We start from the raw sequence: 72089 nt of genomic DNA on the forward strand, positions 1-72089 counted from the left end.
GTTGCCAATTGAATAAATGGAGGATGGAAATTAAAATTTATGAGATATAGGTCAAGGAATCATACACAGACTTTATGGTATTCTTTTTAATAGTTTAAAGATTTTATTCTGTTATCTATGCTGTATAAATGTAAAGATAGTTACATTTAAATTTAAAACCAAATTTCAAGAATGAAGGGTACCATAATTTAAATTTAATTTATGATAAAAAAAAAAAACAATATAAGGGAATTAACTCTTACATGATGTGCATCATATCCATGCAAAATGAAGGGTTTTAATAAATCTGACCTTTTTTTTTTAGATAAGAGAACGACTTGAGCAGACTGTATTGGGGTCATATATGGCAATAACAATGAAATACAATATATTATAATTAATATCATTCTTCATTACTTTTTGGTTGAATTTACAAACTCAATTTAAAAACAAAATATTTCATTTTCAGTAGACAACACATCCTGTCAGAGGAATAATTTTAATGGAGGATAAAAATTTTGATACCTGGAATCAGCAGAATCATTTACAGAATGGTAATCAAGGTGGTTCAAGTGATTATAAGCAGACATTTTTGTTGAACCAATGCAGGATTTAATAAATGAAAGTGTAACCGACTATGTGCTCCAAAGTGTAGTAGCAAGAGGATTTTTTTAGATATGTGAGACTCATCAACATTAAAATGTGCAAAAGTGAAATGTCACCATATTTATTAAAAAAAATAAGATTATTGACTCAGTTGTTTTCATGAATATATTTTTAAAGCAATTTCACTGTTATATAATTAATAAGATTCCACGTTTATTTTATACTTCTGACAACCGAATATATCTTCCCTCTGGCCTCAAGTGTTTCCCTTTTATTTTGCATCAGTGTAATTTAAAGAAAGCTCGGTTTTAGTTTTGGGCAAATTCAAGTTTTGCCATTCCAGAATTATTCCACTTTTTCCCTGGTAAATTAGACATGAACCCAAATGTTGTATTTTGCTTTGGTACTTTTACAAGAAATTGTGTGGCAAGGCTGAATTTTATCAAATAAGCTCATTTTTGGATATTTATCAGATATCACATACTTGAATAATCTTTAAAATTGAGAATGGAGATGGGCAATGTATCAAAGAGACAACAACCGAACCAAAGAGCAGAAAACATGAGCAGTACCAATAGTATGCTTATATTGATTTACTTCACTTTTGCCTTGTTGTTGAGATTGGGTGAAAAAAAAAAATTGTTTGTTTATTCCTATCAATTTGGGGGTTGGGACCAGTATTCAACACTGCATAACTACATGTATATCCTATCACCAGTTATGAAGCAGCCAACCATACAAAATAACCCCCGTCACTAAAAGGAGAAAAAGAGATGCACAACATACAAAAATATTCCATATTGCTACATTGTATCATTTGAAATATTTCATTTATTTTTTTTTACATGTGAAATTTTTTTTTGTATTAAGTAGTTATTTATTGAAGGTAATAAATACAGTTCCCTTTCAGTTTCCTTGCTTGATTACAGTTCTAAAATGAAAATTAAAATTTGGGGTATGATCAATGCCAATGAGACGAACTCTCCACTAGATATCAAATGACGAAAAAGGTTAATAAATAAAAATCTCTGACAGCCTTCAACAATTAGTAGCTACATGTACAAAAAAAACCCTGTTACATGACACAAGACAGGCTGATAAGGAATATTCTGCATCTGTATGCAAAAGTGAAAATATGTTTAGAAATAAATGCATGTGTAGCAATGGATGCAAATAAATAGTCAATCCAGAAAAAAATCCTATTATCTCCAACGTTATGGCGTATGCGGTTTATGCACAAAATTGTCAACAAACTTTTACATACTCCATTCAAATAATTTACATTAAAAAGACAACAAAATAAAAAAAAAAAAGAACAGGGCGAATGGGTATAATGGGCAAACAAGTACTATTGTAAACAGACCAGGATTTCTTTTAGATTCCCACCACCTACTTAGAATAGCAAATGGTCAATCCCTCCTATGCATAAATATATTGATACTAATATAGTCATTATGTCAATGCCCGAAGAAACTGCCAGTTGAATTTATAATAAGTTTTTAAAGTCATGACGAGTTTGAACCTCCACTGTAACCAGAGATTGCGAACCATGAGCCCTAAATATGACACATGCCTTCAAATGACAAAATTAAAAGAGCATGCCCCTGCCAACGCCCCCTCCCCCTTTTAAAAATAAGAAACAAAACAAAACACACAAGATTAGCATTATATTAACGAAAGGAATATCAATAGCTTTTCTATGTCCTAATCAGATAAGATGTTCATTAAAAACTAAGCGGCAGGTAACAATATTCACGGAATGAATCTGTTTTTTATAAGTTCAGTTGCCTGAGTAGACAACTTTCGAGTTCGATGCATTTCCGTCAAAAACTCTGGTTTTAGTGAACGTCATTTGTGCGTTTAGGGGCGTCGTTACTTCCGTTTCAATGTTGAGCGAGTGGTTGGAAAACTATAATTCTATATTGTACGACTTATTCAGCAAATTAAATTCTCAAAATTGACAATCAGCACTGCTGTCATTAGGGAATTGTCATTAAGTACGTACAGAACAACCATTTTTTCTAGTTTATCCTGCACAACGACGATCACTAAGACGTTTGATGAACGTAAATAGTGCAGGGATACAGGCGATCCCCTCTATCTGGTAAATGACGTCATAAAGGCGCGCATAATTGACGAGTTTTTGCCGGTGACGGATGAACTCGAAAGCGGTCTGTTGGGGTCCCATGATGGTGTAGGCCTAACACCCTAGTGTACCAAGTATGGTATAACGTTGGTATGGATTCAACATATTGCATGACTTCCTTGGAATTAAGATTAACAAAATTGCTACAAAAAAGAAAAGAATCCAACTTTTAATAACATTTTACGTTGGCATTTTCGGCACCGGAAATTAACAACGTTGATCTATGTACTGATACAACTTCGGTTGAGGTCGATTCCGGCAATTCTGCTTAAAAAATCACAAGCAGGTAAAATTTATTGATGTCTTAACATATATTTGTTATGTTTCAACTATTTTTATTGGATAATTATTTTCGAGAGATGAATTACTATCGTGTACTTCAGAAACCAAGTTATGGGAGGACCACGCCCCCATAGTGGGGACATACAAAATAAAGATGACCGTTCTCCATTTCTACTGGACAGAAGTGCCTAATTTTTTCATAACACATACATTTTGTACCAAAGATTAGCAGATGAAAGTATAAAAAAAATTGAGGCGGAGATTTTTTAGAAACGCCTCATATCTTTAGCATATCAATAGACGTAACGGAAAAATAGACGAAAATGGGGCCTTCTTCAATTTCGAAAAAAATCTATAATTTTACAATCCATTGACATATATTGTTATATTTACAGGGGTTTCATACCTAATGATTCACCTTTTCATAACATTTGAATGAATATTTACTTTAAAAACAGAAACTCTTCCAATTTTCAAATCTACTGACTATGCAAGGAAAAACCTGTAAAAGATTGAGACCCCTACTTTAAAATGGGAACAAATTTTTGCCCTGGCTTGGACACCCCTATTCTTTACGAATTTCGATGCCAAAAACTCGCGAGAATAGGATGTAAAAATTTTTAGCAAATCAAAGGATAGGTATTTTTTTGTTCCCATTTTTGATAGAGCCATTTAATCCTACAGTGCAGAAAATCAAAATCCGAAATTCTATGTTCAGATGTAAAACAAATAAGATTTCCTTATCTTTCAATGATCAAAAATAAAAATAATATGTAAACTCATATATTTTTCTCATGCAGTCATGCTTAAAATCGACAGTATTTATCGTCCACACTTTGCCGCAAACGAATTTAAAAAAAAATACAAAAGCGCGCCATTTTTCAGTTGACGTCGGCCGACGCAAAATAGTCCAATTTTCGGCGTAGGACTACTGAGCGCCGCCGAATCACATTTTGGCCGAAAAGGCACATCCGGTTGTCCTACTGATTTAAATAAATCAGTATATTTCTTTCGTTGTACTGTTTCACGTTTCACGTTCTGTTATTCGTGGCCTTCTATCGCTTTTTGTTGTTGTTGGTGTAGACAGTAATGTACATGTAAACTTTATTTGTTAAATTATTTGAGTTTTTGATGGAAATTTGTTTTATTTGAATGAAACTACGTCCCTTTATTTTCATATCAAAATAGAAGTCAGTCATACCGAATCACGATGCAAAATTAACAATAAAACACCGACTTTCCGGTACCAAATGTAGAATATAACTTTCTTTTTGCTTAAATGTATTATCCTGACCACAACCTACAAGCAAAAGCTCAAAATCTTTCCAAGGTTGAGTAGAAAATAAATGCAAGCAAATACAAATAATTAAGAATAAACACTAAATAAAATAAAAGCGAAATAAATTAATAAGAAAACGACATCGATGCTTTAGTATAATCGTAGTATGGTTTTCAATATGAATCGGATCTCGATAAGAACAGCATACATTGTATTCACATGAAAACCTTCGAACTACATTTGTAAAAACTGTATATCTTAATAGAAAATTATGAAATTTTGACTAAAAATGAAAAATCATGCTTAATTTCTTTAATAGCACAAAGGTGCAATTAAGTTGCAGCAGTAGAGGAGGGCAAATCTAAAGCTTTTCCTTACCTACGCACAAATTTGATAACGAGTTTTTTTCTTTTTACATTAAAGAAATATAACAAGAATGACTGTACTATATATAAAGATTAGTGTCATCGATAACATAATATTGGAATTGGTCGTTAAGCAATCATACGGGAATATTTTTCAGATTAGGTTACGAATGCATATTTTTCTCTCTTTGATAGTAAAAAAACACAGTAGCGTTAAAATTTAAACAGTATTGATGATTTTCAGTGTTCTAAAAGCAATTTAAATAAAATACAAACTTGTTGTAATGAGGTGCAAGACGTATTCAAGGTTTTATAAGATCATTTAGTGCAATGTTTCACTGTATGTAAGGTAAACACTTGTGCTGTGTGTTTGCCTCGAATGCGGGTAAAAATATCATAGGTTTCAAGTAGAAAGAATAATGATATTGATAAATAATGATAAAACATATATGTTTAGAAGACAAATCTCAAAAAACATGTCTAACCCCGTCGCAATTTTTAAGACTTTTAAAATATGGACAGATGGAACAGTGTTATCAATATGAAAAAATTACATTTAATTGATCATGTTTGTTGAATTTTATATGTCATTTGTTGTATATTTAGTAGCTGTTTCATTGACTGTCTCCTTTAGTTATGATCTATAACTTTACGTATATTCAATGGGTAATGTAAAGGCCTAACCTATATCAGATGCAAACATAATTAAGTAATACATCATATACTTACATCTTATTGGGATCTTATTTAAAGTTAAATATACGGTTTCAATCCTGTTTATTGTTGAAGGTTGTACAATGATCTCTCTCTCTCTCTCTCTCTCTCTCTCTCTCTCTCTCTCTCTCTCTCTCTCTCTCTATATATATATATATATAAAAAATTGAGAATGGAAATGGGGAATGTGTCAAAGAGACAACAACCCGACCAAATAAAAAACAACAGCAGAGGGTCACCAACAGGTCTTCAATGTAGCGAGAAATTCCCGCACCCGGAGGCGTCCTTCAGCTGGCCCCTAAACAAATATATACTAGTCCAGTGATAATGAACGCCATACTAATTTCCAAATTGTACACAAGAAACTAAAATTAAAATAATACAAGACTTACAATATTTTCTTGCCATGTGAAAGACCATAAATAAGATTTATCGGCCTAATCATGATATAGTACAATATAATATAGGCATCGATATAAACCACCGTTACGTTTATTAGGGAAATGATATATACATTCCCTGATCTGAATGAGATGGTTTGTGTCAAGATTAAATAACATTTATATAATACTAATTCTATATAAGCTTCTAAATCTTTTCGACTGAAATCCAGTGTGAGACCTGAATATAACTAATCCAAATGTACAATGATAGTATTTAGTTTTTAAAATGATACACTCAACAACTTAGAATTAAGAGATAACTGTATTTTATTTGAAGCTTTAAGGACGTCCATCGGTAGTTTTACTGTCGCAAATTTAGTTTACATGGCGACGGGAGCGGAGACAGGTAGACGGGTATTTGCGACAGTAAAACTACCGATGGACGTCCGCAAAGCTTCAAATACAATACAGTTATCTCTATTCTAATGTAAAACAATTTCATTGTTAAATTTCAATCATGATTTCAGTGTAAAATCTTCATTAAAGAAAAGTCCGCGAAAAAATGTTATCTTCTTTGGTCCCTACACTAAGTGACGTCATAGATATGCTTCCGGCGTCAAACATAAACACCGGACGTTTTCTGGCTTCTGTGCCGCTTCAGAATGTAATAAAATTTGATAAAAAGATGCAACATGTGAGTTTTTTGGCTCATTATTGTAGAAATTACATGTCAATATATTCAGCAATTCAAAATGTCGGCTTCCTTAGTAACAGACAAGGAGATAGAAAATTTTACGCTTACTGTCATCCAATCAGAACCATTGTTACAAAATAATTGCATTAGAATATTGCATCTGTAATATATATTGTCCTGCACAACTGATCGTCAACCACTTTTAATTAAGTAATGGAAATGAATGTATTGGTTACGACATGCAAACGAGATCCCATTTACTGTGAATAATTATTATTATTGGCACTTTTTAAATTAATTATTCAAGCTGAAAAAAAATAATGATTTATCTGAAAATATTGTTAAATGACACGATTACATTTTTTCATTGTGTTGTATTAAAAAAGTACAATTTTAATGATTGTTTTCAATCATATAACTTTATATTGCATGAATGTCATTTTAAAATTAAAACACGTTGTGTTTTCTTCAGAGAATCATAAAGCTTGCATTAAGCAGTAGTTCTAAAAATTGATAGAATTGATACCAGTAGAAAAAAATAGCATGGGAATTTCAGCCAAATTAAAAATTGACAAAATGCTAAAGGAAAAACAATACACATAAAGATAATGACGATCGTTAAAAATATAACATTTACCCGATAAATATTATATCGACAAACAATGGTGAACAAAAATGTTCTGGAAAGGCAAGCATTTTGTTTTAAAAATGTGGCTTCATTTGGGGTAAATAGTTAAGATGTACCATTCCGTTTAGGAATATTTTTTGAAGTTTATGCTTGCAGTATTGATTTTTGCATAAAAATTAGATAAGTATTTCTATTGTTAAAATCCGACAAAAATCCGTCAAATGCAACACTATGATAACTGACAAACGAAAAAAATTTATGTACAAAACATCAAGAAAGGTGATATGATATTCACTAACAAGCTTATGACTCCCGTGAAAGGCACTATATTGCAGGGTTACACATTATATTCTTTAAATAAAACCTTTTCAAATCACGATTAGTGGTCTGTCGGAAATGCATTGATAGATATACATTAATTATAGGAATGCTCTTAGCCTTGTTATAACTGTACAAAAGATCATAAAAACACAAATATCAAACAATATAATACCAGTAATGGTCTTTATAACATGATCACTAACATTTTTCTTGTAAATTTTATAACCTCTCAAAACTGATGTTCCATGTGCGTAACAAATAAATTGATTTTTTTTCATGTAATTCAATTCATGTTAGGCTTTGTCAGAATTTCAAATTGTATGGAGCGTAGGAAAACGAATTTCTGTCTGCGTTTTATAAATGCAAGTTCATTTTATTTTTCAGTGCTCTCAACTTTGAAGGATTTCCCTCATAAACAACTTGATTTTGGGTTCTGAATTAAGACACACACATCTCATTTATCGTAAAAATATTAGTTCATTCTACTTAATCAAGTTAAGAGCCAAGCCATAATAAATATCTTCCGCTATCTGTTTAATATGTCCCAGTCACACTCCTCTCGCATTTAACGTGTTGATTAATACAAACTACTGGGGAATAAGAACAGTTTATCTCGTAATTTATGGTTACACTTAATGATAGTTTAAGGACCAAATTAAACAATGATATATCCTCACAAAAATAAATCAATACGGAAAAAATACAATGTTCTCATCATCAGGGAAGGGCACAGCATAAATAAAACTATCGATTTAAAGGAGAACTTTAGGAAGGTAGTATTTTCATTTTTTATTTGATTATTTACATGATTAATACTACTTACTATCTAAGTAATAAATGATGGGAACAATGGCAAAATTTGAAAACTAAAAAAAAAATACAATTCAAGTCGGATAGTCCCTTATCAAATGGCAAAATCGAAATTTCAAACACATCAAACGAATTGAAAGCAACTGTCATATTCCAGACTCGAAACAGTTTTTTTTCCATATGTAGAAAATGCAGGATTTAATCTGGTTTTATAGCGAGCTTAATCTCTCACTAGTATGACATTCGCAAAAAGTTCCATTATATTGACAACAATATGTGGAAAAAATATACAACTTATAGATAACAATGTAAAAAATAAGGGTACACCAGTCAGCATTGTTTATAATCTTAATCACTATAAACACAAACAAATATGAAAAAAAAGGTAAAAATGTTGAAACTGAGAAAATGTCTTCCAATTTTTCAGCTGTTAAGTGTAAAAAAACTTTAATTAATTTACATATACGAACGATATGTGTTCAAAATAACTTAATATGTGTAACTGGACGTAAAGTGGTTTAGATTAAGCACAATGAAACTTAATAAACTAACAGAGACGCACATATTTTGATTGACACTTTAGGGTGAGCTAAAAAAATAATCATGTTCGGCAAAGCAAGTAAAATAAAACAACATTTGATGCAATAGACGGGTTGATTGGTGTCCGCCAATTTCAACCATATGCTGTATCTTTACGGTCAGTTTTCGTTGGGTCCCCGAAGAAAACCATCAACCTTCGGTAGGAAAACTAAAAATCCCAATCAATTAAGATTGGAGTTTAGTGCATCTTCACAAGCGGGGTTCGAAGTCACAACCTCAGTGTTGACTGGCTAGTGAGTAAAGTAGTTGAACTATTTAAACAACTCGAGCACAGAGTCTGCTTCTATTAGTATGTTTTAAAGTGATATTAGCAAAGAGATAATAATTTAAACTTTTTCTTTTGCTCAAGTAAAATCTAAATCAATCATAATTAAAATGTGTAACTATCTGAAACATGCATGGAAAATTAGATCGCGCATTGTGAATTGATTGTACCTTTATTATAACATGTATTGTTCTCTGCTATCTGTTGTTTTGTCACATTGTATATACTTGTTTATGTATTGCCATAGCATGTAATTTATGCTTTCGCAAATATTCATTCAGTCATCATAACAAATTTAAAATATGATTTTTTTGTTTGTTCAATCATCACTGAAATTGAAATCATTATTTGCTTATTGCAGTTAGTAGGTTTAAAGTTTATCTCAATAAGCGAAGAATCATTTCTAATAAATAATTCACTTGTCTGAACTAAAAACATGATCGAGTGCATGCATCGTACATCGTTTATTTTAGACTTTTTGAAATTTGGATATTTTTATAAATCAAATACGAGAATTTGAGTTAAACTGGTTAAGATAAATTTGACAGCTAATGCCTCTTTAAAAGAGGGGAGAAATATATGAAAGGGACATTCAAATTCATAAGTAAAAAAGATGACAACGTCATGACTAATAACAAAAACGACAAACGAACAATCAATACACAAAACAAAACATAGAAATCTTAAGTCTGAGCAACGCGAACTCCACAAAACTGGAATCGTTCTCAGGTGTTCCGAAGAAAGCAGAAAAGAGGGACGAAAGATACCGGAGGGACAAAAAACTCATAGATTGAAAACAAACAGACAACGCCATGGCGAAAAAAAAAGACAATCAGTCAAATAATAGTACACGAGACACAACATAGAAAACTAAAGACTAAGCAACACGAACTCCACCAAAAACTGCTCGACATGTTGCACCCGTACGCGTTGTGTTATCGGATTAAAACAATTCCGGTAATAAGTCTTATTTGTTAAGACCCTTTCTGGAAAAATGGACAGGATTATAACTACGACATTAGGAAGATATCTGCTATTATATTTAAAACGAATATTCCATAACTTCTTTTGATTTGAACACGTGAAGGCGTCCTCAAGACTTACAAAGGGATGATTTCAACGTCACCATTTTGAACTCTTAGGTTGATAGTTTTCTTGTTAGCAGTTACCCTGTATCAAGGAAATCATAATAGGAAATAATAGCCCTGGAATATCGTATCATCGAGAGATATATACTCCATATAACTGTTCTCTTCATTTGTCAAAGAGGGGCGAAAGATACCAAAGGGACGTTCAAACTTATTAATCAAAAATAAACTGACAACGTCATTGCCAAAAAAGAAAAAAAGACAAACAAACAAACAATAGAACCAAAAACACAACATAGAAAAATAATGACTAAGCATCACGAACCCCACCAAAAACTCGGGGTTGTCTCATGTGCTACATAAGGATAAGCACATCCTTCTCCACATGTGGCCCCAGTTTAAAGATCTCGAAATTCGACGATATTGCCATTTATATTTACTAGACACGAGGGGACACTGCGTACTGAATAAAGATTAAATGAGCTGTCCAAACATATACAAAAAACAACATCTGATACCTAGATGCTGGTGAAATAATTCTAGCTACTGATTTGGTATACCGTTGCATAAAGATGTGTTACTTATCAAGTTGCATTTCGTCTATGAATACGAAAGCATGTCGCTAGTGAGTTGAAACATTTGGTGTTGGAAGCAATCGTTCTTCTCACATATCTGGTTGAAGCAGTTTTTGTCTAGAGACCATGTAAATGTGCAAACAACAATAAATAAATAAAGTTTGAAGGTATTTATTGAAATATGTTTTTACGCCATACGATAGATCTAAAATTGTGTTGCTGTTGCCAAATTCTAAGTTATAAATTATCAATTATGAATAAGTAAGTTTAGCTTGTAATTTATTCAAGTTTAAAGTCGTCAATCTATTCAGTGTTTAGGAGAAGATCAAGATATGAAACATACTTCTTAGGTTCTTGATTTCAAGTTATTTAATAATGTGGTTTGTTGAGTGACAAGATATCAATATATCTGAAAGTGAACTTTAAAAACGTTGCAAGATGCTTTTTGTGTCATTCAAATGATCTTGGATGAATAACGTTTCTTATGAGTGAAAAGACGATTGGAACAGTAAGAAATCAAAATGAAAACTAATCGGAATACTGGCCATCTATTACTATAAAAAAAAGATGTGTTATGATTGGCAATGAGACAACTTTCCACAAAAGACCAAAATGACACAGAAATTAACAACTATAGGTCACCGTACGGTCTTCAACAATGAGCAAAGTTTGAAACTCATCAGAGATGTCTTACTTATAACTTTGTACGCAGGATTGCACATAATTAATTATGTTAAAAGTTAAGTGAAATTTTCATTAACTGTCATAAAAATAACATAAAAATACCAAAAATAGACGGCTTCAAACCCTCAACCCAGATTTGTCATTGATTTTTCACCTTAACTAACAATATTTAGAGTTTCAATGAGTGTCTATCAAATTAAAGAACATAGCATACACTAAGTACAGCTATTAAAGGGTTTAAAAACAAATGCTCGTTAAAGTGCACTATGGAAAAATTTCATAGACGTTATTACTAATCGTATGAATTATATGGTTTACAACAGTTTAAATTGTTCTTCACACGACATTCAATGTTTGTCAGGTCACTTGATATAACGTCATACAAAGAAATTCTTGATTGTTTCTGAATGTTTTATATCGTACTCCCAAAAATCGGTCTTTAGCAACGATCTAAAGTTTAGAAAAACGAGTCGCTTACACTGTCAATGCTTTGTGTTTAGATCTGAGTAAACGTCACCTGATAAGAGTAAATGTTATCTTTAGCATAAAATGTTGTACAAACTAAAAACCGAGGGAAACACATCAACTACATGTAAAAGAGGAAAACAACGGAATAACAGAAACACTAAAGTGCAACAAAAAGCACCAACATACATTGAAATGGACAATTTAATAACGACTGCCAGATTCCTGACTTGGTACAGGACATTTCAAGAAAGAAAAAAATATGGTGGGTTGTTATGTTTTATGGCTAGCAAAACCTCCCTCTTATATGGCAATGTTGAAAACCATAATCGTGCATTAGGAGAAAACCTCGCTTATTATATAAAATATACACGGTCCCCACGTGGTCGCTTTTAACCAGTGACATTCCAAAAAAATGTAAAGGAGGTACGATAATGATTTATCTTAAGCTAGACATCACAGGGGTAATTTATACATCTGTATCACAATCGAATAATAAAGCGGGTAATTAAAGTTTCTGGTGATAAGGCAGTAACCTGCATTTTGTATATAATTACTACTTTTCATGCTTGCAATAAAAGATATTTACTACACGAAGGAAATGAAAAGTACGACAGGTTATGCAGTCAAAACTTTTAGTAAAGAAAGAGTTGGTAATACATATGTCTTGTCAAGCTTACGAATATTTATACTTTGTTTCAGCTCAAATGTGACATACGGAAGAAGGGAAGGAGGTGAGAACAGAAAGATGTAAGGACGGATTTCAAGAATAACACTTTACGCCCGTGGTAGCATGAAAATATACATATACTGGTAGACGACACATAACAATTGATAATACGATCTTTTGATGTCGATTGATTATATATATATATTAGCTTGTTATTTAATCAATAACAGATGTTATACTACAAAAATAAAGATAAAAATAACAAATATTTTAACAGTTACTTTTAAGATAAGAAATTGAAAGTTTACAGCTCTAGTACACAATGTGGTAAATAAAAATTTACTTTCATTATTCTGAGGTAAGTTGATTCTGACATATAGATTAGTTTTAGACTTGTTTAAGATGAATAGTTTAAGGACCAATGCATATTTTGTTTAAAAATCTATTGACACTGGCATTTATTTGTAGGACTGCTCACACTTTGCATAACTATTAAACCACATGATAAAATGAGTTCTCTTAGTTTATAAACTATAATAGGGGCGAAAGGTACCAGAGGGTAGATCGAAAATAAACAGACAACTACATGGCTAAAAAAGAATATGTACATATATTTTAAAAAGAAAAATTAAAAAAAAAATGGTACGGTTCTACTGACTACCTGCAGACTCGTGCAAGAAAATGGAGGCCCAAAGAACGACAATGTTAAATCATACATGTTACAACACCTAAAACTGGCTGGTTTCAAAATTCTACATATGCATGAATTTGTTATAATATGTGACTACAAAATCTGAATATATCGTACAAACGGCTATAAGAAAGTAAAACATACGGAAAGAGGGAAGGAGGAAAGGACAGCAAGATGTACGGACGGAGTCCAAGGAGAACATATTACGCCCGCAAGGGAATGAAAAATCAAAGGACGAATCAGTTGCTAACGTCGCATACAAATATGAATTGCTAGTATTTCTGTTCTACCGTTCAAACACAATGAAATTCAAGACTACCGGAAAGTACACCTCGTTCATTAATATTCAATAACATAAGTCCTTTATTTAAGTTTGTTTTTATATACATCATAAATACCCATTTTGGGTTGAAATTTGTTATCAACATACTTTCCTTTTTTTCCAACTATATTCACTATGACTCTGATCATATTTGTTTCTTTTAGAAAAAGTAAACAGTTGAGAGAATACATAAAAAACCGAAAACATTTTTCTTGTTCTATAGTTCTATAGCTGAATCAGTATCTTTTACAAGCTCGGTAACCAATAGTCTCCGGGTCTCTTAATAATCAAGTCAAACAATGATACTTCTAAATAAGTAAGGTGGCTGGGATGTCTTTCTCCATCTTGGATTTTGAAAAAAAACAAGATAACCATGGGTCATTATTTTTAACGAAATGAGAAATTTTTGTCATGCATGTGTAAGACTTCTCATGACAATATTAGATGTTATGTGTTTTATCATACTTACGGCTGTATTTTACAAAAACAAAACACATTTCTTGGTTATATTCACCTTTTATTTTTTTATTTTTGCCAAATAAGGGGAGATAACTCAGATAAAAGGGAAGATAACACAGAAAAAGTAGTTAGTTTACATTGAAAAATGTGTTGTGAATTTTATTATGCACAAAGATAACAAGTCGCGTGCTTCCATTTTTTCATTTCTTATGTAATGTTATGAGAGCGTGATCTTTTTTCGCAAATTTTTTATTATACTTTGAACAAAGCATGATATAAACCACATTTTGACAAATAATTCCAAAATTCTGTGAATTTTAATTAAACCTCCCCCCCCTAGATGTACCTTACTTGCGGTAAAGATGATATTTGAATTCGAAAGCTTTAAGGCAAACAAAGTGGAAAGTGTATATGCATATTTATACATGCTATTTATATGAAAATTGTCACTACTACTTTTGTAGGTTAAAATTGCATGCTTTAATCAGTGATTTAGTTGTTTTGCGAGTAATGATAACAAGTATTGCGTTGAAAAGCAAATTTCTTATTTCAGTTTATATGATGACTAAAGATTCAGAAAATATAATTACGCAATTATAAATATCATAAAATAAATGATTTTTGTGATGTAATTTTGGAGCACCATTTTGTCCATATTTACAGCAATTATTAAAGTGCTTAAGCGACGAAACATGACTACAAATAGTAAGTTCAATCCTCTCACGAGACAGCACTCTAGATAACTAAATCATCGTGTGGTTGGTTGATTGACAATTTTAATGCGATGGAAAGCTCTCATCGATAATCTTCAGTGATTTTTATGGCAGTATATAGTTGTAGGTTGCACACAGTGTTAACATCGAGGCGTTATCTTTAATTTTGCATTAATTGTCTACTAGATGATCAGGTTAAAATAATTTATCTTTGTAACACGGTGTTATTTTTACTCCACATGGACAAAAGTTGAGAACATCTAGTTAAAGTGACTTTCAATTGACGATATCAGATAACATATGAACAATAAACAGTCTACCTTAAGTGAAGATTCCATGTCCTGTCAGAAATTGGTGATTTAAAAGACTTGGATTGTAATATACGAAGACTCATTGCTTGTTCTTCAGTTTGTGACAAAATATTTCCGGTGTGAACCTTTAAAATATTTTTCTAAAAGCAATAGCTACACTGCAAATATTTATAACGACATCAAATTAAAACAGAAATAACTTTACGAGGTGATTAAGGTTAAAGAAAAACTACTTTTGTTGGTGTCTTTTACGTATTTTATGATTTGTATTTCTTCGTGTCGAGTAAGCTGATTCTGGAAATGAGGGACGACTGATTCTGGAAATGAGGGACGATAATTTATTCTCTGTATAACTTTAAAACATCTCGTAATGGTGAGAATTCCATGTTAAGTATTTGACTGACCTTTCAAAACTTTACTCCGTCTTTGCAATCATTCCGATACGGACGTTTAAGTTGTTTTATGTGATCAAGATAAACAAATTAGCCCCATTGAGATTTCAACAATTATTTCAATATATTTCATGTTATGAACAGTTGCGGTAAAGGAATACGATCTTAAATTGCTTAGAAAGGTAAGTGATTTGTTTGAATAAGTGCAATTTTGTATTTATCTTTTTTATTTGCTCAAATTGAATATTGCTTTTAGTCATAACTGATCACTGATTGCTTAAAGGTGTCAGAATTATAGAAAATAAAATATCATCATATGTGCAATAACATTTGTGCTTTCATACAAGTGTAATATTATCTTATTCCTAAATATCTTATCAGTATCTTTTCAAAAATGTGTTTTCCTTATATTTTTGAAAGGAAACAAACGAAGAAATGTCTTACTGTATTTTCCAACCAATCTCTCATTTATGGTACGAATTCTTTGAGGGCAATTTGAAAAGGGGAAAGGGGATACATTGATTATAGAAGACAAATGTTTTTAATAATGTGATATCTTTGATAACTATTTACTATTGCAGTTCCAGTAACTGTGAGTTCTGTTATTTTATTGGTGGTGTCTTATTTGAATTGGCATGACACGCTTGTCTTAATTACATTGAAAGCAAAATATTTAATGAAAGTTGAAGCCATACTACATTTTTATACTGTAAAATAATGAGATATTAAAGGAAAATGAAGACCACAAGTGAATAAATTTTATACTATTATACCAGTAATTTGGAAATAAGTCTTATCAGGGCGCAGCAACAAATATTGACACTGTATTCAATACTTGATATCCCGGAATGTTCACAGGCATCATTGATTAACAATTTCTATTCGGTCATACCTTTTAGGTTTTTAGAGATATTCTATGAATTACTGTATAGACATTTTATCATGATTGTGTAGTACGAAAACTGTCTTGAAAATTGAATTACAAATTATTTTTCTGGTACGTCAGAGCTATGTCATAGATTATAATTGCGATATTGTAGCAGCGGTCGCGTCAGGGGTCCTTAAATAACATATTTCAATAAAAGACAGTGTAATCAAATTAACCCCCGGCATGTTTTTGAATTTTGCAAAAATGTCGAAAAAGTTCAGATTTTCTTTTCTTCAATAAAAAAATCCATTTTCGAATTTGCTCTTTTCGCATTGAATATCCTTTAAGGGAAAAAGATAAAATTAAAAATAAAGGATAAAAATTCTGACTGTACATTGTAATTTCTCATAGAACATGAATAAAAATACATATAATTTAAGGCAACAGTAGTATACCGCTATTCTAATCATAAATCTATTAAGCGTATAACAAATTCGGGTTACAAAACAAAACTGTCATCTCAGTTGGGACATGATTATAAGCATTACCAATTATACATTCAGTTTGTATGCTAGATTCACAATCTTAGTAAAATAAGTAAAACAGATGTTTATTGGACATCCTAACGCAATTCTCAAACATGTTATAATGTGTTCAATCGGCGAAAAGATTATTTCTGTCTTATTCCCTTTAAAAAAATGTTTGATGTTAACAGTTAGGAAAGCCAGAGTGTATAAATTAACTTTTTATAGGTACCAGGATTAAAATTGTATTTATATAAAGAAAAATTGTGTTTGTTTTCTAACGAAATTGTTATGAGTGATTAAGTATATAATAGATTGTTCAGCGTTCTCAATGGTTATGTATGCATAACAATTGTCGAGTGTCTATGTGATATCGATCCCAAGTTTCGAAAATATCAGAAATTTATGATGGAGACCTGTTATTCAAAAATATATTTAATTATTCCACTGCAAACCTCCTGGTAATTGATCCCCATAAATTTCATTGTATATTATTTGAATAAATTTCACGGAACACTATAAACAATGAATTTAATGTAAATATATTATTGACAAGGAATAATAAATAAACCAACATAACCAATAAATTGATATTAAGTAAATAATTAGAAAAATCCTATTAAAATTAATTAAATTATATGATAAAATCTCACAAAAAACAAACAAACAAAAAAAATGGACATTTTCAAATCATGTGCATCTGTTATCATCAGTGTGATCGCTATCATTTAGGTATCGTATTTCTAACAAAAACGATTCTAAATAGACAACCAATCGTTAATCACAGATACATAAAAACCAACGAGGAGGTCTCACTTTAGAAATCCTTTTAAACTATTTCAACCTTTAAAAAATTAAATTTGTTCTGAAAATCTCATTTTGTAGTTTTAAAAGATTGAGCTAGACAATTATAAATTTATGTTTTGTAGAATTTCTCTACTGCGTTAAATTCAGTATTATGATTTTAAACAAAGCGCTTGCAGTCAGTTATGTACTGGTTATTCTATGTTTAGACTGAGTAGAATTTGCTATTTTCCATGTACATATCAGCATCATATCGATTTGTCTAAAAGCTACATACTGATATACTTTAAACAGTATAAAAAAAGATACTATTCTAAAATAATGCAATTACAAAAGAAGTCTAATGTTCTATTCTATTAGTAAGAATTAATAAAGTATAACTAATAGGGTCAAGGTTAATATAAATTTAACAGTCCTGAAATTAGTTATAGTTGTACTAATTCTTATATGCATACATGTATCAAGTCAGGGTAATGTAGATTCAAAAAAGATGTAAACGTCTACTTTGTCAGTTGCTATTTAAAATTGAAAATTGAAATGAAGAATGTGTCAAAGAGACAACAACCCGTCCATAGAGTAGATAACAGCCGAAGGGCACCAAATTATTACTAAATATATAACCATTTCAGATACTTGACATTTACAAAAAATGACATCATGTAATTAATTAATAATCAGTCTGTCATTCATATAATAGCAATCAATTAATCACTTAATCCAGAATACCGTCATACAACCCCTTCACATGGTGCCAAATACTGGAACGAATGTAAACGAGCCGTCATATTCTATAAAAATGATGGACATCAAGCGAGACATCAAGTAACTGAATATATGATGAATTACACAATTCATCTATGCTTCACTTTTACGCTAATTCATTTGGATTTAAAGCATTTGAACATCAATCATTTTTCTTTCTTTATTTTTCATAAAAATTTAGATTCTCTGATAATGGCTGTTGTATTTATTGTGTGTCAAAAGAACTGATTAATTTGTAACATCTTAGGAAGCAATTTATGTATTCATAGATAAAAAGTAGCAAATAAATAATTGTATAATTGACAGATGAAGATAGTAACTTTACTTAAGTGACAAACGTGAATTAGAACGCTAATGAAGCACATCATTATAATGTTAATACAGTGACAGGCAGACAATAAATGTCAGTTAAATAAAAGTCTGTAGATTGCAATTGGCATTGCTATATGTCATAAAAAGTACAGGTTTTTTGCTGTTCTAGTTGTTAAATAAGTATAGGGGGAGGGTTGAAATCTCACAAACATGTTTAACCCCGCCGCATTTTTGCGCCTGTCCCAAGTCAGGAGCTTCTGGCCTTTGTTAGTCTTGTATTATTTTAATTTTAGTTTCTTGTGTACAATTTGGAAATTAGTATGGCGTTCATTATCACTGGACTAGTATATATTTGTTTAGGGGCCAGCTGAAGGACGCCTCCGGGTGCGGGAATTTCTCGCTACATTGAAGACCTGTTGGTGACCCTCTGCTGTTGTTTTTTTTATTTGGTCGGGTTGTTGTCTCTTTGACACATTCCCCATTTCCATTCTCAATTTTATACCTTAATGCAAATCTTTTATTTGAGATAAAAGTCATCAAACATATTGTATAAGACTACATAACTAATTCTGACACACATTAACCTAGTCAGCTTTGTATGACTTCTCTTACAGTTTATTTACTATCAGTTTAATGGTTAAAAATGTTAAACAATTTTGAAATCATTCGTTTGATATATTCATTATTTTCTTGTAGAAATTTGATATGTGTAAATCTATATGTATGCAGTATCGCCGTTTTAATCGACGATTTCTGCTGTAGTGTTTAAAATAGTCCATATTCCAAGAAATTGAAATTTCCGCCAGTAACAGTATCACAAAAATATCAAACATCTATGTGAGGCAATTCGCCGTTTCAGAATCTAATGCATTCTGGGTAATATTTTCAAAAGTCTACACCAAAGTGTCGTGATTGGTTAAAAACGTCCAAAAAAATGAAATTCAACCAATGACGTGACGTTATTTTCATTTTGGGGTACGAACAATCAAATTCCCATAGTCCTTTAGATTCTGAAACGGCCAATTTCAATAAGGGGAAGTCCATAAAAATAGACACATCAATCGCTATCATCAAAAGAATAATAAAAAATTATAAATTATTATCTATTCTCGAACTTCGTCCCTTCAACAAAGGAGTACCAATAGATATAAACGTGTACCGCTTATTACAACGCTAAATGCTGATTTGATCTGAGAAGATTTTGTACGCTAGACGCGCGGTTCGTCTACAGATTAAAAAAATCCAATTTTCTGTACGAAATTGAAGAGCCTTTAGTATCAAATATTTTAATAGATATAGGAAGACGTTGTATGAGTGCCAATGAGACAACTATCCATCCGAATGACAATTCATAAAAGTTAATCATTATAGGTCAGGGTACGGCCTTCAACACGGAGTCTTGGCTCACACCGAGCAGCAAGCTATAAAGGGCCTCAAAAATTAGTCATGTAAAACCATTCAAACGGGAAAACCAACGGTCAAGTTTGTATAGATGACCATTACCTTTTGTTGATGATAAGTCAAGAATGACTTTGAATTTTAAAATGAAGGAAAAAAGGAAACTACCAGATTTGAAATAATTTTTTTGATATTGCAATGGAAGATAAGATCAATATATTTTTGAATTTTCAACCGAACTGTCCTTGATGGACTGTTGAACACTCACAAACTAATGAAACACACCACACTCTTCATAAGCTGTTTGAATCCATTAGGCTGTCCAGTGGTTTTGACTATTGGTTATCATCTGCCATTGTTGTTATTCACTAAGTGCACGTGTTATCGTCTTCAATCAAGCAGTTAAGTTTTTTTATTACATAGTTTCTTCACATTCGTTATCCCAGGGCTTGTGAAAGCGAACTTTCTATAGTGGGATGATGTTAGCTCTGGCCGAACGATGACCTATAGATGTTTATAACTTTTTCATGCAGTCTTCGTTGAATGGAGATCTCATTGGCAATCACATCACATTTCAAAGTATTATATTGTCAAGATACCGCTTCAGGAAATGTAAATACGTTCGGAAAAAACGTAAATTAGCTGTCACTTCTACGAAGTTATGTCAATAATTTGTTAAATTCAGTAATTTTCGTAGTTACTTTTAAAATACTTCTTGTCACAGACTTTATGTTGAATTTAATTTAAAGTAGATAAATCTAAAAAAGCATGATAAATGGATCCCAGAACAGCGGATCTCTCTACATTGACGTTTTTGTTCGAATTACTTGATATTTTGTCGGATGGGACCATGTATGCTTCCTCTTTGGTATGTATTTTGATTTTGTTTAAAGTCGTATGGTTCCCTATAAATCTAAAATGTACATTATTTGGTCCCTATTTGACATTTGTTTCATTGGCAATCATACCAATGATATAATGAGATGCAGCAAATATCGTTACACAAAAAACTAGTATATATTATACATAAAGGTACTTAATAAATTGATATCGCAATGTTGCATTAAAATGAAGTTAAATATTGAGTATACAACAAAGACTCTTATAAAGAGAGATTTGTATATCCAATACATATATATTCTATGTAGTTGTGTAGTTCTGTTCCTCCAAGAAATAAAAATTGAGATTTTTTTGTAATTTTATATAGTAAACACTGCCATGTTATCCTTTGATGAACGAAACGATATTCTGTCACACTAGCGACTTTACTAATTAGAATCACGCAGTGCAAAGTCATTATTTCATCTTCATTGCTTTATCTTTCAAATGACTGTATTGACATTTACACATCCTTTAACCTTTATTCATTATGTTTGCCGTTGTTGTAAAACAATTCACAGTTGTTCGAACAGTCGTCGATATATGCGCTATATTGAGAGAAAATATAGCAATTAGTTCACTGTAACGTTTTTGGCAACCATTATACATAAAGGGAACAATCTTTCCTTTTCCTTTATTATTGGTGCCAAATAATTATGTGACAGGATTTTTTCACATGGTATACTTTCCCTTTGGAAGAATCAAGCTAGTTAAGTGTAATGAGTTATTGACCTCGTGAAGCATAGACAAAAATCGCTAATGCATTACACAACACTGTAAGACCTACACACAGTAATACAAAAGAGCTAACGTTAAAACAAAGACAGCAAAACTTTGTGTATCTATTGAGAATGGCAACAAACTGTGTGATGCTTTTTGCTAATTCCGCTATCAACGTAAGTCTATGTTTCCATTATAGACTTTGAGTGAAAATCTTGATAATCTATGTGACTGTTTGAAAAATAGCATTTTCATCCATTTTTCAAATAGATTGCAAACGTAATTAGTTGTGTATATATGTCTAAAGTCTGTTCGTAATGGTTAACTATATGAACCGAGAACACTAAGCCTTTGGTTTAATCATGCATGATTCTCTTTTCATTAAAGTGCACTGTTGAATTAGAAGGTTTCTGATTGTTTCAAGATAATTGATCGCAATCAATAACGATCTCGGTTGGCTTTTAAGTATAAAGAATGATGATAACATTTAAATTTTGGTGGAAGAAACTGAAAAAAATCCGGAAAACAAAATATATAGAATAATCGGGTGATGAAACATAAAGAATTGAAAATAATATAAAGGGCAAATGAATAATAACAAAAGAACAGAGTTCCAGTGTATATACTTTATCTATTCCCGTCAAGTTTTAACAAGTATAATTATTAGAGAAATGAAGACTTTAGGACAAAAACAATATATTTTTCACTATAATTAATATTTCCAAGGGTCACACAGCTCTTTTTAAAATAACTGATCAGCACTGGCTTTTAACATGTCTGAGACATTGTTGATATATAGTAAGTTTTATCGGGCAAGAAGTCGGGCAAGAATTGTATCCGTGATAGCGCTAACGATGCCATTTTCTATAAAATTAATATTTTTTAGGGGAATAACTCTTTTAAAAATAATCGATTGTCCACTATTTTAAAACGGGTCCGAGATATTGCTGATAGGAACATTTAGTGTAAGTTTTATGAAATTCTGGCACGAATTGTACATCTGAGAGTGCTAACAAGTCCAACGCAAAAGTGTGCGTGCGGACAAATGCTTAAAACTAGGTAGAAAAAACGGCAGAAACAAATTGCATTATTGCTGTCAACAATGTTCTTCACTGGTCAATCCTTCCAGCGGTACAACAATCTTTATTTTAAACTAGCATCAGTTTTAATTACAGCTATTTTATAAAATTATCAGCAATGAAATAAACCAATAAATATCAATTAGACTTAATTTACTTGATGTAAGGTTTATCATTTGGCAATTATTTTTGTGTATAATTTCCGGATTTTTTTTATATATTTCTTCCGTGAACGTGTTTAAGTTTTTTTTTAGAGTATCACATATCACCTTGATTTTGAAAGAGAAATTTAACACCAACTATAACTTTTTGCATGTGCTATAGCCTATTCACAGGTATCTCTGAATAACAAATTACTTTAAGTCTAAATAGATAAAGATTCTATAAATACTTCGTTTTGATAATCTTTTAATTTTTAACGATAAAAAGTCGCGCGTTATCAGTTATTACATGTAGAGGTGTAAGGTAAACATTATACCACTTAATCTGTTCCAGATGTGTAATTTTATATACATAATTATTATTAATCTATTCATTCATTTTTTGTTTGTTAAATCATATACTTTTCACACAAAGAAATTAATGAAACAAATTGTCAGTTTTATCCGGCATACAACTATTATTCCTTTTCTTACATCCTGGTATCTATTATGAGTTTATTTACATGAATTCGGCTTTAAATACATCATATATATATTTGTAGATTCCGTTTTCTGTTCATAAATGTGATTAGCTTTGTATATACATTCATCATTTTTGTAATAATAACTAATTTCATTATAGTGTTCATCATTTATTTTATGACCCAATATTCAGTTCTTCAATGTCAGTATATCAATATCAAAATTCAGTTTTACAAGCAGAAATCACATAGAAACAATTTTTTAAGTATTGCAGTATTTGAATAAATCGAATTTAACACTGTTACTAAAGTTTTCTAAGGTAGAATATAGTGTAATAATTTGAAACGAAACACTCTATATTTTTTTCTTACAAAAACACGATGAACAGATTTCGATATATACCATGTCGAACACTTTAAATACTCAATGTTTAATCCTTTTTTTTCTGAATGGTTAAAACCTATTTTAATCTCAATTTTAGTGAATTAATGTTTGATATTCTTCATTTCTAATTAGTGTCCACATTTTTAAAATTTTCTTCAAGATAACCATTCTAATTAATGTATATATCATAACTTGTTTTTTTTTTTAGTTTTTTTTTTAATTTACTTGTTGCAATGTACATGTATCTAGCCATTCTTTTAGAAAAGCTTACTTTAAATGGGAAAATTCTGACATCCATTTATATTGCATTTTGAGCTTTTCTAAAATATGTTTCCCGAATATGTTATCATTTTCAACTTGTTGACGAAGAATAGATTTGAGTTTTTTGGCTACCTTATTTTCCTTTGTGCTTTTTAACGCATACTTTTTTTATATTCAAATAAAATTATGGAAGCTTATTTCAATCTGAAGTTGAGTTTATATCATTTACGTTCATATGAAGTATAAGAAATTTCTTTCCATATTGGCTAAATCCCCACACACATATATAATATATATCTTTTAATCCACCCAATTTTGATAATGAATGTTTACATGTTTACCCCGCGCAACACGTTGAGACGCTGAGAAAGGGTGGGGGAGGGGGGCATAGAAAGAGCGTGCGTCTGTCCGGTCTTATAAGCTCTCTCACATGTAAATTTCTTAATAGAATATCAGTGCCGATGTATTATTAGTTTTAAAGAGTTTCTGCCCCTTGGAAACATTTATCATACATATACAAATTTATACTTAAACATATCGTATTTGTGTTGTTGTGCTATTGTGAATGTTCTAGTTAGGAAAATCTGTTCAAATTGAAGCAATATAGATTATTGATATTTCATATATAAATCAAATCTGAAATTTAAAATTCGTGCATATCGAACATGATCGATACAATACAAATTCTTTTTTTTCTGAAAAAAAATATAATATTACATTAATACATTGTCACAAATAGAAAATATATATATTTCGAACAAATACATAATGCATTATAGATTATACATTGAAAAATATTTAAAAAAAAACTAGAGGCTCTAAAGAGCCTGTGTCGCTCACCTTGGTCTATGTGAATATTAAACAAAGGAAGCAGATGGATTCATGACAAAATTGTGTTTTGGTGATGGTGATGTGTTTGTACATCTTACTTAACTAAACATTCTTGCTGCTTACAATTATCTCTATCTATAATGAACTTGGCCCAGTAGTAAATTTACAAATTTTATGAAAATTGTTAAAAATTGACTATAAAGAACAATAACTTCTTAGGGGGTCAATTGACCATTTCGGTCATGTTGACTTATTTGTAAATCTTACTTTGCTGAACATTATTGCTGTTTACACTTTATCTCTATCTATAATAATATTCAAGATGATAACCAAAAACAGCAAAATTTTCTTAAAATTACCAATTCAGGGGCAGCAACCCAACAACAGGTTGTCGATTCAACTGAAAATTTTAGGGCAGATAAATCTTCACCTGATTAACAATTTTACCAATGTCAGATTTGCTCTAAATACTTTGGTTTTTGAGTTATAAGCCAAAAACTGCATTTTACCCCTATGTTCTATTTTTAGACGTGGCGGCCATCTTGATTTGATGGCTGGGTCACCGGACATATTTTTTAAACTAGATACCCCAAAGATGATTGTGGCCAAGTTTGGATTAATTTTGTAAAGTTGTTTTAGAGGAGAAGATTTTTGTAAAAGATTACTAAGATTTACGAAAAATGGTTGAAAATTGACTATAAAGGGCAATAACTCCTAAAGGGGTCAACTGACCATTTTGGTCATGTTGACTTATTTGTAAATCTTACTTTGTTGAACATTATTGCTGTTTACAGTTTATCTCTATCTATAATAATATTCAAGATAATAACCAAAAACAGCAAAATTTCCTTAAAATTGCCAATTCAGGGGCAGCAGCCCAACAACGGGTTGTCCGATTCATCTGAAAATGTCAGGGCAGATAGATCTTGACCTGATAAACAATTTTACCCACGTCAGATTTACTCTAAATGCTTTGGTTTTTGAGTTATAGGCCAAAAAACTGCATTTTACCCCATGTTTTATTTTTAGCCATAGCGGCCATCTTGTTTGGTTGGCCGGGTAACCGAACACATTTTTTAAACTAGATACCCCAATGATGATTGTGACCAAGTTTGGTTAAATTTGGCCCAGTTGTTTCAGAGGAGAAGTGAACAGGTGAACTAAAAAACAATAGAATACCGGTGATCAATACTGGTAATTCAAAATACCATACTGTTTTTCTCTTCAGTGAAATTAGACCTTCCAAATTTTTCTGCATGTTCTATCATTGAACTTTTAACCTCATCATTGTTCCTGGTGAGGTTGAAAGGAAGGTGATATCATTTTTCACACATGTTAAACCGAAATCCCCGTCTGGTGGTTGGCATTTATTTCTATTAGCCAAACACGTTTTACATTTTTGTTGATATTTTAAATCAGTAGGCTAGTTGTCCCTTTTTGTTGTTTCACTTTGAAAGAAAACTTTTTAAAAAATGAGTCTTAACTCTCTATGATATTTCATTTTGATTAAACTTTTCTTTGAGAATTAACATTCCTGGAAAATATACACATGCTCATGTACTACATGTATACTATTTTTCTCTTTGTAGATATTGAAATACCATGGCAACAAATGTAACCGGCAATCTTACAAATGACAGTCAGTGTATTGATTTAGGACCAATTAAAAAAGAGGTGAGTAACTAATGTAATAATCCAGAAAATCTTTATAGTGCCTTTCTTATCCATAGTAATATCAGACTTATACAAAAATAAAGCACACGCAGTTTTGTGGTAATGATATTAACCTTTTTTTCTTAGAAAAATCAGAACTAAGACGGAATAAAACGTATTATCCATATATATAAGGAGAACAAATATACAAAACAATATAAAATAAACCCAGATTTCTAAATGCTGACCCTCTTCTGTTAGTAAACTAAACATGTTTTCAATGTCAGAGAGTTTCAGATCTTAAAACCCCATAAGTCCAGTTGTCCCACAAACATATATATAATTAGGTTACAGTTAAATACACTGGATACCAATGGAAAATGCTGACTTCAAATCATTGTATATTTCAGCCATTTGGAGGTATAATAAAATGGATTGCACTCACAGAGGCAGTAGGAATAATTGTACTTAATACCCTTCTTATACTGTTGTTAGCCAGACGAAAGAAACCGAGCAGAATGGCCTTCTTTGTTCAACACTTAGCAATAGCTGGTAAAGGTTTTGGTACTTTTTTTATATGATCTTAGGCAAACAAATGATAAAGTTTCCTAGTCAAAACTTGTGTTTTGAAATAGTTTCATCGTGAACAGATAAAACGTTTGGAAAACTAATTTTTATTAGTTACATAAGGTACCAGCCTTATAATTTAATACGTCAAATGCGCCTTTCGTCTACATAAGACTCATCAGTGACACTCAGATAAAAATAGTTAGAAAGCCAAAACAAGTGCAAATTTAAAGAGTGTGCACATATAATACTGGAAGTATATTTCCGATCTCAATTGGGGAGTTACAAACTTAGTATATAACACAATTACAATTAGCGTTACTAAACAAAATATGATTATAAAAACGAAAAATGGTGTTTATATACCATATGATATGATATTACTTACTTTTTTGGGAAGCATAACTAATGGAATTTTACGTAGTCAACGTTAAGACAATTTCAACAAACCAAAAGCACAAAATTATCACGGAAAGAATACGCATATACGTCGCAATGAAGTACACATTTTAGATTGATACAATTTTACAAAAGACTGAGTAGTGATATTCTGCAGCTAAATTTCCCCTTTCACACACGTTTCTCAAGTCCAACTTGACATATATCAGTTCTAACCTGTCATTTCGCAGTTCAAATGTCAAATTTTGCATTTTTGCACTTGGAAAAATATGCTCACGTTTGGAGTCATAAATGCTTGGGACGAGATATTTCAATAAAGAACTGACTCATCTTGAGCTTGAAGTAAACAAAAACACGTCAAGTTGTTTGTTGAAAATGTCAACTTGAAATTGCTAAACTTGACCTGAAAAATATTAAGTAGAAGTTTAATAGAAATATCAAGTTGAATGCGAGAAACAAAAATAAGTTGAAAAACGAAAAAAATTAATTGTAAGTGAAAAAATGTAGTTTGAAACAGAGAAATGCAAACTTGAAGCTGAGAAATGTAAACATTGAAATGTCACTTCCGGTTTTACGAAAAAATGTCTTAAACGTACATCTTAACGAAATCGGAATTTATATCATTCTTACAATCAACGCCAATCTCTTATCGATTAGCATAACAGAAAGACAGCAGACTTAATGACACCTTTTCTTGTTTCTGCTTGGGACACACACATTAATATGAGAATAATCTGTAGAAAATAGCAGTATCGATGTATCAAAATGTTAGTAACGACATATATATATAGTATAAAAATAATAAGATTCCCGCCTCTCCTCATCTAAGATCTAAATTATTCAGTATATTTGTAACTAGTTCACAAAACGTGATACTCACAAAATAAGTTTTCTATTATTTTTGCTTTAGAAGTATTTGATTTTCACACCAAAACACTATCTTATCTATTTTTGAAGCAGCAAAACATACAACCCACTTTGTAGCCCACTTAATCAAACCTATTTCCGTCAATTTGGGTAAGTTTTTCTTCCTTCATGGTATATTGGCCGTTTACTTAAAATATCCAGCTCAAAACTACGTGGTCCTACAGGAATCAAAGAGACAATCAGTCATATGATGTCTATTTTAACAACATATGAATAGATCTTACCCTGAAATTCTCTTGTGGTTGATATCTAACTGTATGAACATATTGACTGTAAAACAATAAGTCTTTTTATCAGTAAAAAAATGGAAAAATGAAAACAAAAACGTTAATTTTCTCTGGATTTAATCTTTTTGCCGAAAAAAAATGTTTTGTACTGACCTATAATTCTACTAAGGTTTGACAAAGTCACTAAAAAAAAACTATAACATTTGACTGTATGAAATACTTATCATCTTAAAAATGAATGAAGTGGATATATCATGAAAAAAAGTAAAAATAAATACTCAAGATATGACCTTTTGGTCATACATAATCTTCAATTCAAAAAGAAATTTTAGACTACTTAATTTTATAATCAGTACACGGACAGTATTCGTAAATATAAATCCACATGCAGACATCTTATACGTTCAGGTATTTCACATCCAATATATTATGGTAATATTCTTTACAAAGCACAAAAATGTCTGTATTCACCTCAAAAGCTAACCAAACCTTTAAACAGACTTATTCGGAAATGATATAGATACGATACTGTTATTAAAGATTGCATATTTTGGTATTAATATTGTTTCACTCATATGGTATTTGCATCGGAGAGAAACACAATTATTCTAAAACCGGATTGCATGTCAGTAGTCCTTTGTTCATGTATGTATCATTGTCATTTTGCTTAGTTTCTTTTGTTACCTTTTCTGACATCGGACTCAGACGTCTTTTAAACTGAGTTTTACTGTGCGTATTGCTATGTGTAGTTTTTTTTTTATTCTACATTGGCTAGAGGTTATGGGTAGGGTTGAGATCTCACAAAACATATTTAACCTTGCCGCATTTTTGCGCCTGTCCCAATTCAGGAGCCTCTGGTTTTTTAGTCTTGTATGTTAGTTCATTTTTATGTTTTGGAGTTAAGTGTGACGTCCATTTTCACTGAACTAGTATACAATTTTTTTAGGGGCCAGCTGAGGACCACCTCCGGCTGCATGATTTACTCGCTACGTTGAAGACCCATTTGTGGTCTTAGGCTGTTGGCTGCTCTTTGGTTGGGTTGTTGGCTCTTTAACATATCCCCTAGTTCCATTCAAAATATTTTATTAAACCACACCTGAATATAGACGCTTCGACAAAGAACTGCAGGAACCCTATGCCTCGCTTCAAAAAAGTAAATAAAATGACTAAACTGTCAGTCGATTCCTTATAGGAGTAACTGTCCCGTTTTGATATTGTTAAATAATATTTGATTATTTTGTGAAATAAATAGTGAGAAACAGAGGACTTTAGTAGTCAACACTTCGGTGTTGACATGAATATCAACTATATGGTCATTTTTTTTTTTTATTAATTAACTGTTTGCAAAGGTGAAAACTATTCGAAATACTAAGGATTTTGCACGACTTTTAAGAATTTTGGGTCCTTAATGCTCCTCAACTTTATACTTGTTTGGCTTTTTAACTATTCTGATCTAAGCGTCACTAATGAGTCTTATGTAGACGAAACACGCGCCTGGCATATCAAATAATAAGCCTGGCAACTTTGATAACTAATTAAATAGTTATTTAGTTATTTCAAATGCATTTATTTTTTCAAGGTAACAAAATATAATGAGCAACTGGTTTATATTAAAAAGATCACTCATAGCTATCATTGCGTTACACAAATATACCATCAATCGGTTGCTTCAGTGTCTATGATTATTAGCTTAACAAGGTTTACTCTCCGAGTGTTTACTACTACTGTTTAAACAAATATAGCACGTAAATAAAATGTTTTACTTATATATGCATAATTCATGAATTTTTTTTTCATATTTGTTAGGTTTCTAAACCTTTTCGTATTTTGTATATTTTTTTTTCTTTTGCAGATTTATCAGTTGGAGTGCTATATGTTTTACCAGACACTATATTCTCAAGGTTTCTAAACAGCTGGGAAAAACATTTCTGTTTGTTTTTTTATGGATTTTGTGCTAATATAACAATATTTGCATCGACATTTCTAATTGTTGTCCTCACGATCGACAGATTATTTGTAATAATTAGACCAATATCAGCTTCAATGACAGGAAAGAAATATCGTTATGGACTAGTATCTTGTGCATGGTTCCTAGCTATCATAATAGGCATACCCTATGCTGCTCATGCGTACTTTTCGTGCACGGTTCAGGGTATAAATATATGTGGTCACGATTTCGATAATACAAAGGTACGTATGAACATGAACGTTTTTGATGTTCATTTTTTTTATTCTACCTTATACATACATGTTTATAAAAAAAAGTAGACGAGGAATGTGTTTAGTTTCAGCGACCAATTAAGTAAGATTCTAAAGCCACAATTATCGCTTGTCATGAATATGTCAGTAAGCGTATGACCAAATTTTGTCGATAAAATACTAGTTTTAATGCGTCCAGGTAATAAAAGTTTATTTATTGTGTGCTTGTTATATACAAAACATATCAAGGGCCCTATTGACTCGCACTAAGATATTTGGAAAAATATGAAAGAAAGTATATTGACTATATCTGGTCAAAAGTTTCGTAAGAAATTAGAACACATGACTAATGTCAGCATTTTATATATCTATGTTAAATATTGATATCTTATAATGTTAACACGTTTTCTCGCTTAAATAAGATAAATACAATCTGACCAAGTGTGTCGACCAAAGCCATTGAATAAAATAGGGTTAGATCCACAGTTAGGGAGACAAAGTATCATTGAACACTAACCCCTAAGTACAGTACGACTTATTCATACCGTGGCTTGATTTGAACGATACATTTCAATCGTAAATTATATCCTACCTACAAGGGGTACAAGAATCGACACAAAAACCACACAGTACAATACTCCGTACTAAAACCAATATTCAACTCCTCCTCCAAAAATAAATAAATATAAACAAAGACAAACAACATTGATTGACACATGATCAAATTAGTAATCGGTACAAGCACAAAATAAGTTCAAGGGTACAACCAAAAGAGTACTTTCTGCTTACTACAATAAAAGAGATCGCTTATTTTTTTACAATACCGTACTTGTATTTTACAGGCAGTAGTTGTTGCTGAAGTTTTTATCAATGTTGTAATTCCTGTAATTATCATATCATTCTGTTACTCATGGATCGTATATGTCATCAAGAGACGGGAAAAGGCAGGATTCAATGCACCACAGAAGGTCAGATTCTCAGATGGTATGTTTATATGTCACGCGTTTATTGGTTAATAGGGAATAGAATCAGTTACATAGACGTTACAAACAAACAAATCTGTTCGTTAAATACAAATTGATTACTTTGAACAATTTGTACAAGATAAAAATGTAAAGCGCTTTTGTTTTATAATCAATACTACTGCCATTCTTTTTTTTCAAATTACATAGCATAAATGGTAGAGGACTTTGTCCTAACCCGTTTTTGATATTTTAGAACGGTACATTCATTTTACATTAAATGCATTTGTAAAGTTTTCTCGAGTGAAGACTACAGTGGCTTTTAAGAAATCATCTATACAATGAGAGACCTACCCAATAAACTATTTTGATTTTCGACTTAATATCTATAGTTTTATAGTTCTTATCCTAATAATGTGTATGCATACGCTAAACTCTTGAACGAAATTCTGGAATAAATCCGATAAAATTGCTGATCTTGATCTTGTAGAATGTTCGAATATATGAAGCTCCTAGTACTTGGTTTTTGTTGTTAGTTATTAGCAGCTGCAAATGTATGCACATGTTTACTTCCAATTACACGCAAAGCAGGTCATAATTATACTTAACCATCGCAGAGATATTTAGATATACGCTTACATGAAAATGAGAAAAATTTGAATTCATTTAACATTTTCAAGGGTCAACAACTTTGATTGGTAATTTCAAGAAACCAGAATCTAGTTCATCTTCCGTGATAACAAAGGCTAAGAAGAAAACTATAAAGATTTTGTTGGTAGTAGTAATCGGTATGTATTATTATTATAGGAAACAAGAGAACAATTGCTCACATTCGTTTATATTTGGTCTTATTCTAGATACATTATAATAAGCATCCCCTATTTTATTTATTGTTCAATTAGTGTCCTCAATCATATCAATTTTAATGTGATGTAAAAACAATATTGTTAAAAAAAAAAGAAACGAAAGTCTCATTTTCCCAGTTAATGAAGTTAAAAAACTATGATTGACGTCCGAGAAGAAAAATATGTTTATTTGAATCACGGTTTGAAAGTGAATACATTTATTGCAAAACTAAGATTAGGAAATACACTAAAATTCAAAGATCATTGCATATTACAGTCTACCATTTATATAGTTAATACATGTTCGACCGAAAGTCTACAATGTATATAGTTAATACATGTTCGAATGAAATTTGTAATTAGGCCAATCCATTTTTATACTTCAATAATTTCAAAGAAAAGAGCATTTAAAACGACGGAATGAAAAAATAAATTGCTATAATTTTCTACTTTATTTCAGTGTACATTGTTAGTTGGACTCCTATTAATGTGGCACAAGTACTGAGCGCATTTGAATTCATTCCGCCAAACGAAATCTTCATCTTTTTACATGTGCTAGCTCCGGTAAACAGTATAATGAACCCATTGGTATTCCTGATATTTAATCGTCAAATGTTTGTGCAGGATAGGAGTAGAAGTACGAGTACTGCATATAACACCGCCACTCACATTGAATCCGTTCATCATTGAAGGAATTTTGTGCGAACATATTGCATTTTAATGCATGAAAATTCAGGACAAACACCATGTGATTTTACCTTGGAATATATATTCATTATAAATGAAAGTTATCTATCGAAAACGTTTTCATAATATAGAATATACAACAAAGTATTGCCTTGCTGTTGCTGTCAAATATGAAAGACGGACATAAAGAAGAAGACTTTCGGAATTTATTGTTTTTTAAGATTTCGAAAAGAAAAATTCCATAAAATGTGTATCCAAGCCTCATTTGGTCTAAACTTGAAACTCTTATTGCTTTTCTTTTTTCATTAAATTTTAAGATTACCTTGTATATGAATACATTTGTCACACATTTGTATATAACGGAGATGATCAAGGAAGTTAATTAACCATTGAATGTTCATGTAAGAAACCTTCATTCATAAACGATAAAAAATAATTGGGCCAACGTATGTCAGATCATGTTTAACCTTTTACCTTTTAAAAGCAAATCGTTTACCACTTGTTTTAAATAATAATATTTCCCCGATTTATACTTCCGAATGGGATATTAACACCCTGTAAGAAAACATAGAACATGTAAATAAAATAAAGTTCTTAGAAATGTAAGTTTTATTATAGATATTATATTAAATTACAAATCACAAAAACGAGTTTAACACTAAAATCTGGAAATTGAAAAGACTAGAAATCCATAAGAGCGACCAATACGTTACTACTAAATCTAATATCGTCCATCAAACTTATTTTTATTCCGATTTCCAATTTACAACATCTTATCCTAAATGGATTGTAAAATAGTGCGAATAGCTATAACGCATTATTATTATATTTATGATAACATTATAAAAAAAAAACAGATCCAAAATGCACATAATGCAACATTTTAAGAATTGAATGCTTCTTTTTGTAAATTTATTGGGGTGTAAAAGCGTTGACCAAAGTACATGTTGTATGAAGCGCAGAAGCGCTTCATTCTAAAAATGTGCGTACGGTCAACGCTTTTACAACCTTATAAAGTTACAAAAAGAAGCATTCAATACTTATAATTACATTTTTTAGCTATGATCAAGAAAACACGAATTTTATATATTTTTTTATTAATTCACCTGTGCACTTTATTGTTGGACCACGTGTTATCATGAATGAAAAGTTGTATTGAGCAATGCAACTGCTTAAGGAATAACACGTAATGTGCAGTTAGCCAATCAGAATACAGTATTATAATGAAACATACATCTAATGTAATTATTATTAAATGAAAGAAATGTTACAACAAGGTAATTTTGTTGTTATCATCGTGACAAAATCTTTTGATCCTTTTTTGAAAAATGGATGTACTTTTACGATATGGAGAAAAAGACTTTGGGACTTTAATATAGTATTTACGGATTATTACAGGAATGTTCATTCCGGATGACTTTTTGAACTTTCTTTAAAAATAGAAGATAAATTGTGGATAAATATTGTAAAGATGCATTAGCTGCCAAATTCATGCAATTTGAACTTATTCTAACTCATTCAATAATTTCATTTAGTTTATATCAAATGTTATTCAAAACTATAAAAGTTTCATCGAAAACAAAACATGCGTGGAATCGATATTAAGCACGTTTCGTGTGTATTCCTGACTAAACGGAATCTAATAAACAATAGAAGACATTCCCTTGAAACTATTCATTGGCCCCGTTAAAGTTAATGAATTTAATTAGACATATAAACATAAAATACAATTTAAATGGAAGCTGGTGGACATTAAGTCTTCGATTATATGACCAGAATATAAGTTAGCATTAATGTTAAAAATGCTTCTGAACACTCTTATTATTTCAAACACTTGTGTCATATACCCCAGGCATATATGGTCATGAATAACTTGTTTTGGAATTTCAGAGCTCTTCAGTTTACGTTGGATTAGGTCTTCATATTGTTTGGTCGATTGTTTGGTTTTATGCAGACGTTTCGCGCGTCTTATTTATTAAAGTATTGTTGAGAAGTTTCACAACAATTGAGTCAATGACGCTGCTGGTGAACGTTTCGTTTCAAATATGTCACTCAACATGCGAATTCATACTCAGACAAATTGTCACATACGGGAATAGGACAAAAACAATAAATTTCAGGTCAGACGAATACCCTGGTATCTTAAAATCTATGACCATGAAAGCATGTTATTAGTGAGATGAGACACTGAGGTTTCGTATCGGTTGACCAATTCGTGAGTGACCGTAAACACCTATTGCAGATACCAGGCTTATGGCCGTGTAAGGCAGATAGCAGATAAAGTGTTTCAGATTTAACTATTTTTGTTGTAGCAGTGTATACGAAAGTAGCACCCCTTAAATATTGTTTATTAAGTGATAGAATGTCAACAATATATAATATCTCAATATGTTTTGGTTTGTCTTCAAGGTTCTGTATGAACCCTGCTTCCCATATTCGGTGAATCAGTGTGATTCTTTACAAAGTAAGACTTTTCATGACATAACACTTGAAATGTGAATCCACATTTCCCATTTTTGCAGAAAAAGCTCTGTTTGATGAAATTATGTAACAGAACTTTTTTTGAGCATTGCAGTTCAAATTTAACTTGCAGTGTGACTACCACAAGCATTTAAAGATTTATCTTAAAATTATGTTTACGATATTTCTATCGAATTCAATCCGAGTGCAAACTATTACTCTACGCCGACAGCAGCAATTTTGGATGAAAAACTTTCCGAAAGGGTTGAACTCGTACAGTTACCTATGTGTAAATAAAAAAAGGTTATCTTTATAATTAGACAACATCTATGGTTCGAAATGCAAGCAACATGTATGCACCACAATACACTGAAAAGACCTAGGTGTAAACAAACGATAACGTTTTGCATAGAATGATCATATATCGGGCTTCCTTTGTTGTGTACGTAGTTGACATATAACCTTTATCCAATATATACCTTGGTATTTTCTTCTTTTTTTGACACAATCAAACTGTCTTCCAATAAAACCGGTGGAGATTTATTTCCCCGAGGGTATCACCAGCCCAGTAGTCAGCACTTTTGTTTACAAAATTTTAAATTTTTGAAATACTAAGGCTTTTCTACCTCAGGCATAGATTACCTTAGCTGTATTGGGCAAAACTTTTAGGAATTTTGGTCCTCAATGCTCTTCAACTGCGTACTTTATTTGGCCTTTTTAACTTTTTTTGGATTCGAGCGTCACTGATGAGTCTTTTGTAGACGAAAAGCACGTCTGGCGTATATACAAAATTTAGTCCTGGTATCTATGATGAGTTTATCTACAACCACTCGGTCGATGACACTGCTGGTGGAGATTTATTTTCCCGAGGGTATCACCAGCCCAGTAGTCAGCACTTTTGTGCTGACATGAATTATCATTGATATGGTTATATTTATAAATTAATTGTTTACAAAATTTAGAATTTTTGAAATACTAAGGCTTTTCTAGTCCTGGTATCAATGATGAGTTTAATTATCATTAATCCTAAATCCTCCAGACATATCACATGAGCTTGAAATCATTTTTAAAACTTAAAACTTTAGTATTTTTTAACCATAAGAAAGCTTACTTATCAATACAAAATATCAAAAAGACAAAATCTGCAATCATTTGTCCTATTTGTTTAACTTATTCAACTTATTTTAATATTTTGATCAAGTCATTCGAAACACACAAACTCCCATAAACCACAACATGTTCAGCTTGGTTGTAACAAACTAAATGATTAATCCTGAATTGGCTACAAAGGAATGTTGAGTTTTCCTGTGCTAATAACATGTATAAAGAAAACAACTGAATTTCTTGGCTCAAATATTCAGTCGAACGGAAAAGAGAGTTCTGTTATAATTTTTTGTTTTGGAAAGTAATATGTGCAATTACTGAAGTTTTTTTTCAAAACATCAGCTAGTGTAGTGTTAAATTTAAAAAAAAATTGAACATTATATTATGATTCGCGAAACGAATGACTGTTTTGCCAAAAAACTTACAGTTCACCAGATTCGTGCCGACGCAAGACAAATTATAATTACAAGACAAAAAATAATGAAGCATAACCTCAATTGCAGTATAGATATCTTACGCTTACACCAAACGATGCATAATTAAACTAACGAGTAACATTGGCAATAGCACCATTTTTTTTATATCAAAGATGAGCATGAAGAAATCAAAGCACTCAAGCCTATTACATTGTAACACGGAGCTTAGTTCGAATTTTTAGTTGGAGATAATTGTGTTAAGCATTGTTCTAGTTAATTTTGGACAAATTCGTGTATATATTTTTATGTTTAACGTAAGGGTATAAGTGATTTCTTTCCTATAAAACTCGTCTATTCAGTCGCTTTCTACTTAAAATATCATAATAATGTCAGTATAGTCTATAATATACTTATGACTTAATATTGTCCTTTTAATACGTTTCCGTGTGTGTGAACGCTAGCCATTATTGTCGGTCTAGCACAGAAATCGATCGATTAACGTTTACATAATTTCAGAAACATTAGCATTTAATTGATATACTGTCTTCAGTCGGATGTCCCTTGGTCCCTTTGGAGCCATATTGTTTTGTGTTAGCTATCCGCTAGAACATGGATTTACAAATGAAAAGCACGTGAAATAAAAATATTCTCTTGATATAATTGCTGCTACGGGAAATATAGGTTCTAAACAATCTGTGTATTGACCTAATATGAACATAAGGTAACATAAAACATACTTCAATGAGACAGCAATAGCTGCTAAGGGAAATACAGGTAATACACAGTCTGTGTTTTGAATAAACAGGAACATAAGGAAATATGAAGTATACTTCAATGAAACAGCAATAGCTGCCATCGGAAATAGGTACCAAATAGTATATGCATTGACTTAACATGAGCAAAAAGATCTATGAAAAACAAATCAATAAGACATCAGCCCAAAAGAAAAAAAGATATTTAAAGACCGAACGTGTCGTTATAACAGCGTATACAAATATTGTCTTAATTTGTTCTGCACTTCATTATTGATCATGAATAATTGAGTGCACTTGAGTAATAGTACATCATTGACCATAATAATTGTATACATTTTTAGAGAGTCTTTCATATATATAATTAGTCATTAACACTTTTCACGAAAATGAAGATTCTGATTCCGTAAGATGGTTAACTTTATACTTTAATTTTTGTTTCTTAAAATTGTGCTGAATCACTTATTGCTTTCGCAAAATTTGGTTGATTAGCTTTCCGTGTGTTTTAAAAATCTTTGATCATTTCTGGCTGCGGGAGTTCCTAATCTCGGTTGGTACATCAGAACTAAACATTTTGCATAACTGACGTAAATGAAATAACCGGTAAACCAAAGAATCATACACTTTATTCTTTCAGTTTTAATTTTGGTTTAAATTTTGTTAGATATTAGTATTCATTTCCCGAGTGTATGTGCATCACTAAAAATTAATTAAATCAGAACTTAGACAACAAACACATCTAGTATTCATTTGTTTCGATTGTTTTTATGTTTAAATTTAATTTACATTCTTTCTAAAGTAAGTTTGAATATTGACTTATTGGTTTCTACTTTAATTATCTCAAAGGATTCATTCAGCTGCAACACATAACTTTATCAGCGTCATTAAACATGTCATTACACTATTGAAATTCTCATTCCATTTTTAAATTCCAAATATCCTAAAAACTACAATACATATGTTTTCAATTCAGAGGCCGTGGAAATGTGAAATCGGTCACCAGATCTGACTCATCAGTTGATTTTGTTAAACTGCTGTTAATCTCAATTTACATGGGGAAACATATTTTGATTCGTTATTATCCAATTTTAAGGACAGTTACGGACCACCAAACAACAGCAAACATGCGAGCCTTCTATATACAAATAACTTTTTATTTACATTAAAGTGAAGAATAATTATATATATTCAACTATGGAATGTCGAATTCCTACAAGCAACGTAACCTTGCACTGCAAAACGACGATCAGAGCGTACTCCATCAAAAGTTTACTCAATTTCTATTTTAACTGTGCGCTATGTATGGAAGAAATTGTACAGAAGGAACCAAATATAATTAAAGATAACAAGATTGATAACTTTTTAAATTCAAATAAAAGATAACTTTGTACAGATCGAAAGAAATTATGTATGTCTAATGGAATTAAATAGGTGTGTTTGTGTTGTTTACAACATCCAGGTTTTGTTAGTTCTACATCATATCGTCATTGACGTCTTCTTGGATCTGGACAATTCCCGTGAACAGAAATTGAAACTTGAATTATTTATATGTAATAGAACTGACATTTCTATAATAAAGGATTAAACGCCTTTTGGAACAAATTGACTGGTATAAGATCGAGCTATTAATCATAAACTGATGATAGTTCATTGCTAATGTCTCCAGTATCTTGTTTAAATTTGTTTCAAAAGGTAGTTCCGTCGACGTCAAAAAGTAAATAACATCAACAGCCACTACCGGAAGCCCTCATGACCAATCATATATCATAATTACCAAATATGCAAATCATATAAGAATTATAGTTCTGTAATGTCAGCTACTATTTACACTCGAACTGATTGATCCTTGTATTTCATTACAATATGTAATGTTCAGATAATCGGAAGAACGGGACTCACCTGCACGTTGCTTTTTCTTTACATCCTTTTACGGCATTTACTTCGATTATAAAAAGTGGTAATTACAAAATACTATGCAACATTGAAAAGTCCTCCCTACATCCTGTCTTTACTAATCTTTAGTCTTTAACAATAGCAAATAATTACATTAGATGTGTGTTTCATTATGATACTTTATTCTGATTGGCTAACTGCACATACGTGTTATTCGTTAAGCAATTGCATTACTCAATAAAACTTTTCATTCATGATAACACGTGGTCCCACAATAAAGTGCACAGGTGAATTAAATAAAACAATTATAAAATTCGTGTTCTCATGATCATAGCTTAAAAATGTAATTATAAGTATTGAATGCTTTCTTTTGTAACTTCACAGGGTTGTAAAAGCATTGACCGTGCACACATTTTTAGAATGAAGCGCTTCTGCGCTTCATACAAAATGTACTTCGGTCAACGCCTTAACACCGCAATGAAGTTACAAAAAAGAAGCATTCAATTCTTAAAAAGACGGGTACCACATATGTTGAATGATCTCTTTATCCTTTCGAAGCGCTTGACATTACGCCTACATTTGATTGGATTTGTGATGCCTAATCCTTATTCTTGTTTTCTATGCTGTGTATTTAATATTGTTTGTCTTATGTCGTGTTCCGTTTCTAGGTTATACTATTGTCTGTTTTTTATTCACCAATATTATTTCAACTGATTGGGAGGAGCTTACGTTTCAGTTTGCATAAAAACAGTCTATTCGAAGATGTGTGTAATAGTGGGAGATATTGTGGAGATAATTGTGCAAATCGTGATACAAGCATGAAATTTGGTATAGAGGTTGACTAAACGATAATTAAAGAAAATCAGCTGCTGGCCATCAAAATTTCCATTTTTAAAAATAGCGTAATATCCAATTCCCTACATTTCGTAAATCCTTTGAAAGTTGTTTTATAGGTATAATCCAAAGTAATGTTTGATCAAACGAAAATACCAGTTCCTACAGTACGATAAAACAATATATAAAACACGAAAAAGTTACTTTCGGTTCCAAAATGGTGGCAAAAGCGTTGAAAATGGATACATTTCGTGAGTCCCTTGAAAGCTGTGTTGTAGGTATAATCCAGTGCAAGTTTTTATAAAACGTAGACTACTGTTCCTTAAGTACGATGACACAATACATACACAACGAAAAAGTAACTTCCGGTTCCAAAATGCTGACAAAAACATTTAGAATTTCATTATTTTTTTCGTTTTTTTCATTTTCTTCTTATTTAAAAGAGTGGTCACTTAATTTGTTAAGTTCAAATACCTAGTTTGGTTAGAAAAGGCAGTTTGAATTCCGCATAATTATCTGACAAATGCCAACACACAAACGCGTTCAAGGTAAGCCAGAACGGAATCGTTTACAGTTATCAACAACGCTGCATTTTTTGCATCCACTTTTCAAAAGTTTCTGATACAAGGGTCCAAATGCAGCCAAAGAAGTCCATTTTGGTTCCCAACTGTCATTGCTTGTTTTTCTTTCATCCAAACCCAGTGTTCATGACTTGGTATGTGTACCTGTTGAATGCACACACCCGTTTGAGCCCACCTTGAAATGCTTCTCTTTCGATGTGCTCCGGAAAAAACCTCTTGTAGCGGGGATAGCATCATAAGGGCGCTTCTTCCTGACAAAAGATTCAAATCGTCCCTTGTTAACAGCAAATGTTGATTTTGCCGTACATGATGCAAGCAAATGCTTCTATGGTGTCCATGTATCTGTCTTCATACAAAACTAAAGCGAGCAACAACATCCATTACATCTGGAAATAATTCCAATGCCTGCCAAGCTGACATATTCACTTTCCCACCAAATGCTGACACAGTGTCACATTCATAGAAAGCATAGAAGGAAATAATAGCAGCTGCACGAGAACCAAGCACATTTGATATGTCATATACATGAAGCTATCGAAAGTCTGTATTCCCTCAAAAACCTATCCACACTTCATCATACCTAATACTTCGAGAGCTGCAATCCTAAGTACTACTTAAAATTACTGTTATCAAACATTTTCAGCAGCAAGCTGATCATTGACAAACATACGAGTATCTGCTTGTTCTTGATTATAAAGGGATAGCTGGGAAGTATCCGTATTGAAATTGCAAAGAATATTTCACCTTGAGTAATATAAACATTTTTATAAGTCTAGAGAAGCAATTTTGTCGGCAACAAACTTGAATCATTCCGTTTTGTTGTCATCTTCACAAAGAAAATGACTCCAAATCCTTGGGGTTCTATCAGAACCAACAACTTTCCGTCTAGCACCAGCACCTTGCATTTTTCTCGTTCCAGCCTTTAAATTATTCATTTAGTAAACATCAAATACAATATCTACTCTTCAATACTTATCGGTGCAATATTTTATGGGAGGCAGTATGACATCGATTGCATAATCATCAAATAGTTTTGCACGTGGTGGCTTGGAATTGACCATTGCTGGCCCCCAAACGGTAAATGCGTCAGAATGTTGATCAGCAAATCGCACAATGTTTCAAGTATACCCATTTGCTGCGATTTAATAACACTGTTTAAAAAGAGGGACGAAAGAAACCAGAGGGACAGTCAAACTCATAAATCGAAAACAAAAACTGAAAACGCCATGGCTAAAAAAGAAAAGGACAAATAGACAAATAGTACACATGACACAACATAGAAAACTAAAGAATAAACAACACGAACAACACGAAAGTGACATCCCTAGACAAAAACAGAGAAGTAGTTTTGTTTTCATAGATAAAAAATTCTTCCAAGTCAAACTGCCTACTTTGAGAGGAAATGAAAAGTCTAGAAAAGAGATCACAATCACTTTTCATGTTCTTCAGCTTTGGATTTTTGACATAGCCATTTCCAGTTTTACGGCTACAATAGGAAATTGATCTTTTTTATCTGGTTTTAGAAAGCAGATATTCCATCGTTTTGCATTTACTTTAAAAGAATTGTTCGGACCCAATACCTTGGAGTTTATATACATATCTCACCTGCCTCCGAGTCAATAATTTCCTTAAAAAAATCAATTTTGTACAAATCTTACGACTGTTCTAGAAAAAGTAAAATCAGAAGATGGATTTCCAAACTCGGTCATCACTTTAGAAAGCCTTTGACTCTTTTCCAAAAAAAAATCCTTTTGTGTTTCGTAGAGTTTTCATGATGTCGTCCATCTGTTTTAGAATGACTAAAACCACTATTTTGTATTCAAATTCATCTACCAGTCTACTGACATCCATCCATCCATCCACCGTCTCAAGGGGATTTTCAGTGGCACAAACATCGCTCTTCACAATTGCATTATTCTGTGTTTGTGCCTAATCAATTGTGATATAAGAAAACAAAATTGCTGCTATTGGTGATGCTCGTGAAGGGAAGCCATATCTCGGAGATGGATCCGTAACCGGCGAACATAATTGTCATGATCTGGACCAAAAAAATACGGTATCATGCTTGATATGGACTGTTTGTGAGGTACGATATCTGACTCATAAATTGGGCGTACCGCCGAGTGAACAAAAGTTCTGAGTTCATAATTGAACAACAGATATTAAACTTTGGTCGAGATGACTCTCTTTCCTTGCACCAGTCTATCAAATAATCGAACGACACAGAGTTATGAGATATATTTTCTGCGTTTATACATTAATGGTTCAAGCAAAACACACGCAGTTATCTGTCTAGACCTAGGTTGATTTGAATACATATGAAAATAATATGACGTTCTAGATGTTGCAATGTCGGCTTCAGTGAGGGCACAAGTCCATCCACTTTCAGGCAATATATCCCTATGAATTTTGAAACAAACCCCTTTTAATGTACTTTCCACCAAACATAACGATACACTTATCTTCTCTGTACAAATCTGGCCATTCATACTAAACTTACTTACCCAATACCAAGAATGTTTGATCTGCAGCTATAATTGATGTTTTGCCGGGATTTTGACAGTTTAACCACTTTTTTCACGTATCCATCGTATGATTGATCAATTCAACTGAATGGGCGTGTTTTCAAACAGGGCATCATAGAAGTTACGGTTACTTGAATAGAAGAGTATATTTCTTTAGAGGAATGAAATGACGACCAAGATGTGTTTACGAAATTCAAATCCTCCTCTGTTACTTGAACTATGATTTACATCAGTGTGTCCTGGTAGTGGGTGCAAATCACTCTGTATGTCTATAATAGTTTGCGCATGTGCAAAATCGATAAACGCATTTGTTTCATAACCTAAAATAATTTTGTTAAACCAATTCATAGTATCATTAAAAATCCAAAAGCACCAAGTAAATAGTAAATAGTTCAAATGTTTATTTGTGAGTTTTGTCACATTTTCGCGCATGCGCAAGAGTCAAATAATTATTTCTATTAAATATGTCAAATGCAAGGAATGTCGCCACCAAACCATATAATATTTTTCACTGAAAGAAGGTCAAGAAACAAGTTCTGTAGAAAAATATGCATTTTTGAACTCGGAAAAACAGCCATTTCTGAAAAAGGCCGTGGCCATCTTGAAAAATATTTTTTTTTCATGGCCAGCAGTTTTTCCTTAAAAAGTATGTAATAATGATGCTTCGTGCTAATTTTCATGCTTGTATCATCATTTGCACAATTCTCTCAATTTTGCTTGCTTATATCTTCCACTTCCATTTTTTTTAATTTTCATTTATGTTCTAAAAGAAATGCACTACGAAATAATTATGGTCTCGGACCAGATATACAAAAGAACTGAGTGAACGATATTGGACGAATAAAATAGTTTTAGATTTAAAGCATTTATATGTGCAAAAGTAGGATATTTTAAAGTAACAGCTATTGTATTATTCTACTTGAAACTGGTCTGATTGTGAGATTTATTTCGGACGTGATTTATAAAAAAAATATATATAAAAATTTTGAATTATAAGAAAAAAAGCATTTCAAAACGTTACTGAATAACGACACATGCATATTGTGCTACTGCTGTCGTCATAGTTTTGATTCATATCCACAAATTCCAAAAAATTTAACATGTTTTTAATTCTTGCTTTACTAGAAAACCAACGGGGTGTGTCTCGTAGTTTATCTTGCAAATACACGTACAATGTTTACATATTAAAACCGGATCAATTACCATAACTGGACACTTCTTTGATGAGTTAGTCCCAAAACACCTGTCTATAGATGAACTGGTATAGGATGACCGAACTGATTAAACTCCGCCCAGTCAAGTGAAATAAATCAAGTAATAAGTTACAGTAAAAATGCTTTTTATATTGCTAAAAATCAACATTTTTCTTAAAACAGTTTTTATCCGGGACATTTTTTAACAAGGTAAAAAATGTTATATAACTATCAAAAAGAAAGAGAGTAAAATATACTTGGTTTAATACTGAAAACTACTGGTAGATAAAGTTCGAATATTGTACAAAGCCAACACTTTCTTTCAATATGATCTGTGTAGACCAGAATGTACATGCACAAAAAGGTTAAATGTAAACAAATATTTTGAACAGACGCGTAAATTATCAGTTTTTATAAATAAATATCGGAAATTATTCTCATATTCATGTCATGTATATTACGTAAATGTCACACACGGTTTTCTGTTTGGTGTTTCATTGACGTAGAACCTTCCTATCTTTTATAATTGACTTCTGTAACGGCTTTTTATCAATTACCGATTTATCTCAGCTACTGTTTTATGAGATAAAGAAATCGGTGTAAAACACACCTTAGTAGTTATGGTAGTAGTAATGTAAGTACTTAAATTACCTATAAGATATGCACTTTTGTTGTTATAAATTAATTACAAATGTTACATATTTAGGCGGTATCCCATTTAAAATACAAGATAAGGTATCAACATTAAAATGTAAGCAATTAATATTATAATCAAGACACAGTTCACTATCAACATTTTTTAGTTAGTAAGAACTTTTGACAAATTTCTATCAATTTATAAATGACAACTAATGTCTGCTATTTACAAACTAAAACTTCTCCTGATCTATTAGACATGTTACGAATAGGTATATTCACGACGCTGAGGTTGACAAATTACACTTTAAATGTGGGGACTGTGTGAAAACACAAAAGAGATTACCTGTGTTTACATTGAATATTATTTAAAAACTGCATTGATCCTTTTGGAGGCAATTCCGTATGGAAAAAATATTCAATAATATTTGTACCATAAGAAATAGATATTAATTAATTCCATAATATTTTTAAGAAACTCTAATGCCAAAAAAATAGGGGGGGACGGTCATGTAAATGCAGTAGATGTGCGGGGCAACGGAGACACGGGGTCCATACGAGTGTGAATTCTTAATGCGAGCCCTTAATAGACCTTACAAATAATCTTAGGTATTATTATCTGTTTTATACCTACTAGTGAATATATATGTAACGGTCATGTTTATAATTATAGTTATGAAAAGCAAAAAATGGAGTGTATGTATTTTGATCCAGTTGTTTGCCACCTAAATTTTAATCTAACGGGGTCTGTTTTAAAACACCTAAAACACGATTTTTATACAATTTCAACTTTAAATATGTTGCATTATACAGTAGTTTAAGAAAACTTACTCCCGGTCATATAGCTTCGAATGCATGTATTTTCTTCTTTTAGTTCCTTCAACTTTGTCGTTATTTAAACAGTTTCAGCTCAATTTGTATTTTCTTTATAGGGGGTTTGTGATTGATTGATTGTTGGTTGATTAACGTCCAGTGGCAAATATTTCATGTATGTTCAGAACGATAAGAGGTTTGTGTAAAATATGAGTCACTACTGACCGGTTGAACAACCCATGAAGAGTTTCAAAAACATTGCATAATGACTTTGCATTTACACCTTTACACCACCTTATGCAGATATTTTGTATTTTATTAATTCCTGAAACGTTTTGTTGAAATTGGAATAATTTGAAAAAGGCAGGACAGGAGTTTTGAGTTAAACAAAAAAAGGGCAGAATGAGCAACTTGGCCCAAAAAAAAAGGCAGGATGACAATTTATGTAAAAAAAAAGCAGGATAAATTAATAAAAAAAAATGTCCGGACAGAATAAGACGATAAAAAGGCAGAAAATATATTACAAACATGTTTAAGCCCGCAGTACATTTTTTAGTAACCTGTCCTAAGTCAAGGGCCCGTAGTTCAGTGGTTGTCGTTGGCTACTTTCTGTCATATTTGGTCCTCGTAAATGGTTTTGTTTTAAATTATTTCACTTTTTCGGGATCTTTTATAGTCGACTACTTGTATACGGTATAGGTTTTTCTCATTGTCAAAGACCTTATGACTGCTAATAGATAGATCATGGATAGATGTTTCATTGTCACTGATACCACATCTTATTATTTTTGTAAACTACGCGGGGGAAATATGAAACCACGCTTTTATTTAACTGCTTTCACTATCATAAGAGTCCAGAGTCACTCCCAGGTCTTTAAGGACTCTCGACATAGTTTTTCTAATAAACTTGTAATGCAGCAATTGATTTTCTTTAGCAAGATCAAGAGTTGTGCGTTATGCACGTTTTCTCTTTTTATAAATAAATGCCTTGATTCCAATTCTTTGGCAAATATATGCCCCCAATATTTCTTGGCCAACCGTAGAAAATTGGCGCCAACTACGCGGTGGGTGGCATACATTACCCACAGCGTTAGCTGCAATTGACGGAACCTCTCATGCCATTTACAGACCACAGACTGAACCTCAAGAACAATTTTACTTCGGACACAGACACAGACATTGCATTCATGCACGGGTGATTGTGGACAACAGAAATCATATAAGATATATTCGAAGTTGTTTCCTAGAAAATCAAAATGATGACCAACAGTATCATCTATTGCTTTTAATTGGACCAGGTTTGGAGTTCGATTTCCCCCTGAATTTATCCTCTTAGCGGATAAAATTCATCTATGTCGATCGCCCGTCGTTACCCATTGCAGACGCCATCAGCTAAGAGCTAAACCACGAGCAGAAAGAAGAAAATGTTAAAAAAAGGAATTTGCGTATATTAGAGTGTCGGGTATATGTCGAACACGCTATAAGGCTCTTAAAACTTTCAGCGTCATTTGAAGCTTATGGAGACACCCGAGAAAAAAATATCCAGACTGTATAGCTTTGTGTGGGATTAGTGGAGCGACAGATTAAACTTTTTCAGGGACTGTAATACAACAATAAAACTAATATCTAACTGGCTTACTATGTATATATTATCAATATAGAATCGAATAAACTTGTATAACTCTCAGCCCCCCTTTTTCTAGCCCACCCCGCACTCCTGCACGCGTACACCTTTCATGTCTTATGAGAGCCAGTAATGATATCACAAAAGCAATTGTCATATACGATGTTAAATGATGATGTTCTAAATAATGTGATTTGAATTAACCAAGACGCACAGGATTTAAATTTTACCTGTTTAAATCTATAATCAATGTTTTGACACCGTCCCCAAATTTAAAGTCTAATTTGTCAACCTCAGCGTCGAGAATATACCTTTTCGTAACATGTCTATTGAAAATTAATTGGTTTAAACTTAGTATATTTTATTACTTACTTCCAAAAATGCTGAACATATATTAGAACGGTTTTCGAGTTGTTCAATGGGATAAGAGAATGGTATATGGTGCAAAAGGTAATAGTTTTTTGGTGTAAAAATGTTGAACAAAATACCGAACTCCAAGGTAAATTCCAGAAGGGGAAAGTTTATAGAACGTAACAAAATCCAAACTCTTATCACTTTATCAATCAATGGAACAATGGAACACAATGGTAGTTGTACAAAGTGCACTAAGGATTAGCGTGTTTAGTTAAACAAATCAATTATCGTCAAAATCACTGTTAAATGCAATTCATTCTATTTTAACTTGCTCAAACTGCGGACATTAAGATAAAATAAAATCTTTTACAATTATTTTATTCGTAGGTACTGTATATCAAAGAATCAATGTATATTCATAGGAAGATATACATGTAAAAGTAAAGATTTAGGGTTTTTATGTTCGATTACTTCAAATAAATTATTATAGTTAAACTGTCTGCCATTCGTTCTTATTTGGGTGTTTTTCTGTCCTGTTTTTGTACAAACATTTTATTTATTACATGTAATTATTATTGTCGAAAATTCTAGTTTTATAACTAAAACCTTATCTTGACAAAAACTGAATATTGTAATATATATTGCAACAAATTAACTATCAATGTATTGATTTAAGTCGTAGTATAAAAACAATACTAGGTCAATGTCAGAAAAACTCAAGCATTTCTATGTTTTTGGCACAAAATTGGGGGAGGGTTTGGTAAAACCTCGCCCTTCCCAAGTTTTTCAGTCTCATACAAAAAAGTTTATATTTTTCTGATATTGACCCAATATTGTCTATATGCAAGAAGTGACATCATGTCGTAATCAATCACGAAAAACGTACACTAGCAATATTATCCAGATGTCCCCTCCAAAATGTTTCCTAGATTAATATAAGTAATGAACTGAGAGAGATTCTTTAATTTGGAATGTCAGACGACCACATAATTATATATAAAAAGGTTGTTCACTTGAGAAATATTATGTTTCCATCATTTTTTTTTTTTTTATTAAAAAGGACAATCAATAATAAGACTGTATGATTGTGTAAGTTTAATGCACTAATGAGATAAAAAAAAAAAAAATATAAATGACCAATTTACCATCATTTTTAACCGGATTTTTGTGACAAAAATGTCGGTTATTGATTTGAGAATGTACGGCGGGCGGCCGGGCGGCAATCAAATGTTGTCCGTGCATTAACTCATGAATCGTCCAACCAAAGCTTTTAAAATTTTAATATGTTATTACTGACAACTATACGAAGGTCAAGTTCAATAATGTCGATTTTGACTTTTACCGTTCAGGAGTTATGGTTCTTGAAAGATTGAAAAATGGAGTTTCCAGTCGTGTCCGTGCATTTACGCATGAACTGTTCTACCAAAGCTTCCCAAATTTAAATATGTTGTTACTAATGACAGAATGGAGGTCAAGTTCAATAATGACGATATTGACTTTTACCGTTCAGGAGTTATGGTTCTTGAAAGATTGAAAAATGGAGTTTCCAGTCGTGTCCGTGCATTTATGCATGAACTGTTCTACCAAAGCTTCCGAAATTTTAATATGCTGTTACTGATGGCAAAATGGAGGTCAAGTTCAATAATGACGATTTTGACTTTTACCGTTCAGGAGTTATGGTTCTTGAAAGATTGAAAAATGGTGTTTCCCGTCGTGTTCGTGCATTTTCTCATGAACCATTCAACCAAAGCTTTTGAAATTTTAATATGTTGTTACTGATGACAAAATAGAGGTCAAGTTCAATAATGACGATTTTGACTTTTACTGTTCAGGAGTTATGGTTCTTGAAAGATCGTAAAATGGCGTTTCCATTCACGTTGTTGCATTTACTCATGAACCATTCAATCTAAGCTTTTCAAATTTTAATATGTTGATACTGATGACAAAATGGAGGTCAAATTTGATATTGACGATTTTCACTTTCACCATTCATCAGTAATGGTTCTTGTGATATTGCCAGGACACAAATAAATGTTAATAAATCCGATTTGCTGTCGTTGTGACAGCCTCTTGTTTTAATTAAAAGTTGCTCCCCAATCGAATACCAGTCTTGAGAATGAATTTTCCTCGCCTTATGGCTCGTAAAATTTTACATTCTCTCGACTGGTATTTTTCGCAAATACCCCTCCTTAACATGATATATCTGTTTAATACCAATTATAAGCAACAACTTTTATCGAATGTGACCTTACGTTCTATTGTGGACTTTACCGGAGACGGAAACGTGAACATAAATCAATTATTATATAGAACTAATCAAAATGTGGCTAACTAGATTATCTGTGTTATTTAAGTAGGAATTCGGTCACGTTTTGGGATTTCATCACTAGAATACTACATCTCAAAGACTAAACACGAGTTTTAATTTTTCACCAACATAGAATTTGACGTGCAAGAAATGTTATAATCATCATAACTGAAATTATTGTTGGAAGCTCTGTGTTACTTGTACTAAAAAAACCTTTTATCTCCTGTCTTCTTAATGTTCATTCATTGTACAGGAGCAGATGCAACACATCCTTGTCCCTTCTAAATTTCATAGTACAAACTGTTTTAGTGTACTAAGCAACAATGCATGAATGACAACAAGTGTAGGATTGATTTTTACTGTTCTCAATCCTTGATCACAGTACAAGGCAACTCATAATACTGCAGCCAGTATATTTGGGACTATGAAACTTGGTGAAGGATCATTTAAGCAATTTGATTGAATGAGGAAAAATACTTTAGAGAAAAAAACAATATAAAGTCGCATAAGATAATATATCTATGTTTTGATAAATACTCAAAATTTAAGTTTTACTGTGAAATTGGAAAAAAAACATGGATGTTTTCAAAATATGTCGATATTCCACGGCGACTTAACTATTGGTCTATATATTTGTCATCTTAACATGTAACAAGGCAAACATCTCTTTATCTTATCGAGCAGCTGTACCACTAAAAATCACAATGTAAATATGTTTGATTAGCAACTAACTGTCAATTTCCCCAAAAAGAGTTTGATGCACTGATTAACTAAAAGTTATGTAATTTGTGATAGCAATAATTCATGTAAATTGTGCATCATCATTTGGGACTATTTAAAAAGTGTATTCTTCGTAAATCTGATACTTTTGAACTTTCTTTGACAAACTGTTTGGTCATTAATCATGTTAATGATCATTATATTGTTTAAGAAGTATTATTTTATCGAAATCATTATATTTGCAATATATGTCCGTCAGAGTTATTTCATTATGAATTAACCATTTTCTTCATTGTTCTTTATAAATCCTTTTCTGTTATAAGTTCCAAATAATGTCAGTATATTTTCATATAGTCGGAATTTGTAGATAAAGTCACAACTTTACATAATTCTTAAGTTTTCTTTAATATGTAAAGAATATTTAATACTTGATAGTCATTTCAATTAGTTCTATTTAGCCTAAGACTCAAGCGGTCGGTTCTTGTTATGCTGTATTCTTTATGTTAATCCGTTAAATCGTTTTTATTAAGCATTTGTAACCTTGCAAATTCTTGATTTAAGTATGTTTTCTGAAGTCCTTAATTCAATTTGTAACATTTTGTAGAAGTACATGTATTCAATCCTGAATTATTAAATTGTTAACTACTGCATAGGACTTGTGTCTAATTCTACAAGTGGAGTTAAAGCAAGTATTCTCATTCAAATGACTAGATCCTAGTCATTATCTAATGTTGGTATCGCCAACATCTGCAAGCTGTCGTGGGTTGCAGCTCGTTATCAACATGATCAACTTCAAATTAGTAGCCAGTCTCCCGGTTACAAATTCACTATCACAATTTGTTTTTAATTTACTTAAAACTTATTTAATGAGCTACAGTTTACAAGCACATGGCGATCAAGAGTGCATTTGTTTCTAACCCGAAATTTTGTTTTCGATGACTATCGTTTAGTAAACGTTAAGCTGCTAGAAACAAATACATCGTTTAATAAACTTTATCGACCCCGCGTAGTCAGACAAAAATAGATTACGCTCACGCACTGTAAACAAACAGGTAAAAGTGCGGGAAATAAATAACCAGGACTTTGTGAAAACAACACGTGCTCGTAATTATTTAAACGACAGATGCAGAAACAAATGTATCGTTTCAACGTCTCGACGATAAACGATCACAGATCAACGACTACGCGACTATTTTGCGCGTACATCGTTTATACATGTGAACGATGTCAACGTTAACCAAAAAATTGTAAGAAACAAATGGATTCAACAACTACGCGCGTAATCGTTTACATCGTTTAGGTTAGAAACAACTGCGCTCCAAGTATCATATGATATCTATAGTAGTCTAAAACAAATCAACTATCAACAGACCAAAGATAAGATAACTCGAAAAGTCAATCAACAGGATAGTATAATACTACAAGTCAACACTAAGACTAGGTTGATTTGGCGAAGAACCTCGCACTAAATCCATAGTTTAAAGGGGCATTATCTACGATTTTGAGTAATATTTTCTTTGTATGATCAAACAATTGAAAATACGGAATTGTGAAATAATCTTTCGATATTCCAACATGTCCAAGTCAGTTTTAAAAATTGGTAATATATTAACAGGGAACAACGGGAGAGATCTTTTTCGATGGAACATTATGCACAAAAACAATAACTCATATTCAGGTAATACAATTATTTACAAAATTAAATTGAATGACATCAAATCAATCAGACCTAGAGGTTATCACAATGGTTCCCCGCTCGCATAAATACAGAGTGGTTAAACTGTTCTAGCACTTCAAATCTATAAAAAAAAATATATTTCAATTGCTACACGTATGATTAACCCACTAACAATACAATATGTCCGAAGCTGCCGTCTAGACTTTTGCCAGCTCAGCCTTCCCAAAAATCACTATTAAAGGTTTTTTTCCAATGTTCCCATTGTTTTTGCAGTCAACAGGACTCTTCACCAACTACAAAAAAAAAAGGACAAGACTTCCATCAAAAATGAAAAGATGTGGTATGATAGCCAATAATACAACTCCTTCAAAGAGATCAAATGACACAGACATTTACAACTATTGGTGACCATACCACCTTCAACACTATGATGATAAAAGCCCATACCGCTTAGCTATATGGCCTCAAACAATGAGAATACCCCATACCGCATAGCGTTTAAAGACCCCAAAATGACAAATGTAAAATAATTCAAACGGGAAAACTAATTGCATAATTTATGTACAAAATAATGAACGAAAAACAAATATACAAAGAGAAACTTTAAAATCTTGTGTAGACTCCTGATAGGATTTATTGCCCTTCAAAGATGATTTTACTCAAACAATATAGAGCAAGTAAAAGATCAAAAATATCAAAATTCGAGGAAAATTCAAAACGGAAGATTAAAAAAAAAAAAAAAAAAAATAAAAATATCACACATATCAACAAAATGGATAACAACAGTCATATTCCTGACTTGGTACATGCATTTTCTTATTAAGAAAATGTCATGTTCTTGGACTAATTTGCACATTTCATGAGTGCAAATTGGAACCATACTTTTTTAACAGTAAAATCATCAAATTTGGCAATAATCTGGGGATAGGTAACACAATACAAAAACAAAAATGGTGTGGCTCGCATGGTACGGCGTGAAACCAGTAACAAAATCCTGTAAAATATTTGTTCTCCCCCCATAGGATTTTTAAAAATCATTTTGAAAAATCCTATAGGATAAAGTCATAATCCCGTAGGATATTTTTAATACATCCTACGGGATACTTTATAATCCTATGGAAGTTATAATCTCTTAGGATAACTAAATGGTAGATTATTAATAAACCCTGGAATTATAGCTAGCTAAATCTATCACGTGTATGACAGTCGCATAAAATTTCATTATATTGACAACGATGTGGGAAAAAAGCAAACAGACAAAATATCAAAATAAATTATAATCCAACTAAATTATTTAAATACGCAGTCTATGTTGTAATTACTCTACCGTTGTCAAATTTAGATAATATACCAGCTAAATTGATCTGTGCTATTTCTTGGGAATGTATTTCCACGCAATCGTTGTGGTAACATCTGAGCTGTCGTCACTAGTTCTGTATTCCTTGGAGGACTTTTATATGTAAAGGGCGCAAACAAACACGCATAACATAGTTTTAGTTGTTATATTTTGCTCTCAATATAAATTTACGACTGCTATCCGCATCGTCAAGTAAAGAGAGAGTGTTAATATCATGCTGTATACGGAATAACCCTTTCCGATTCCGGAATGATACAGATACCAGACTGTGAACTAGCAACCCTTATTTATAACGAACATATGTATATACCAGGGGCGGATCCAGGATTTTGGAAAGGGGGGAGAAGTTTTGAAAGATCGTCGAGCGGAGCGAGGTGAACATTTTTTGGGACCTTTTTGGGGCTAAAAGTATAAAATAAGTGTAATATGCACTTTTCAAACGGTTACTGGCGTGGAGCATGTATATTTTGCAGTTGCTGTAAAGTGTAAGGGTTGGATATTTTCGATGCTGTATTCTCTCTATTAACTGTCTATCATAAAATAATAGTATAGATCCAAAGCTATGAACTGATAAATTTAATGTGGGACTTGTCAATAGAAAATAGACATGGAAAATTGTCGCTGTTTTGTTGTAAGTTAAGTTATCATAACTTCACAGATTTCTTGTTGTAAACAGGATATACGCCGGGGTATTCAATGAAATTTACAATACGGCCGGCACAAGTTAAAAAAGACAAATAAGCAATTTCTTATCCAAATGTTTGGTTGATATGTTTCACCTAACACAATTAAGGGAAGTGAGGGGTTCCAAATCAACTAAACGCTAAGAATGAGTCTGAAATGACAACAAATTTATAAATGACGGTCGACAAATGAAGACATAAAGGCCACACCAATCAGGCAGGTTGCAGTCTGGTCTTGAGAAAAAAGTATTAAATATATCAGTTCGGCGAAACAGACATTCCGTTCAGACATGCAACCCATGCCACCAAAAAAAATGCCCGTTTTTATTCATCATGTTCATTTAATGCTAAATAATTCTGTTGGATTTTTTTGTTTCTAATAGCAAAAACAGTGGACATGATTATTGTTGTCAATCCAGATACAGCCAGAATTTTTGTTTAAGGCAAAATTCAGAGTTATTTTTTTTTTACTCAAATATCTCAGACTGTCTCCTCAAATCAAATGGTTCGTAGCTTAGACTTTAAATATATCTATGTTATTTTAAAATTGGCTGGGGCGTTTGGGGATAAACATGTTTTCGTAGGTTAATAATATTGCCGTGGAACTTTTTACAATGTGAGTGTAATAGTCTATGGATTGTTTGGTGGAATAGTGAAATAGATGTTAATACGTTCTTGCTCAATCCTGTGTCGCTTTGAAGGTGTCATGATTGTCATCCTCAGCCTAAGCAATGTGTTACTGTAATTTGAATTTCAAAATGACTAAGCGACGTTTTTCGACGCACTGTTCAACTCCACCATAGAGAATGACATGACTTTGAAATGAGTAAATTCCAGCGTAATATATCTTTATAAGTAAAGACTTGTCGCATAAAAATTAATACTACAGTACACGGGAAATGGCAAAGTTCACGAAGTCTAGTCTTATCAATCATTTTACCAAAAAAAAAGAAAAAAAAAAAAGCCCGAGCAAGGGGGGGGGGGGGGTACGCCATCTACGCCCCTCTGGCTCCGCCACTGCATGTATACCACCAGTTTGAAATTTCAGAATTGTACTACAAGTTCATATCGCACATTACTATTTTCATCTGATGCATATCTTTGCTGACCTTGTTGTCAATAGCTATGCAACCTCCCATTTTGGAATTTTAGAATTGTACTGCGTCTTTTTGTTCGGTTTCAACTGTTTTATTTTATAAATTATAAATTTCAAAATTGTTATAGTACAATCAGAACAGATTGATACGATTCATTTTACATCTTAATCATACTGATGAAGGATATCTGTTACCCGAAATATTTTACATTTTTTCATTGATTAATTTTTGGTGATGTTGTACCGTTTTAGACTTGTTATATATATATATAGTCAACGATGAATCTTACAGGGCGATGGATCATGTAATATGATTCTGTACACTACAAAATATAATATATAACAAGTCAAAAAGGGTACAACATCACCATTAAATAACTATAAAATATACAAATATTAGATATTTCGGATAACAGATATCCTTCTTCAATAATAGCACGATGTCAAATGAATCATGTCAATATATTCAAACTGAGATACTTTTTCTAAATCTTGAATTTATACAATTTAATCAGTGTCGGTCTTTTATCTCACCGTGATTTTTAGCATGTATTGCATGATATCAAGTAGGACTACTCTGTGTATTATGAAAGGGCATTCCTTTAGAAAAGACATAGGTATACATGATACTAAAATTCGTAGGAACAAAGTATCATGTAACACATTAGAAGTTGTTAGATTTAAAGAGCTTAGAGTAAATTTGACTCAATTCAATTTCACGGAATGAATACATCGATAACAAGATAAAAAAAAAAAAAAAAAAACAGGTGCTCCGCTGGGCGCAGCTTTATACGACCGCAGAGGTTAGAGGCAACTATGGACACAACATTTAAGATTGATACAGCTCTGAATTTGGATTGTGATCAAATTTTTGACATAATATGGGTTTCTTGAACAAAACAAAGGTCAAGATCTTACAAATCTATTGTGCAATTAAAGATTTCTTCTTCAAACTTTTCAAAAATTTGGAATTTGAGAAACTTTGAAAACATAATTTGAAAACTACTACCACCGCCCCCCCTTTTTTTTTGCAATTAGTCCAAAATCTGACATTTTATTATACATAATTTACAATTAGTGTAAGGCTGGTAAATCTGAACATACCTTGTATGTTAAATGTTTCTGAGTTACCTCCCTTACACTGCTTTTAAATTGTCTTAATTGTCCATTGACCAGAAAAACATAGTTTCCCCCTTTTTTTGCCCCTAATTCCAAAACATTTTGAGCCATAACCCCCAAAGTCAAAACTAACCATCCCTTCATGGTATGGAAACGTGTGGGACCCCCTTGTTGGCCCCTAATTCCTAAACTATTGAAACCATAACCCCCAAATCCATTCCAACCTTCCTTCAGTGGTATTGAACATTCTGGTAAAAATTTAAAGAGATCCATTCACTTAAACTAAAGTTATTGTCCTGAAACTAAATGCGTCTTCGGACGACGACGCAGACGCAGACGACAACGACAAAAAAGTCATGATAGCATCATACGACGCAATTTTTTTTTTATCTAAATAGAGTAGGTCTCTCTCATGTAGATTTTCGATCGTTCTGGTTTACAGTAACATCGTGAGTGTAGTGGATAATAAGATGAAGCGTATTGTGATGGTGTTGATTGAGCTTACAGAATAGTGAATGATGGGCAAGGAAATAAAGAATAGAGGGGAAAAACAAAGAATATAGAGATATATGAAAAAATAAAGAATAGAATATAACGGGGAACTGAAAGAATAATTGATTTTTTTAAAAGTAATTGGTAAAAATATGCTAGATTACACAAAAACAATTTTCATAATACTTTTATCAAGTAATAAAAGAATAGCTATTATTGACTATTATTTTTTTAAAATAAAGAATAATGAACGAAAAATATAAAGACTACGGAAATGAAGGACTGTCCATCTATACCCTCTATTGTTGTAACCGTTTTATTAAAGGCATAAAGGCATATCTGTTCAGACTATAAAAAAAAAAAAAAAATGACACGAAATCAGACTATAAAAAAAAAGACATGAAAATATTTGCTTTAATCCCAATCATTCGAAATTTTTATATATATATTTATTTCGGTTATCTTGCTTATAACACATAATTTAACGGTACCCAAACTGCACCTTTTTTATTTTTATTTTGGGCATCTACGTTAATTTATGAATCAGACTAATCATAATTTAGTCATGTGACCGTGAAGACATCAACGTTTTTCTCATGTTTTTCTTCCGTTCAAATGGGAATTTAGAAATAAATTATAAGAAATAACTGTAATATTTTATCCGTCTATTCGAAATAAAATTTAAAAAATGGGGCGCACACTTTAAGAATAACCCGCTACGCGCGTTATTCAGTGTGCACCACATTTTTGATGTTATTTCTTCACAGACAGAAAAAATATTACATTCATTCCTTAAATAGAACAGATTATAAATGAACGTGTATTTATAAATCAGTTTATTTTATCATTAATGTACTGTAGAGTATTGATTTTTAAATTTCACACAACTATATAGTAAGTAATACATATGATCAATTTGTAGGAGATTAATTTACATTTACATTCAGGCAACATATGGTTGCTCTTGAGATGTTATTCGTCACAAAATATTGTTATCAGATTTATGCAATTTTAATAATATATTATTGACAAGTGAACGCCGGATAAAAACCTTGTCTACGTCCGGGCTTACATGTAGTATACACAAATATACACGTAACGTGTGACGATGTATGTGCGGGCAATGTATCTATGTGTAGCAGCAATATTATGCAGCTGTATTGATATAACTATTGGATCATGCACTCCACCTACCTCTTTCTGTGGTAATAATGAGCTCGAATTGAGTGGCTATAGTGACTGCAATGACAAAGTTGACAAGGATGACACTGCACACCAGCCTGTAGTATCTTTCGAACATGCAGATTCGGTAAGTCCCTAATAAACTAGTCCAGTCTGGCAGAGATCATAAAAGGTAATGTGTTTATTTCTGGAGATGCTGAATGAAAAAAAAAGCATAAAGCCATAATTGCTAGTTCAAGCATTGGAATCTGTTTTACCCAACTTATTAAGGCCGTATATTTTTTCAAAGCCACACGATATTTACAGTTACAGGGGAGATAATGACGTTGCTAACGTAAACTGTTTTTTTTTTTCGCCACGTCAAATTATGGCGAAATATTGGCAATAGAAGTAATTTCCGAGTGATTTTAGTTATTAGTTGAAAACTAGTACATGACAAGTTACTCCATTTTGTAACGAGATGATTCAGTTTGTATATAGTGTACAAATGTATATTTTATAAGATAGTAACATGCCATAATAGTGAGTTGACAAAATAATATGGAAAAGAAGTTCCATGTCAATGTTATTAACTTATATCATGATGTCTTCATAGTATAAAAAAGGTCGTTATACATGTAGTATTGTAGAAAATTTGCTTCATGTTATATCTCAACCCTTAATGATACTAATATTATAAGTATTATTAACATCATAAGGCAGATTGGATTTTCCATATATACATATATATATATATATATATATATATACATCAATCGAATCTGACATGTATATATACCTTTATCGAATTGTTTATATATATCAATCAATTATTAAAATATTATAAAGTGACTTATAGGTCCAAAGGGCCGGGTGTTGATACATGTAATTACAACTGCTTATTGAAATATTGTATATTGTCATAAAACACATGTCACTATAATAAACAATTTGGTATTGTTATACATACATGTAATTTGTATATTAATACCTCAACATTTACGTGTATACAAAAAACGAGTTATCATCAGATGGATCATTTATTTACCATGATCCGCGCCACACCTGATTAGAAAAAATATAATTAACTGTATTATAACTTGAAAACCACAATAGCAGTAGATAGAAGATAGGAAATACTAGACAGGACAAAAAGATCTGAATGGCATGAAATTCATTCTTTCTATTTTCACTAAAATTGTCTAATGACTTTTTAAAAAAGTTATAGCCCTTACATTGCGATTTTTTTTACTAAATTGATCACATGATTTACGGAATAAAATTGAGAATGAAAATGGGGAATATGTCAGAGAGACAACAACCCGACCAAAGAGCAGATACATTTTAACAGCCGAAGACACCAATGGATCTTCAACACAGCCAGAAAATCCCGCTCCCGTTGGCGGGTTTCAGCTGGCCCTTAAATAAAAATGTGTACTTGTTTAGTGAAAATGATGTCATACACATATATATGAACTGAAATTAAAAATAACATACAAGGCAAACAAAGGCCAGATGCTCCAGATTATGGACATGCGCAAAAATGAGGCGGGGTTAAACATGTTTTGTGAGATATGAACCCTCCACCTATACTACTCAAGTCAATATACAACTCTTTGCCACTTGCTTGTTGATTTTTTTTAGACCCTTATAATATTAATGTAATACTATTTTCCTAAAAACAATCCCTTTACTAAACAACAGTTATTCAAATGTGGAAAAATATAAGTATTGTAAAATAAAAATTGAATCATAATGCTCCAATTTTATTCATTCATTTAAGAATTGAATGCTTCTTTTTGTAACTTCATTGGGGTGTAAAAGCGTTGACCGAAGTACATTTTGTATGAAGTGCGCGGAAGCGCTTCATACTAAAAATGTGCGCACGACGGTCAACGCTTTTACAACCCTATGAAGTTACAAAAAGAAGCATTCAATACTTATAATTACATTTTTTTTAGCAATGATCATGAAAACACGAATTTTATTATTGTTTTATTTAATTCACCTGTGCACTTTATTGTAAGACCACGTGTTATCATGAATGAAAAGTTTTATTGAGCAATGCAATTGCTTACGGAATAACACGTGACGTGCAGTTGGCCAATCAGAATAAAGTATCATAATGAAACATACATCTAATGTAATTATTCGATCATAATACACTTATTATACCCCACGCAACGGGTTGCGGAGGGTATAATGTTCTTGACCCGTCCGTCCGTCTGTCCGTCAGTACGTCAGTCCGTTAGTGCGTCCGTCAGTCCTGTTTTTGTCATCGCAACTCCTCTCAAACTACACAACAGAATTTCATGAAACCTTTTAAGATAATTAGGATATACCATGTAGATGTGCAGATCGGCAGGAAATTACGATTTCTATAGGAGTTACACCATTTAGAACTTATTTGCTTTAAGGTACTACTTCAACAGTTTGTCATCTCAACTCCTCTGAAACCACACAACAGAATTTCATGAAATTTTGTAGATAATAAGGACATACTATGTAGATGTGCATATTGACAGGAAATTACTCTTCAATATATTTTCTTATACAATTTTTTATCTTACACTTATTTAATTTCTCCAATGACAATGTGGGGACGTGGGGTATCTGAGCTTGAACTTATTTGCTTCAATGTACTTCTGCAGCAGTTTGTCATTTCAACTCCTCTGAAACCATACAACAGAATTTCATGAAATTTTGTAGATAATAAGGACATACTATGTAGATGTGCATATTGACAGGAAATTATTATTCAATATTTTTTCTTATACATTTTTTTTTCTTACACTTATTTAATTTCTCCAATGACAATGTGGGGACGTGGGGTATGTCAGCGTGCTCACTAAGGTTCTTTAATTTTCAATATAATACTTCCATGATCTATTGAACTATTCAAGGAATTATGAATTATTCCGTTAGTCGTCACTAGTTTTTTAGTGATCAAACAGTGTGAAATGAACTATCAAAAATTAGAAAATAAAACTGCATCTGCATATCAAAGTAACAACTCGTAAGTTTAAGAACAATGTATTCCACAGTTGTTTTATTTTTCTTAAGTATATATATATAAAATGTGAACGCATAATGTTTTATCTTCGAATATTGGTCATGTTGGTAGATTAATTATGTTTTATTCGTGTAACTAATATTGCATTTAGAGAGCCTTACTGAAAACTGGTTTATTCCAAACGAGTAACTCTTGAAATAAAGTTTTTTAAATAATTTGTTTTATGATAACAGTCATAAGACAGTACTCGTTTAAAAAATTAATAGCACTTAAAAATATAATAATCTAGTCAGATTATATTCAAATTATTACTCAGTAGTACAGTAATTGACAAACACGAAAACGCGAAGTCAAAAACGGAAATTGAGAAGTGAAACCATATTGCGTTTATTGTTGCGTTGTCGTTTCGACTTCGCGTTTTCGTTCCATAGAATATTAAAGATGAAAAGGCAAAATCGTGTAAACGCGAAATGGAAACTTCTACCTTTTTTAGTCACGCAGTGCCTAAACTAATGATAACGCAACAAAATGAACACAAGCCGAAAAAGATGTCACCCAATAATTTTTAAAAACATTAAAGAATTTAAATATCTATATATTATGTATACGCCATATTTTATGAACCAATAGAGGAAAACTAATCATTGCATACGTTTCTATTTATAGGACACTTTGTACACGTTGATTATGGTAGATCCGGATGCTCCAGCACCTGACAACCCATCACTAGCATACTGGCTACACTGGCTGGTGACAAATATAAAGGTTAGTTAGGTAACATACCCTACACAGACATACTGAATACACTGGCTGGTGACAAACATAAAGGTCAGTTTGGTGACATACCCTACACAGACATACTGGATACACTGGCTGGTGACAAATATAACGGTTAGTTAGGTGACATACCCTCCACAGACATACTGGATACACTGGCTGGTGACAAATATAAAGGTCAGTTTGGTGACATATCCTACACAGACATACTGGATACACTGGCTGGTGACAAATATAAAGGTTAGCTAGGTAACATACCCTCCACAGACATACTGGATACACTGGCTGGTGACAAACATAAAGGTCAGTTTGGTGACATACCTTACACAGACATACTGCATATACTGGCTGATGACAAATATAACGGTTAGTTAGGTGACATACCCTACACAGACATACTGTCAACACTGGCTGGTGACAAACATAAAGGTCAGTTTGGTGACATACCCTACACAGACATACTGGATACACTGGCTGGTGACAAATATAACGGTTAGTTAGGTGACATACCCTACACAGACATACTGGATACACTGGCTGATGACAAATATAACGGTTAGTTAGGTGACATACCCTACACAGACATACTGGATACACTGGCTGATGACAAATATAACGGTTAGTTAGGTGACATACCCTACACAGACATACTGGATACACTGGCTGATGACAAATATAACGGTTAGTTAGGTGACATACCCTACACAGACATACTGGATACACTGGCTGATGACAAATATAACGGTTAGTTAGGTGACATACCCTACACAGACATACAGGATACACTGGCTGATGACAAATATAAAGGTTAGTTAGGTGACATACCCTCCACAGACATACTGGCTACACTGGCTGGTGACAAATATAAAGGTTAGTTAGGTGACATACCCTACACAGACATACTGGCTTCACTGGCTGGGAACAAATATAAAGGTTAGTTAGGTAACATACCCTACACAGACATACTGGCTACATTGGCTGGTGACAAATATTAAGGTTAGTTAGGTGACATATCCTTCACAGACATACTAGCTGCACTGGCTGGTGACAAATATAATGGTTAGTTAGGTGACATACCTTACACAGAAATACTGGCTACACTGGCTGGTGATAAATATAAAGGTTAGTTAGGTGACACACCCTACACAGACATACTGGTTACACTGGCTGGTGACAAACATAAAGGTCAGTTTGGTGACATACCCTACACAGACATACTGGATACACTGGCTGGTGACAAATATAACGGTTAGTTAGGTGACATACCCTCCACAGACATACTGGATACACTGGCTGGTGACAAATATAAAGGTCAGTTTGGTGACATATCCTACACAGACATACTGGATACACTGGCTGGTGACAAATATAAAGGTTAGCTAGGTAACATACCCTCCACAGACATACTGGATACACTGGCTGGTGACAAACATAAAGGTCAGTTTGGTGACATACCTTACACAGACATACTGCATATACTGGCTGATGACAAATATAACGGTTAGTTAGGTGACATACCCTACACAGACATACTGTCAACACTGGCTGGTGACAAACATAAAGGTCAGTTTGGTGACATACCCTACACAGACATACTGGATACACTGGCTGGTGACAAATATAACGGTTAGTTAGGTGACATACCCTACACAGACATACTGGATACACTGGCTGATGACAAATATAACGGTTAGTTAGGTGACATACCCTACACAGACATACTGGATACACTGGCTGATGACAAATATAACGGTTAGTTAGGTGACATACCCTACACAGACATACTGGATACACTGGCTGATGACAAATATAACGGTTAGTTAGGTGACATACCCTACACAGACATACTGGATACACTGGCTGATGACAAATATAACGGTTAGTTAGGTGACATACCCTACACAGACATACAGGATACACTGGCTGATGACAAATATAAAGGTTAGTTAGGTGACATACCCTCCACAGACATACTGGCTACACTGGCTGGTGACAAATATAAAGGTTAGTTAGGTGACATACCCTACACAGACATACTGGCTTCACTGGCTGGGAACAAATATAAAGGTTAGTTAGGTAACATACCCTACACAGACATACTGGCTACATTGGCTGGTGACAAATATTAAGGTTAGTTAGGTGACATATTCTTCACAGACATACTGGCTGCACTGGCTGGTGACAAATATAATGGTTAGTTAGGTGACATACCTTACACAGAAATACTGGCTACACTGGCTGGTGATAAATATAAAGGTTAGTTAGGTGACACACCCTACACAGACATACTGGTTACACTGGCTGATGATAAATATAAAGGTTAGTTAGTCGACATACCCTACAAAGACATACTGGCTACACTGACTGGTGATAAATATAACGGTTAGTTAGGTGACATACCCTACACAGACGTACTGGCTACACTGGCTTGTGATAATTATAAAGGTTAGTTAGGTGACATACCCTTCACAGACATAATGGCTACACTTGCTGGTGATAAATATAAAGGTTAGTTAGATGACATACTCTTCACAGACATATTGGCTACACTGGCTGATGACAAATATAACGGTTAGTTAGGTGACATACCCTACACAGACATACTGGCTACACTGGATGGTGCTAAATATAAAGGTTAGTTAGGTGACATACCCTACACAGAGATACTGGCTACACCGACTAGTGACAAATATAAAGGTTAGTTAGGTGACATACCCTCCACAGACATACTGGCTACACTGGCTGGTGACAAATATAAAGGTTAGTTAGGTGACATACCCTTCAAAGACATACTGGCTACACTGGATGGTGCTAAATATAAAGGTTAGTTAGGTGACATACCCTACACAGAGATACTGGCTACACCGACTAGTGACAAATATAAAGGTTAGTTAGGTGACATACCCTACACAGACATACTGGCTACACTGGCTGGTGACAAATATAAAGGTTAGTTAGGTAACATACCCTCCACAGACATACTGGCTACACTGGCTGGTGATAAATATAGAGGTTAGTTAGATGACATACTCTTCACAGACATATTGGCTACACTGGCTGGTGACAAATATAACGGTTAGTTAGGTGACATACCCTACACAGACATACTGGATACACTGGCTGGTGACAAATATAAAGGTTAGTTAGGTAACATACCCTCCACAGACATACTGGCTACACTGGCTGGTGATAAATATAAAGGTTAGTTAGATGACATACTCTTCACAGACATATTGGCTACACTGGCTGGTGACAAATATAAAGGTTAGTTAGGTGACATACCCTACACAGACATACTGGCTACACTGGCTGGTGACAAATATAAAGGTTAGTTAGGTGACATACCCTCCACAGTCATACTGGCTACACTGGCTGATGACAAACATAAAGGTTAGTTAGGTGACATACTCTTCACAGACATACTGGCTTCACTGGTTGGGAACAAATATAAAGGTTAGTTAGGTAACATACCCTACACAGACATACTGGCTACACTGGCTTGTGACAAATATTAAGGTTAGTTAGGTGACATATCCTTCACAGACATACTGGCTACACTGGCTGGTGACAAATATAAAGGTTAGTTAGGTGACATATCCTACACAGACATACTGGCTACACTGGCTGGTGACAAATATAAAGGTTAGTTAGGTGACATATCCTACACAGACATACTGGCTACACTGGCTGGTGACAAATATAAAGGTTAGTTAGGTGACATACCCTACACAGACATACTGGCTTCACTGGCTGGGAACAAATATAAAGGTTAGTTAGGTAACATACCCTACACAGACATACTGGCTACACTGGCTGGTGACAAATATTAAGGTTAGTTTGGTGACATATCCTTCACAGACATACTGGCTACACTGGCTGGTGACAAATATAATGGTTAGTTAGGTGACATACCTTACACAGAAATACTGGCTACACTGGCTGGTGATAAATATAAAGGTTAGTTAGGTGACACACCCTACACAGACATACTGGTTACACTGGCTGATGATAAATATAAAGGTTAGTTAGTCGACATACCCTACAAAGACATACTGGCTACACTGACTGGTGATAAATATAACGGTTAGTTAGGTGACATACCCTACACAGACGTACTGGCTACACTGGCTTGTGATAATTATAAAGGTTAGTTAGGTGACATACCCTTCACAGACATACTGGCTACACTGGATGGTGCTAAATATAAAGGTTAGTTAGGTGACATACCCTACACAGAGATACTGGCTACACCGACTAGTGACAAATATAAAGGTTAGTTAGGTGACATACCCTACACAGACATACTGGCTACACTGGCTGGTGACAAATATAAAGGTTAGTTAGGTAACATACCCTCCACAGACATACTGGCTACACTGGCTGGTGATAAATATAGAGGTTAGTTAGATGACATACTCTTCACAGACATATTGGCTACACTGGCTGGTGACAAATATAACGGTTAGTTAGGTGACATACCCTACACAGACATACTGGATACACTGGCTGGTGACAAATATAAAGGTTAGTTAGGTAACATACCCTCCACAGACATACTGGCTACACTAGCTGGTGATAAATATAAAGGTTAGTTAGATGACATACTCTTCACAGACATATTGGCTACACTGGCTGGTGACAAATATAAAGGTTAGTTAGGTGACATACCCTACACAGACATACTGGCTACACTGGCTGGTGACAAATATAAAGGTTAGTTAGGTGACATACCCTCCACAGACATACTGGCTACACTGGCTGATGACAAACATAAAGGTTAGTTAGGTGACATACTCTTCACAGACATACTGGCTTCACTGGCTGGGAACAAATATAAAGGTTAGTTAGGTAACATACCCTACACAGACATACTGGCTACACTGGCTTGTGACAAATATTAAGGTTAGTTAGGTGACATATCCTTCACAGACATACTGGCTACACTGGCTGGTGACAAATATAAAGGTTAGTTAGGTGACATATCCTACACAGACATACTGGCTACACTGGCTGGTGACAAATATAAAGGTTAGTTAGGTGACATATCCTACACAGACATACTGGCTACACTGGCTGGTGACAAATATAAAGGTTAGTTAGGTGACATACCCTACACAGACATACTGGCTTCACTTGCTGGGAACAAATATAAAGGTTAGTTAGGTAACATACCCTACACAGACATACTGGCTACACTGGCTGGTGACAAATATTAAGGTTAGTTTGGTGACATATCCTTCACAGACATACTGGCTACACTGGCTGGTGACAAATATAATGGTTAGTTAGGTGACATACCTTACACAGAAATACTGGCTACACTGGCTGGTGATAAATATAAAGGTTAGTTAGGTGACACACCCTACACAGACATACTGGTTACACTGGCTGATGATAAATATAAAGGTTAGTTAGTCGACATACCCTACAAAGACATACTGGCTACACTGACTGGTGATAAATATAACGGTTAGTTAGGTGACATACCCTACACAGACGTACTGGCTACACTGGCTTGTGATAATTATAAAGGTTAGTTAGGTGACATACCCTTCACAGACATACTTGCTACACTGGCTGGTGATAAATATAAAGGTTAGTTAGATGACATACTCTTCACAGACATATTGGCTACACTGGCTGATGACAAATATAACGGTTAGTTAGGTGACATACCCTACAAAGACATACTGGCTACACTGGATGGTGCTAAATATAAAGGTTAGTTAGGTGACATACCCTACACAGAGATACTGGCTACACCGACTAGTGACAAATATAAAGGTTAGTTAGGTAAAATACCCTCCACAGACATACTGGCTACACTGGCTGGTGACAAATATAAAGGTTAGTTAGGTGACATAACCTACAAAGACATACTGGCTACACTGGATGGTGCTAAATATAAAGGTTAGTTAGGTGACATACCCTACACAGAGATACTGGCTACACCGACTAGTGACAAATATAAAGGTTAGTTAGGTGACATACCCTCCACAGACATACTGGCTACACTGACTGGTGACAAATATAAAGGTTAGTTAGGTGACATACCCTCCACAGACATACTGGCTACACTGGCTGATGACAAATATAAAGGTTAGTTAGGTGACATACCCTCCACAGACATACTGGCTACACTGGCTGATGACAAATATAAAGGTTAGTTAGGTGACATACCCTCCACAGACATACTGGCTACACTGGCTGATGACAAATATAAAGGTTAGTTAGGTAACATACCCTCCACAGACATACTGGCTACACTGGCTGATGACAAATATAAAGGTTAGTTAGGTGACATACCCTCCACAGACATACTGGATACACTGGCTGATGACAAATATAAAGGTTAGTTAGATGACATACCCTCCACAGACATATTGGCTACACTGGCTGGAAACAAATATAAAGGTTAGTTAGGTGACATACTCTACACAGACATACTGGCTACACTGGCTGATGACAAATATAAAGGTTAGTTAGGTGACATACCCTCCACAGACATACTGGCTACACTGGCTGATGACAAACATTAAAGGTTAGTTAGGTGACATACCCTCCACAAACGTACTGGCTACACTGGCTGGGAACAAATATAAAGGTTAGTTAGGTGACATACCCTCCACAGACATACTGGCTACACCGGCTGATGACAAATAATAAGGTTAGTTAGGTGACATACCCTCCACAGACATACTGGCTACACTGGCTGATGACAAATATAAAGGTTAGTTAGGTGACATACTCTACACAGACATACTGGCTACACTTGCTGATGACAAATATAAAGGTTAGTTAGGTGACATACCCTTCACAGACATACTGGCTACACTGGCTGATGACAAACATTAAAGGTTAGTTAGGTGACATACCCTCCAAAGACGTACTGGCTACACTGGCTGGGAACAAATATATAGTTAGGTGACATACCCTCCACAGACATACTGGCTACACTGGTTGGTGACAAATATAAATGACATATCCTACACAGACGTACTGGCTACACTGGCTGGGAACAAATATAATGGCTAGTTAGGTGACATACCCTACACAGACATACTGGATACACTGGCTGGGAACAAATATAAAGGTTAGTTAGGTGACATACCCTCCCCAGACATACTGGATACACTGGCTGGTGACAAATATAAATGACATATCCTACACAGACGTATACTGGCTACACTGGCTGGGAACAAATATAATGGCTAGTTAGGTGACATACCCTACACAGACATACTGGATACACTGGCTGGGAACAAATATAAAGGTTAGTTAGGTGACATACCCTCCACAGACATACTGGATACACTGGCTGGTGACAAATATAAATGACATATCCTACACAGACGTACTGGCTACACTGGCTGGGAACAAATATAATGGCTAGTTAGGTGACATACCCTACACAGACATACTGGATACACTGGCTGGGAACAAATATAAAGGTTAGTTAGGTGACATACCCTACACAGACATACTAGCTACACTGGCTGGTGACAAATATAAATGACATATCCTACACAGACGTACTGGCTACACTGGCTGGGAACAAATATAATGGCTAGTTAGGTGACATACCCTACACAGACATACTGGATACACTGGCTGGGAACAAATATAAAGGTTAGTTAGGTGACATACCCTCCACAGACATACTGGCTACACCGGCTGATGACAAATAATAAGGTTAGTTAGGTGACATACCCTCCACAGACATACTGGCTACACTGGCTGATGACAAATATAAAGGTTAGTTAGGTGACATACTCTACACAGACATACTGGCTACACTTGCTGATGACAAATATAAAGGTTAGTTAGGTGACATACCCTTCACAGACATACTGGCTACACTGGCTGATGACAAACATTAAAGGTTAGTTAGGTGACATACCCTCCAAAGACGTACTGGCTACACTGGCTGGGAACAAATATATAGTTAGGTGACATACCCTCCACAGACATACTGGCTACACTGGTTGGTGACAAATATAAATGACATATCCTACACAGACGTACTGGCTACACTGGCTGGGAACAAATATAATGGCTAGTTAGGTGACATACCCTACACAGACATACTGGATACACTGGCTGGGAACAAATATAAAGGTTAGTTAGGTGACATACCCTCCCCAGACATACTGGATACACTGGCTGGTGACAAATATAAATGACATATCCTACACAGACGTATACTGGCTACACTGGCTGGGAACAAATATAATGGCTAGTTAGGTGACATACCCTACACAGACATACTGGATACACTGGCTGGGAACAAATATAAAGGTTAGTTAGGTGACATACCCTCCACAGACATACTGGATACACTGGCTGGTGACAAATATAAATGACATATCCTACACAGACGTACTGGCTACACTGGCTGGGAACAAATATAATGGCTAGTTAGGTGACATACCCTACACAGACATACTGGATACACTGGCTGGGAACAAATATAAAGGTTAGTTAGGTGACATACCCTACACAGACATACTAGCTACACTGGCTGGTGACAAATATAAATGACATATCCTACACAGACGTACTGGCTACACTGGCTGGGAACAAATATAATGGCTAGTTAGGTGACATACCCTACACAGACATACTGGCTACACTGGCTGATGACAAATATAAAGGTTAGTTAGGTGACATACCCTACACAGACAAACTGGCAAAGGTATATAAGGTTTAACTTAGTTTTTTGACATCCACCAAACAGGTTTACTTGCTACACTTGCTGTTAACACATATAATGGTTAGTTAGGTGACATACCCAACACAGGTTTAATGGCTACACTGACTGGTAACAAATATAAAGATATTAAATTAAGTGAAACACCTTACACAGGATTAATGTTTAGGTTTTAATTAAATGAAATCAATAAAAAGTATGGTCTCAATTATATCGTTTGTTAAACTGTTTCCTGTGACATTTGTTCGAAAGTCGGGTTTATGTCCGTCGATATTTTATTTGACTAGTATTTCTTTATTGTCTATGTTCAACAAAAAATACTAGCTAAAATTGGCAAACAATCGACTCGGATATTTTGTCATATTTTACTACATAGGATCGAACTCAACGGTATCTATACTAGGCGTCACTCAACTAGTAATTGGAAAAAAAAACCA

The 72089-nt window shown here is 33.0% G+C and overlaps 1 protein-coding gene and 1 long non-coding RNA gene across 3 annotated transcripts in view; both read left to right on the forward strand.

Annotated features, from left to right (window-relative positions):
* The first annotated feature begins 15375 nt into the window (after positions 1-15375).
* On the forward strand, positions 15376-34659 carry LOC143058585 (uncharacterized). Of its 2 annotated transcripts, none has more exons than XR_012973136.1 (7): positions 15376-15624; positions 26477-26561; positions 26951-27092; positions 30513-30850; positions 31702-31843; positions 32502-32609; positions 33127-34659. It is a non-coding gene; the product is annotated as an uncharacterized LOC143058585 (long non-coding RNA). The 2 variants fall into 2 exon arrangements; XR_012973135.1 differs by lacking the exon at positions 15376-15624 and adding an exon at positions 23031-23123.
* Positions 34660-58934: 24275 nt separating this feature from the next.
* The window catches only part of LOC143059809 (protein D2-like), a 15031-nt gene continuing 1876 nt past the window's right edge, over positions 58935-72089 (forward strand). Inside the window, exons 1-2 of the mRNA XM_076233368.1 lie at positions 58935-59300; positions 62832-62930. Coding sequence (XP_076089483.1) covers positions 59100-59300; positions 62832-62930 — 300 coding nt within the window. The 5' untranslated portion in view covers positions 58935-59099. The remainder of the gene's footprint in view (positions 59301-62831; positions 62931-72089) is intronic.

Source organism: Mytilus galloprovincialis, chromosome 14, assembly GCF_965363235.1.
Source record: "Mytilus galloprovincialis chromosome 14, xbMytGall1.hap1.1, whole genome shotgun sequence".
Taxonomy (NCBI): Eukaryota; Metazoa; Mollusca; class Bivalvia; order Mytilida; family Mytilidae; genus Mytilus; species Mytilus galloprovincialis.